This window comes from Budorcas taxicolor, chromosome 21 (genome assembly GCF_023091745.1).
Source record: "Budorcas taxicolor isolate Tak-1 chromosome 21, Takin1.1, whole genome shotgun sequence".
Lineage (NCBI taxonomy): Eukaryota > Metazoa > Chordata > Mammalia > Artiodactyla > Bovidae > Budorcas > Budorcas taxicolor.
In genome coordinates, this window is record NC_068930.1 from 73,313,799 (window position 1) to 73,374,746 (window position 60,948).

Genomic DNA, 60,948 nt, shown 5'->3' on the forward strand with positions numbered 1-60,948 from the left:
GCCTCTGCCCAGCAGCAAGCCCGCTGCTCCTAATGCAGGAAGTGGGAGGCCCAGCGGCTTCTGACTCCCGCCCTTTATCAGCCCACGACGCTTCCTGCGGCCCACGCAGCCTGGACCCGCGGCGCCAGGACACCAGGTCATCACTGACTCATCGAGAGCCTGCCCTGGGGACACCCAGGCCCATGCCCCCCGACTCCTGCAAACGTGAACTCCTGCCCTCAGCCCAGCCCACACCTGGCTGGCAGGGCCACTCTGAGCCCCCGTCCCCGGGCCACCCACCGGCATCTCCCCATCTTTTAGTCTGTCCCTCCCTCCCCCATCCACAACCAGAAGGGCTGAGGTGCCCCCAGCTCTTTGTGCCCCCCCGTTCCCAGTGCCTATAGCCAGTAAGGTGGGCAGCCAGGGCTGACCACGAGCTTTGGCCACAAGCTTGCTCCCTCCTGCAGGCCCTGCTGCCCCCCAGCCCCAAGGAGCACCACCACCACCAGCCCTCCTGGTGCCGTCACCCAACCCCAGGCTGGCAGCCCGCCTTCCTCCTCTGGCCTCAGTGCGGACCCCTCTTCCTCCAGGAAGTCTTCTGGACCCCTACACCTCTCCCATCCTGGGGCCTCCCAGGGGATGCCTCCACTCCACAGAACTAGTCTCGGACCTTTACTGGGCCCCCAGACCCCCCCGCCGCAGGAATCCAGACTCTGCTGCTTGCGGGCAGACCCCTCCTCCCTCACCCCAGCGCACCCCTTGCCCAGTGTGCCTGAGGACACCGTGCGGGTCAGGACAGGAACTGAAGTGGGAGTGGATGGAGCAGATAGGGCACTGGGAGGCTCATCTTGGTCTGCACGCGCAGGGCACCCGCTGGGCCCGATGTAAATGCTAAAGGAACCACCAGCTGTTGGGGTGGGCCCTTCCCAAACAAATGCGGACCCCTCCCTGGAGCCAGGTCCTTGTGGCACTGACCCTTACACACGCTCAAGTGTGCACACACAGGCACACACTCTGCAGGAGGGTCCTCATGGCACACACCAGCCGTCCCACTCAGGCCCACCCTGTAGGGCCGTCTGCAGGCTGACCAAGCAGAAACGCCCGCCACGCGCCACGCCTTGTGGGGCTAGAAGTGGGAGCTCTGCTCAGGGTGTGCCCACGTGTGCATGGCGCTCCTTTGCATGCTGTGGCCTGGCCCGTGACCACCACGTCACCTCCCCAAGATTCATATTCCCCAGCTGGGTCAGTGACCGTCGATGGGAAAGTCTGTCTCTGCCCAGGGCCAGGCTGGGGTCCACCAACCGGGGGGAGGGGTTGAGTACCATCCACAGACTGGTGAGCTCGGCGCCCAGCCCTCAAGCCGCCTCTCTGTCACTGCAGGCCCTCCCCCTCAGCCCTGCCCGGCGCCCCGTCCCCCCATGGTTCCCTCGCCTCTGCCCTGTACAGCGGCTGTGCTCACGCCCAGCCCACCCCTGCTGCTGCATTCGCCCTCAGCATGGGGGCTGTTCCCCCCAGGGATTGTCCCCATCCCCACGGCCGACTGCAAACCCTCAGAGCTTCGGTGAGGTCTGCTGAGTAAGTAAACCCACGAACCGATGAACGGGGCCCATGTTTTCCAGAGCCCTGCGTGTGGCTGGAAGGGACACCCAGTAGGGGGTTGTGGGGAGGGAAAGCCAGAGGCGCAACCCCCCCAGGAGGTCTGTCCAGGATCCCAGCCGCCTGCTTCCAGGTCCTGCAGGTGCGGCCCCCACTGACCCAAGCCCTCCCGCCCCAGGGCATCCCCTCAGCCACTGGCTCAGCTCCACCGCGGCTGAGGCTGGCAGCAGGGCCCACAGCAGCCAGGCCCCTGCTGAGCCCTGCACAGGCATTTTCCCAGGCCCCACTGAGGCGGGCACCCGGCAGACGATGTCTTTATTCACTGTGGCCTCTGGGTGGGGGAAGCAATTACTCAGCCTGCCCGGGATGAAGGGACCTCATAGCCAAGGAAAGGACGGTCCCCATGCTATCTAGCAGGGCGGCGCTGCCTCCAGCCATCCAGGCTTCCGGGGCTCAGCTGAGTGCGTGGCCTCTGCAGTTGCCCCTGTGACACGTGGCAGACCACCTGCCCCACCGCGGCCTTCCACTGGCCTCGCCGGGGCCGAGACGGCGGTGACGCCAGGGTCCCACCATTCTGGCCCCCTGCCCTCCTGGGACCCAGGTGGACCATTGTGTGATGGCTTCCTGAACTAGGCTCCTCTCGTGGCAGGAAGGCCAGACCGCCTCGCCTCTGCCGCCGCCCACAGGCCCTGGGAAGGGCCCGGGCAGTCTGGGCCTGAGGCCCGCAGCCTTGGAGCCCGACCCTCAGACCCCACCCCTTGCCAGCCTGGCTGGGGTCCAGGCCTCCCCAGGGACCAGCCAGCCCTCCAGGCACGTAGGCCAGGACAACGCGGGTAGACGCCAACCAGCTGGGGCAGCTGCCGCCTGCCTGCGAGCGACCCTGACTCGGGAGCCCCTGCTCCTAGGAGGTAATGCCCCGTCGGTGCCCCCAGCTGGCCAGTGTGCACGCACAGGGAGCCAGCTGTCCTGCCGACGTGGCCACAGGGGACCGAGAGAGTGTCTGGACCCCTGGGCGGGGGAGGTGCGCAGAACCCAAGGCCCTGAGGCAGCCAGCCAACCCCCGCTGCGAGTCGGACAGGCAGGAGCCGCCCAGAGCCCCGCCAGCCCTGCTGGTCCTGGAGCGCCCCCTGCTGCCCGGGGCTAGCCCTGCAGCGCGGCAGTGGCGGGGGCTCCCTGGAGGCACAGGTGTCTGGACTGAGGGTCCGGACTCGGTGGCTTCACTGGGCCCTGAGGCTGAGACGAGGGGTGGCTGGGGCCCCGGCAGCAGGGCCTAGGGTGACATTCGGGCCCACGGCCGGGCACGGGCCACTTTCTGTCCACACTGATCCCCACGGTCTTGCTGGGCAAGGGGGTCCTCAGCTCAGAACAGGGTGGGTGTGTGGAGGACGGTGAGCCTGGGGCGCCCACGCTGGTGGGGGTGGCACTGAGCGGGGGTTCCCGGGGGCAGAGCCGTCCTGGCCCACCAGCCACTGGACGGTGTCAGAGAACAAAGACCCTGAACAGGACTCGCGGCTTCAAAGGCAGCCTTTATTGTACAGGGAGCAGTGTCCCCAGGGTCTGTGCTGGACCCCACCTGGGGCCTGGAAGGAGGAAGCAGGACACTGGCCTGGCAGCCTAAGGGCAGCCGGGGGGAGGTGGCCGTGGGGCTGGGCCCCTCGAGGCAGGCTGGGCAAGTCCAGCCCCCAGTGACCTGGGGCCTTCAGGGGACCCCAGGGCAGCCCCAACCTGGGGACCGGGAACACCCTCGCCCTCCTGGGGCCCCCCTCAGCCCAGGAGGGACAGGGACCCCTCTCCCGGTCCCGGACTCGCAGCCCTCACTCGGCCAGCGCTCCAGCCCAGCGAGGAACAGATGGAGGGCCAGGGAGTGGAGACAGCAGAGGGGTTCGGGTAGGGCAAGCGCTGGATGGAAGGAGGGCATCGGCCTGAGGTGGCACGACGGGGAGGGCTGGTCTGCACCTCGCCCAGCGCTGAGCTGTGGGAGCAGTGTTTGTGGGGCTGCCAGCGGGCAGGGCACAGTGGGCGCTCAGGCTGGGCTGACCCTGGTTCTCAGGGGCCCCCCAGAAGCTGCCCCTCCCTCAGAGAGACTCCCCCCAGTGCCCGCAGGGGCCGTGGTGACAGAAGGCAGCCACCAGCCCTACTGCCTGTCTGGAGGCACGATGGCAGAAGCCAGGAGAGCGTGGGGAGCCACTGGGAGGGGGCAGGTGTGCAGGCTGGGCCCCAGGCAAGCTGGCTCGGGATGGGGCTCCCTGCCACCTGTGGGCACTGGGGGCGTCTCGGGCCTGCTCCCCCTTCTTGGGGGGCCCGAGGCAGCGAGTGGCACGCTGTGGCCCATCCAGTCCTGCCAGGAAGGGCGCCCATGGTCCCAGCTCCGTGGCCCAGAGGGGCAGGAAGGGCACACGGTCACGGAGCGTGGCGTGGGCCAGGTGCCAGCAGGTGCCACGTCCTCTGCAGACACACTGTGAGGGTGCCCAAGGCTCCGTCAGGCCTCGGGCCCCAGAGCTCAGCCCCGCTGGGGTTGGACCTGGGTCTCGTCAGAGCCCGGGACCCGGCGCCCTGATGGTGGCCCCGGGGAAGAGCAGCACTGGCGTGTCTATGCACAGGTGTGCAACGCGGGTGTGCAGGCCCTGCAGGCCTCTCCCGGCCGGCCCTCCTCCCCCACCAGGCTGCCGGGGGACAAGCTGGGAAAGTGAGACTGATGGGGAGAGCAGGACACCCCGGAGGAGGGGCAGGGCACGCGGCGGGGATGGGCCGCCCTGGGCCCCGGTGGAGGCAGGCCACCTCCCCTAGCCGCTCCGGCACCGCGTGGAGCCTGGTGGCCAGTTGTGTGCCCTGCTCGGGCAAGCGCCCACAGAAGACCCTGCTGATGTCAACCTGAGTGGGTGCAGCTGAGGGCCCAGCCTCCGCGGCTGCCCCCCGTGTTCTCCTCCCCAGACGTGCTCGGCCGCTCCCCCGCCCCCGGCTCAGCAGCGTCTCCTCTTCAGGCAGGCCTAACCATCCACCTCGTGCCCTCCTCTTCAGGCAGGCCTGACCATCCACCTCGTGCCCCGCAGGGCCATCAGCCTCTCCTCTGTGAAGGGAGCTCCGGGGCAGGGGCCTGCAGGCTGGCCTCCCGTCCACCTCCCGGGGAAGCGTCCAGCCAGACCTCTGTGTCTAGAACACAGCACTTGCGGCCCGGGCGCTCCCCACAGCCGCCAGCGCCTCCCCCACCCGGAGGCGCCCAGGCTCCAGCCCAGCGAAGCACCTGCTCCCCGTGCGGGGTGGGGCCCCCGACCACGAGGCCCCTCTGAGAGCCTCTGTGGGAGCCCAGGGGCTTCCTGTGACAGTGGGCGTGTCACCGGTTCCCCAGCTGACAACCGGGTGCCTGTGGAGCCTGGAGGCCCAGCACCCCCACCTAAGCTCGGTCCGCCAGGGCGACAGAGCCGCACACCACACGCTCAGTGAGCTTCGGTTCCAGCAGCCGTCTCTGTGTTTCACCAGCCAGCCTTCCACTGCAGCCCGCCAGGTGCCCTGGGGTCCCGGCCGAGGGGCACAGCGAGGGCCTCGACATTCCCCGGTGAGCCGCGATGCCCTCTGGGCTGGATGCCACGAGGCCTGCCCACCGGGGTGGGGGCTGAGCCCCCGGGGGCAGGGTGCTATGGCCCTGCCACTGTGAGGGGTGGGCGGCCGAGGCTGGCCTGGAGGAGCGGAAGCCTCCGTGGACCCCTTCTGGATGGCCCCCGCGCAGCCACGCCCAAGGCCAGGGCAAGGGCTCTGGGCCTTCCAGCAGCAAGGCTGGCCCAGGAGTTCTGAGTGTTGCCAACAGAGGGCCTCTGCCGGCCACGCCGCCAAGGACAGGGACCCAGGTGCAGCTTGGGAGGGAGGCGGCCGGACAGCTGCGCGTGCGCCTGGCGAGAGGTGCCGCCGCCCTGCGGGGCCAGGCAGACTGTGGGCTCCTCGGTGCACGCCTGTGGGGTCCCTGGGCCCGGGCAAGCAGGGAGGGCCTGGCTGAGCGTCAGCTGGACGCAAAGTGCTTCTCCCAGACGTGGCAAAGCGGTGAGGGGCGCAGGCTCCCGGCCCCGGGGCAGAGCAGCGTCCGGACCCCGCTGGGCCTCCGCGAGCCTGGACACATGGCTGGGCCTCCCTGAGCCGCAGTTTCTCTCCACAGGACGCAGCAGAGCCACGAGCAAGGGTTCCTGGGCCACGAGACCCAGCTCTGCCGAGAAACAGACACACTCCTCACGCTGCTCAGATCAGGATCCCGACAGCGAGGGCCACAAGGTCACGGGCGGCTGTGCACGAGGGCCGCCGGGCAGCGGGGCACCCGTCTCCTCACCAAGGCTCGCTGCTCACGGGGGGCTCGCCCAAGGCCGTCAGACCCTTGGGAGCCAGCGGCAGGGCCACCAGCGGACGCGCCAGATGTGAGATCGCCTCAGTAACCGTCGTCGTCATCCCCGTCACAGCCGTAATCTGCAGAGCGCGAGGCAGTAACCACGGGGGATGAGGCCCGCTGCCCCCTGCTCACCAGAAGCGGTGCCCCCGAAGTGCCCCCCACGGCCCCACCACCAGCCCCACGGGCCCTGCCCCCACTGACGGCCCTCAGGAGCGGGGCAGGATCGGACCTTCCTCAGCTGGCCCGGCGGCCCGGAGGCCCACCCCCAACCCCCGTGCACAGCACGCAGGGCCCAGTCAGCCCCTTCCACAAAACCCACACGGCTGACCAGCAACGCCGGCGAGAGCCCGCGCCCCCCAGAGCGCCCGCCCACACACCGTTGGCGCCCATCATCCGCAGGGCGCTGACGCAGGGCTCCCCGTCCTCCTCCTCCGCGTCCTCCTCCTCCGCGTCCTCGTCCGCGTGGTACGACACAGGCCCGCTCTCCACCACAACCGCCGCGGGCCTGACACGCTCGGCCTCCAGGGAGCGGGCGCTCGGGATTGAGGCCTGCAGGCGAGGCGAGGGGCTGGGCAGGCGCGGGCCGCCGGGGGAGGGCCGCCCCGCTGCTGGGCCTCGGCTCCCAGGGCCCGGCCCCTCTGCCTGGGTGGGCGCGCCCTCTGGACACCTTGTGGGCACCCTCTTCCCCGAGGACCCCAGTTCCGGCCCCGCCCCTGCCGACGCACCTCTCCCAGAGCCACCTTCTTCGCCGGCTGCGTCGATGCCAACGGCCTCAACCTGGAACAGCGCACAGCGAGGCCGCCTCAGCGCAGGCCACGCCTCCGCCCAGGAGGACTTGGCCTGGAGAGGCCTGCCTCTGACCACACCTGGCGGCGTGTGGAGGCCAGGGACACTGGTCCTGTCCCCAGGGGCCCAAGTGCTGGCCCCTCACCCCTGGAGCATCCCACAGCCGCCTCCTGCACCCAGGCCTGGCTGCCCTCCACCCACCCTGAGCCCGCGGGCTGGGCAGGTCGCTGGACAGGCGGGCTGCCCTCTCGGTCTGCTCACGTCCACACAGGGCACAGCGGGGAGCAGCTGAGACCCTCAGGCCGCAGCCACTGCCGTCCTGCCTGCACTGTGCTGGACACACCCACAATGGACCCTGAAAGAGCCTCCAGCGGTGGACACCCAACAGTGGGGGTCTCCGGCCAGGCCGCGGGCAGCCTGCCCTATCAGCAGCAGGGGCTCAGGGCTCTCACAGGGGGCCCTGGCTCCCCGTGGTCCTGGCCAGCAGCCTGGAGGGGTAGGCGGCAGGCGGAGGTACAGCTCTGCCCAGGCTGAGTCAGTCCCTCCTGCAGGACAGCTCTCCGAGGAAACGGTGTGCGGGGCTGGGGCAGCAGCGACCCCAGGACAGGCAGAGCAGCCCGGAGTCCCAGAGCCAAGAGGCGGGGGCCAGAGGCATACTGCTTGGCAAGGGCCGCCCCACAGGCAGGGCACGCCAGCGGAGTGGGAGGAAGGCCAAAGGGGCAGGTCTGTGTCTCAGGCGCCCTCTCGACGCGCCCCACAGCCATTCCCACGCTGCCCCCGGGCGGCCCGGCTTCTGAGCAGAGCCCGCAAGCACCGGGGACACAGAGCGGGGGTGGGGTCCGCCCCACAGAGCCCAGCACTGCGCGCCTCCCAGGAGCAGCCAGGCGGGGGCACGCCGACCTGTCTCGGGCCTAACAGGAGCCCAGGGGGCGGGCACACAGAGCTGCCCGGACCTGTCCACGCAGGGCGGCCCACTGGCCCCAACGAGGAGGGCCCCACAGCCCCGCTGGCCCCGTCAGTGGTCTCCTCTCAGAGGCTGGGGCGGTGCGGGGGCTTCCAGGAGCCCTTGGGTGGGGAACAGGCCTGGCCCCCTCCCCGTTTCTTCAGTCAGGATCGTCTCTGATGCCGCGGGCCCTGTCCGAGGCTGGAGCCCCACTCAGCTCCCCACCAGGGCGGCAGGAGCTCCGGACACGGACGCTGGTTTCTGGCACGCGGGTGGTGAGCGGCCCCAGCCTGCCCCCCAGGCCCGTCTGGCACGGTACCTCTTGCCCACGCTAGTTGAGGGGTCAGGCCGGCTTCTCCTGGAGGGCGTCTTCCGTCGGGACAGCCTCCGGGCACTGGTCCGCTCCGGGGGCCGGGTGGCCTCCCCCTGGGGGTCCATGTCCGCCCCGGGCGGGAGGCCGTGCTCCTGGGGTGGGGGGCCGTCCTCCCCGGGCGAGCCGCCCCCCGCGTCCAGGCCCCGCAGCACGCTGTAGTTGATCTTGCTGGAAATCTTCTTCTGCTCCAGCATCTTCTCGATGGCCTCCCCGGCCGTGCTGGCCTGGATCGGCTCCCGGCGCTTGCAGGACTTCTTGGGCTTGAGGGAAACACAGAGGTTACGCTTCCTGTGGGCCTTGGTTCTATGAACCGGCCAGGCGCTAGTCAGGACGCAGGGGGGCACCAGCCGGACTCCTGGGAAGGAGACTCACGCCGTCAGGGCTGGCTAGGGCCTCTCATCCTCCCCAGAGAGATGGGCCCCTGGGCGGCCGGCGCTGCCCTCTGCCAATGGCCCACCGAGCAGCCCCCAGCCGTCCTGCGCCTCAAGCAGGACTGCCCAGCAAGGGGCAGCTGTCTGCAGGGGGCGAGGGGCTGACAGCACAGCCCAGAGGCGAGGGCGTGCCGGCCCCTGGGGGGCGGGGGCGGGGGGGGGGGGGGGGGCGTCGGTCACCTTGTGCTCCTTGTAGACGCCCAGCTCCCTCTCCTTTGCGATTCTCGCTTCTTTCTCTGAAAGACCAGGAAGCGGGGTCAGCGAGGCCCGCGTCCCGGGGAGCCCGGGCGGCCACAGGCGGCCACTCACCCTTCTGCTCCCGCAGGTACTCCGCATTCTCCCGCATCCACAGCTCAGCCTTCACTCGGGCCTCCGCCTCGCTCAGGATGTACTGCGGAGGAGCACAGGCACTCAGAGGGCACGCCCCGAGCTCGGCCACAGGCGTGCCTGCTCCTTGCACGCCAGCCAGGAAGCAGGCCTCCAACCCGAGAAGGAAGGTGTGTGGAGTCCGGGCTGAAGGCTCGCCACACCCCGCCCTCCCCAGGCCAGCCTGGGGGCTGCACCCTCCCCAGCAGCTCGCAGCCCCCAGGCACAGAAGCCAGGCCAGCCAGACCGCAGGCTCGGTGGTCCCAGAAAAGGAGCTGCGCTGACGGCCGCGACGCCAGCTGAGGAACCGGCGGTGGCCGCAGGCCCGCGGCGACAAACCAGGGAAAGGCTCCCCGCCGCCGCGGGCGGGCGCTGCCGGGCAGCCTGCGGGCGGGCGCTGCCGGGCAGCCTGCGGGCGGGCGCTGCCGGGCAGCCTGCGGGCGGGCGCTGCCGGGCAGCCTGCGGGCGGGCGCTGCCGGGCAGCCTGCGGGCGGGCGCTGCCGGGCAGCCTGCGGGCGGGCGCTGCCGGGCAGCCTGCGGGCGGGCGCTGCCGGGCAGCCTGCGGGCGGGCGCTGCCGGGCAGCCTGCGGGCGGGCGCTGCCGGGCAGCCTGCGGGCGGGCGCTGCCGGGCAGCCTGCGGGCGGGCGCTGCCGGGCAGCCTGCGGGCGGGCGCTGCCGGGCAGCCTGCGGGCGGGCGCTGCCGGGCAGCGGGCTCAGAGCCACCGGCACAGCAGGCCCGGGGCCCGGGGTGTGGGGGTGCAGCCCCAGCCCACGGCCCCCCCAGGGGTGCGGCCCCGCCCCGGAGGCCCTGCGAGCAGGCAGCACCTACCCGGTCGATCTCGAGGTCGTCGATGCCGCTCAGGTCCAGCTCCCCGTCCCCGCAGGCGTCCTCTGGAGGGAAGCACAGGCTGGAGTCAGGCTCAGCCTCCCATGAAAAGGCGCACAGCTCACCGGGGCCGGCTCGGGGCCTGGGGCAGGGCCAGGGTGGCTCCAAGCCATGCCCCCTGCACTGCTCCCAGGGGCTCGTGGAGGAAGCAGCTCTGACCTGGAGGAGACCCTGTCCTCACACTCCTTACGGAGGAGCTTCTCAACAATGTTCTTGGGAGGGGCCCCCAGGCAGCCTCCATGACCATGCTGAGGACCCCCCAGACCTGTGGGCCGGCGCCCTCCCGCCCCGGCTGGGCCAATGGTGCCCTCATGGCCCAGCAACGGGGGCACCTCCTGCTGGCTGCCTGCCCCATCACCGCCTGCAGCAGGGGCCCTGCTCTCAGCTCCAGCCAGGACAGCCTCGTTCTGCCCCTGGGCCCCCGTGTGAGCCCTCTGCCCGGTGCCCTCACACAGCAGCCCCGGGGGGGTGCGGCCTGCTCGTGCCCAGCAGGTGGGCCAGGTCTGTGTCAGGCCCCCGTCCACTCCCAGGGCAGGGGCACCCACAGGGCACAGCGGGGGCATCGAGCAGCGTCCCGCTCACAAAGTCTCCTCACACAGAGGCCGAGCCCTCGGTGCCCAGGGAGGAGATGAGGCCACGCTCGCATGAGACGCGAGGGAACCGGACCTGCCTTCCTCGTGGGGAGGGCCCTGCGTGCACCGGAGCCCAGCAAGCAGTGCCTGTCTGTCCAGCGGAGAGGCTGCCTTCGGCCGACACCTCCCCACCAGGCCCACGCAGGGGACAGGCCAGGGTGCCAGTCTGCCCCTGTGGCCCCCGTGACACGTGGCTTTGGCTTTCTGCGCTGAGGGGCAGGAAGGAGACTGGCCACAGCCAACCACACCGAGGGCTTGGGCCGGTGCAGGAGGGCCGCGGAGACACGGCAAGTGCTCCGGGCACCCAGCTGTCAGCACAGCCCCTCCCGAACCCGCCCTCACACAAGGCTGCCCCTCAGCAGCTCCCACGGCGGGGGGTGAGGGGCATGACGACCCAGATGGGAATGCCCCTGCCCGCCCCCCAACCCCCGGCACTCACTGGGCTCGTGGCTTGGGGAGGCGATGCACTCTCGGATGGAGTCCGAGATGCCCAGGCTGGCCGCCGTGGGCAGGGGCCCGAGCAGGGACTCCAGCGCCGGGGGCCTCCTGCCCTCCTCGGGGCCCCCCGCCGCCTCCGAGCCGCCAGGGACGCCGCCTCCCAGCAGCTCCCGGTAGAAGTCCTTGTTCAGGTGGCTGGCCGCAGCCTCCAGCTCCTCATCCTCGGTGTCCTCCTCCCCGAACAAGCTGGACGTGGAGTCCTCGACGGAACCTAGGGCACAAGTGCACACGCCCCGTCAGGCTGGCAGGAGGCCAGAGCGTCCGCCCGGGAAAAAGCGCTTCCACGCGGCCGCACACATTCCCAACGGCCGGCCTGGCCCCAGGGCGCCCACACCGTGCACGTGACGTGAGAGCCGCGATGCGAGAGCCGACTCAGAACAGGCCAGACGCGAGCCTAAAAGCTGCGAGTGCAAACGCTCCCGAGAAAAGATGGGAGACGGGAGGAGATGCTGACTCCAGCATCGATGAATCCGATTTCATCAAAGATGAGAACTCTACTTTGAAAGACACTGTTTAGGAAGACAAAAAGACAAGCTTCAGACTCATCGCAAATCACGTTTGGCAAGGACTTGCCTCTGGAATGTGTAAACAACTCTGAAAACAGCCCCGTCACAGCCGGGCGAACCATGTGAGCAGAGCCCAGCAGAGGCGTCGCAGGCGGGCACGGGCACGCCACCCACCACGACAGGCGCCCGCAGCCACGGCCAGAGCGCCAGGGCGGCACCAGGCGCCTAAGGCTGCTGCGTCGGGAAGCAGCTTCTGAACCACCCGACCATGTCTCCCCGACCCAGCAACGCTGCTCCCCCACACTCACCCTCGAGAAAAGGAAGCAAAGACTGGCACGAATGTTCACAGTGGTTTACACCCAACAGTCCAAGACTGCAAATAACCCAGGTCCTCTGACTGTGTGGATCACAACAAACTGTGGAAAACTCTTAAAGAGATGGGAATACCAGACCACCTGACCTGCTTTCCTGAGAAATCTGTATGCAGGTCAGGAAGCAACAGCTAGAACTGGACATGGATCAACAGACTGATTCCAAATAGGAAGAGCAGTATGTCAAGGCTGTATATTGTCACCCTGCTTATTTAACTTATATGCAGAGGACATCATGAGAAACGCTGGGCTGGAAGAAGCACAAGCTGGAATCAAGATTGCCGGGAGAAATATCAATAACCTCAGATATGCAGATGACACCACCCTTATGGCAGAAAGTGAAGATGAGCTAAAAAGCCTCTTGATGAAAGTGAAAGAGGAGAGTGAAAAAGTTGGTTTAAAGCTCAACATGCAGAAAACTTAAGATCATGGCATCTGGTCCCATCACTTCATGGCAAACAGATAGGGAAACAGTGTCAGACTTTATTTTGGGGGCTCCACAATCACTGCAGATGATGACTGCAGCCATGAAATTAAAAGACATTTGCTTCTTGGAAGGAAAGTTATGATCAACCTAGACAACATATTAAAAAGCAGAAACATTAGTTTGCCAACAGAGGTCTGCCTAGTCAAGGCTATGGTTTTTCCAGGAGTCATGTATGGATGTGAGAGTTGGATCATAAAGAAAGCTAAGAGCTGAAGAATTGAGGCTTTTGAACTGTGGCGTTGGAGAAGCTTGAGAGTCCTTTGGACTTGAAGGAGATCCAACCAGTCCATCCTAAAGGAAATCAGTCCTGAATGTTCACTGGAAGGACTGATGCTGAAGCTGAAACTCCAATACTTTGGCCCCTTGTTGCAAAGAACCAACTCATTTGAAAAGACCCTGATGGTGGGAAAGATTGAAGGCAGGAGAAGGGGACGACAGAGGATGAGGTGGTTGGATGGCATCACCGACTCAGTGGACATGAGTTTGGGTAGGCTCGGGAGTGGTTGGTGATGGACAGGGAGGCCTGGTGTGCTGTAATCCATGTAAAGAGTCGGACAGGACTGAGCCCCTGAACTGACTGACTGACTTCCACTCAGGACTGGACACTCGGGATCCCTGCTCCAGAGAGGACTGACAGGTGACGCACCGCTCAGAGTAACAACACTGAGTGAAAAGGCCAGAGAAACGATCCCTCTCACAGAAAATTCTAGACACAGCTGACTTCCAGCCGCAGGAGGCAGCTGCCTGCCGGCCTGGGCGCCCTCACGGCCCCTCGCCTGGAAGCCCGTGCTGCCACCGCCGGTGTCATCAGCAGCCCACGGGGGCCGGCAGAGCTAGGACACTGGCCGCCCGCGCGGCCCGCTGCGGGCCCCCCGAGCTCAGGGCCCGCACACGCGCAGCGCAGCCTCCGGAGAGACGGACTTGACAGCGTGTGCGGCCCTTCCTCCCCTGCGCCCCCAGCACCCGGCCTCCTCCTCCTTGCTGTGGAGCAGCAGCCCCCCCAGGCCGGCTGGCCTGCGACAGGGCAGGGCCGCTTGGAGACCAGGGGTCAGAGGAATGAGTCCACACCAAGGAAGGCGGGCCAGGAGCGAGGGTGGGGTGCGACGTGGAGACAATGCTGGTACCAGCAGTGGGCGCGGAGGAGGACTTGTCCCCGACGCTCTGGTCAGGAGCAGCCGCGAGAAGCTGGACCTGGGGCAGACCGGCGGTCCCTCAACAGCACCCGGTAGGCACGGGCAGGGAGAGCGAGTCTAGCCCTGTGGCTGGGCAGCTGCAACAGGTGCTGGCCCAGAATCAGAGACCTCAAGAGACCACGTGAAGAACCCCGGGGACAGAAGACACGCTCCCCGAGGCCCAGGGAGCACCTTGCAAGAGGCGTGTGAGCAGACACGGGGAAGCTGGGTCCTTGTGGGGAGAGAGGTCCAGGCTGGGCCGGAGAGCAGAGCCCCGCTGTGTCCAGAGGGGGACATGGGCAGGGTGGGCGGCGAGGCAGGCTGCCAGGGCAGAGACCACCAGGCATGCACTTAGGCCCACGGGGGGCGCCCGGCACCAAAAACCAGCCAGCCTCAGCCGAGACCACTTCTGCCTGTGGGAGGGCCACACAGCTGACAGTGTGGATGCGGGGGAGAGCCCGGTGGACACGGAGCCCAGCCCTGGTAGATGGAGCCCTGGGGGCCTGTTCCCCAAACACCGCAGGCATCTCCAACCAATAGACCTGTGGCCACAGCACGGTGGCGCCAAGGAGGGACAGTGCCAGCAAAGCGCCAGTCACCAGGCAGCACGACATAGGCCCCCCACCCTCGACCGCTGGAGGAAAGCGGCAGGGCGGCAGCCGCAGGTCAGGACACGGGGAGACGTGGCGGAGTCCAGAACCGAGGGCGAACGTCGCCGGCAGAGCGCGGAGGTCGCAGGGTGCACGAATCAGCGCAAGAGCTGCTTCAGTGGGAAATCGGTAGCGCGGCCAGAAAATGAGGACGAAACACTCAAGACATGAACGGACAGCACAGAAAACTGCCGGAGAGACAGCACCGTCGGAGGCACCCCGAGGCGTGGTGTGCACACCGGGACAGGGCGGCTCGGGGCACGGAGGCTGGCTGCGGGGCACGTGGGCCAGGGTGGCCCCGGGCGCGGGGAGGCCGGCAGCAGGAGGAGCGGGCACAGGCGGGCAGAGGGGCAGCTGTAGACACGGCTGGACTCACCGTCCTTCGTCAGGCTGGCGAGCGCCCCCTTGGCCTTGGGCCGACTACTTTCTAGCTCAATCTCAATGGCATCCTGGTAGGTGGTTATTTCACCTGAAGCAGTAAGTTAAAAGCAAAAAGCGATCGTCAGCTCCACCCTGTGAGGCCCTGCAGCCTCTGTCCAGGGAACGGGCGGGTACCTTCCACGTCCTCCAGCTGTTTCGACAGGACTTGTTCAAGCTGGAAAGGAAGGGCATGAGCGTTTAGTGACGGGCGAGACCAGGCCGCGGGCACCGCAGGCCTCTCAGCCCCGGGCAGGGCCCCACCCCAACAGGAGGGACGCGGCTTCAGGCCAGACAGACGCTGGGCCCTGCAGGAAGGAGGCTTCCCTGAGGAACAGTGCTGGAGCACTTGGGCGGCCTGGGGAGACCCCACGGACAGATGAGCGGACCTGGGGCCCAGGAGGGACTGTGCCCGGTGCAGCCCACCCCGCCACCACCCCCCACTGGGTTCAGCGCCCCATCTGCCTCTCCCGGGGCTGTGCACGGACGCACACCCTCGTCAGTCTTCATAAGGAAGCCGCTGTCTTAAAGGGAACGGGGAACAGTGAGGGCAGAGGCCACGTGCGGGGCCCACCTGCTTCAGCCGCAGCTTCCTCTGCCCAGCCGTGTAGGACGGGGGGTCGCACTCCTCCTCCAGGTCAATCTTCATAAACTCGTCCACGGTCAGCTGACTGGTGGGCGTGTCTTCAAACTCTGTGAGCCTGAAGCACACGGAAGAAAGGGGATCTGGCACCCCCGAGCAGCGTATTAACCAGCACCCAGTTAGTAAAACAGCCCTTGGGAGTCGTGGGGCCCCAGCCCAGCGCCCGCACACATGCAGCTGTGCAGACGGGGCCCAGGCCTGCCCAGCAGCCTCTCGGTCCTGCTGGACTGCGAAGGCTGGCTTCCCTGGGAGCCAAGGGCAGGGCCCCCAGGGAGACCCCGGGAAGGAGGCCCCCAGTCCCAGGCCGTCACCGCAACCGGGCTCCTGCGTGGCAGTGAGCCCAACCAGGGTCAATTCTTGCCCATTTCCCATGTCCCGCACGATCTTCCAAGTGTTTAATAGGAAAATCTATAAAGAGAACTAGAGATCAAATAAGCAAACCAAACTGCCTCTGCTTTGAAAGCTGCCGTAGAACACGATCTCAGCTGAAGCACAGCCATCAGGGGCTCCCAACTTGGGGCAAGTGGGCTGCAGTGATGGGAGTGCCAGCGACTCGCTCACCCCAGGCTGAGTGGCGCTCCGGCCAGAGCTGCCGCGATGACCCTGGGAACTTGCTGCCCAAAAAACAGCTCCCTGGCCGCTCCAGGAAGGACAGCGGCCGCCTCCATGGGTCACGCTGGCTGCGCCGGCCAGGGGACGGGCATGGCTGCTCTCAGCACCGATTCCTGACCTGTGAGTCAGGGCGACCTCACAAGCCACTGGCCCCCTCAACCCCAGGTGGAAGAAAGGGGCCGCCACACGGACAGAGACGCTGCAGAGGGGGGCTGCCAGGACCCCAGGCGGGATCAGAGCCACCCACCTCTTGCGCAGAGTGGACTCGCACACCTTGACCACGCTGATGACCTCCTTGACGGTTCTCCGGAAATCATGCATCCTGGCTGCAACCAGAAGTGCTGGGAAGAAACACAGGGAATTCAGAAAGGGGACAACCCAGCAACACCAGGAGCACCCCTGGGCAGACGGCCGTGACCCGCCACAGGGGCTCTGGGAGCCAGGGTGACGCCAAGTGCTCTCCTCCTGCGGGAGGCGCTGCAGGCCCGCGACCGTGAGGACCCCGAGGAGGCTCGCTGCGCAGCAGGCCCGCGACCATGAGGACCCTGAGGCGGCTCGCTGCACCGCAGGCCCGCGACCGTGAGGACCCCAGGAGGCTCGCTGCACCAGGCCTGCGACCGTGAGGACCCTGAGGGGGCTCGCTGCGCTGCGACCGTGAGGACCCCGAGGAGGCTCGCTGCGCCAGGCCCGCGACCGTGAGGACCCCAGGAGGCTCGCTGCGCCGCAGGCGGTTACACAACAGTTTCAAACCAGAGGACGTGCTGCATCAGTCTCCTTTCTTAAACGTAAGAATTAAAATGCACTTTTTGAGAACTTTGTGTAACCTCTCAAAGCAAACGTGTGTGCTCTGAGCTGACTCGCATGGGAACATCGAGGAGAGACAGAGGCGGCCCCGGTAAGCTGCACACGGTGCCCACAACCGGCTGCCCGGAGCAAAGGCCCGGATCTGGGCTTCAGGCTTGGAGCTGGACGTGCCCCTGAGCCACACTGATCCTGTGGGGCTGGGAGGGAAAGTGAGGGCCGGCAGGGGCTCCAGGTCCCGGCGTGTCGGGAACAGCAGGAGGGTCGTCTGTGGGCACCTGCCAGCCGGATGGGAGCCCAGACCACAGTCCTGAGGGGAACAGGGAGCGGCCCGGAAGGGAGCAGGCGCTACAGCAATGACTCAGCACGGCTGCACCTCCAGTCGGGCCTTGGGTCAAGGCTGGGAAGCCTGGAGTCCCCTTTGGCTTGATGGTCCTGCCTGCTCCCCAAGGCCAAGGAGGCCGACAGGGAGCAGGCAGAGTCCTTGAGGGCTGGGTCAGGACCAGGCAGGGGTAGCTAGGAGGCAGCTCTGGGGTGAACCCACCCGCAGCAGCCCGGCCCGCTGAAGGGTGAGCACAGGCCGTGCTCACACAGGGCCGTGGGGCCCAGCCAGCCCAACCCCGCGCGCCCATCCCTGCCCCACACAGCCCCAAGGGGCGGCACGCCCGTACCTGCCCCGCAGAGCCCCGAGGGCCGGCACGCTCACCCCCGCCCCGCACACCCGCACCCGCCCCGCACCTACCCGCACCCGCCCCGCACCTGCCCACACCCGCCCCGCACCTGCCCCACAGAGCCCCGAGGGCCGGCGGCCCGTGTGCATCCAGTCTCTCTTCATCCTCTGCAGCAGCCTCAGGGCCGTCATGGACACCTCGTGGTTCTTCTCACCGAACTCCAGCAGGTGGGCAAAGCGTGGGATGTACAGGCAGGGGTCTGCGGAAGACACGCACCTCAGCGCGGCCCTGGGGAGATGCACCCCTCTGCCCCCAAGCTGGGGCCTCCTGGAGCCTGCTCCTCAGGCCTCTACCATGCCCCAAGGAGCACAGCTTTGCTTGATGGTTGTGTCCAAAGGTGGGAGACGTTCTTTTAAGAGGTGCACACACACACTTGCAGACAAGAAGGCACAAAGTCTAAGCTGCTGTTCCACGAGAGCAAATGCAGAAAACGAATGTGCAAGAATCTGCTCAGCCTCCCTGGAAATCCGCGAAACGCCCACAAAGCAGCCCACGGGTGTGTGTGCTTCTGCTGGGGCCTGAGCAGGGCACACACAGGCCTGGCCCCACCTCACGTGAGGAGAACGTCTCCCCCTCGCTAAGGGAGGCCAGCCTGGCTGGGCGGGATGGCAGCCACCTGCACGCACACCCTCTCTGTGTTTACCAGCACCTGCCCGCCACTGCTCTGGGCTCCAAGGGTCATAGAGCGGACAGAAGCAGCTGAGCAGTCAACCTGGCTAGCTGTCAGGCCTGCCACAGAGAATACGCAAACCATCCGGGGTTCTGTGACGGAGTCCTGGGCCGAGACCTCCTTTGGACACAGCCATCAAGCAAGGCTGTGCTCCTCGGGGGCATGGTGGAGGCCTGAGGAGCAGGCTCCGAGAGGGAGGCCCAGCAGAGAAGGGGCTGGTCGGCCCCCCTCACGCGTCCAACAGCAGCGCCAGCAGCAGCAGCGAGACCCCGGCCCTGGCCAGCACCCAGCACTGTCCTCCTGGGCTCGGCTGCGCCTGTGAGGCCTTGGGGGCGGCTCTGGCCCCTGGCAGCCCGGAGATCCTACAGGCAGCTCTTCCATCCTGTCAGCCTCGGCTCGCAGAAAGGACCAGGGAAGGTTTCTGAGGCCGCAGACTGGCCGCAGACTGAGGAAGCAGCCCGGGTCCCCCAAGGCCTATGGGAGCCAGGCAGGCCCGCTCTGCTCGGTTGGCCAAGACTGGCGGGAGCGGCGCCTCCCGCCGATCCCAACAGCCAAGGGCCCAGCTAAGTGTGCAAACAAGCGGGGGGGCCGTGGGGGGCGAGGCGGAGCCCCTCAGGGGCGCTCCCCCGCACACACGCCGCCCGCACGCTCGCTGCACACCCCGGGGCCGGGAGGCGCTGGCCGCAAGACGAGGAAGGGAGCCCGGCCAAGGGCCAGCAGCCGCCACACGACCCTCGCTGTCCTCAACGGACCCTCGCAGCGCCCCATCTCCTCCTCCTGTCTGCCCGGTGAGGCTCCTCTCCACTGCCTGCAGAACCCGCCCACGGCCGGCCGCCACAGCATGCCTGTCCTCTGCCACTCCCAAGGACACTTGCTTTGCTGATGGGAGAGCTGGCTGGTTTAGGCTGATAGCAGGCAGCTACGACCACGTAACCCCTTCCAAAGACACTGTGGGACCAGCATGGCAGTCACGGGGTCTAGGCAGTCTGGAGCTTCACCCCCTTCCACTGTGGGTTTGCTGGTTTGGAGTTTGGGGGTGATCTGATTATGGGGAAAAAACATAGATCTTAAAAGTATGACTACTAACATCTGTAAATGTTTTTCAATAAAACAAAACATATCAGAACTGAGGGTTAAATTACACGCATATTAAAAGATCTTATCTTGATTTGAGTGTGACTTTGACACGGATTAGTTTCTAAAATAGAAAACTGTAAGCCTAAAAGTACTGGGAAAAATTTCAAGACAAATATGCCAGCAGTCTAGGGTAAGTGTGAAGTGGACTGGGGCATTTAATGTAGGGAAAAGAAGAAAAACGAGGAGGAAATGAGAAACCTCTACTATAGACCCCATGACGGGAGTTAGATTCCCTAGTGCTCAGACGCTCGGTCGTGTCCGGCTCTCTGTGGCCCCATGGACTGTGCTCCACCTGGCTCCTCTGTCCATGGGATTTTCCAAGCACTAATACTGGAGTGGGTTGCCATTTCCTCCTCCAGAAATTCCCTAGTGGGCTTGGACAAAAACACTGCATCCAGGATGCAGTGTTCATAAGACGCAGTTACAAGTAATGCAAAGGTCAAGATTAAAAGGCCGTTCTGGGCCCCTGAAGAAGGTCACCAGGAGGAAAAGGGCACAGCAACACAGGACCCAAGGCAAAGGAGGTGCGGGGGCCAGGGCGAACGTGTTATGATGGAGAGGACCCAGCATCTCAAAGGCAAGGGAGGCGCGGGGGCCAGGGCGGGATGGAGAGGACCCGACATCTTAAAGGACACAGGACAGGCACACACCTGTAACATACACGGACTCAGAAAGTACTAAACAAAGCAAAAGCCGCTAGAAACAGACATTTCCACACTTGATGTAAGATTTTAACATAACCACAATGATGTGGGATTTTTAACACAACTCTCTCAAATTCGACAGCCTGGCTAGCGGGGGAAATACCAAACGGGAAACTGGATGCCGCCACAGGTTCAGCTCAACGGCCAACTTTTACAGCCAAAGCCCTGAAGGGTGACCACCCTCTTCCAGAGTCTGCAGAACAGTCACAGAAACTGACCGTGAATTAAAGAAGGCCCCCAGAGAGAACGGAAATGTCACAGGACATGCCCTTTGATCTGAAGTGCAAGAAAACTAAACATTAGCAAGAAAAAGACACAGCTCCCTCACCTCTACACAAATTATCAGCAAACTAAAGAACAACTTACTAACTGTTCTTAGAACGGGGCAGACTAGGGAATGGGAAAGACTAGAGATCTTCTCAAGAAAATCAGAGACACCAAGGGAACATTTCATGCAAAGATGGGAACAATAAAGGACAGAAACGTTATGGACCAAGAGAAGCAGAAGATAGTAAGAAGAGGTGGCAAGAATACACAGAAGAACTGTACATAAAAGATCTTCATGACCAAGATAATCACGATGGTGCGCTCACTCACCTAGAGCCAGACATCCTGGAATGTGAAGTCAAGTGGGCCTTTGGAAGCATCACTACGAACGAAGCTAGTGGAGGTGATGGAATTCCAGCTGAGCTATTTCAGATCCTGAAAGATGGTGCTGTCAACGTGCTGCCCTCAACATGCCATCGAGTTTGGAAAACTGAGCGCTGGCTGCAGGACTGGAAAGGTCAGTTTTCACCCCAATCCCAAAGACGGGCAGTGAGTGCCAGGGCAGGCTCAGACTGCCACACACGGTAGCAAAGCCACGCTCAGGACTCTCCAAGCCGGGCTCCAGCAGCACGCAAGCAGAGAGCCCTCAGATTCAAGCTGGACGCAGAAAAGGCACAGGAACCAGAGACCGAATTTCCAACATTCGCTGGACCATAGAAAAAGCAAGAGAATTCTAGAAAAACATCTACTTCTACTTCACTAACTACACTAAAGTCTTCATGTGGATCACAAAAAACTGGAAAGTTCTTAAAAGAGATGGTCATTCCAGACCATCTGACCTACCTCCTGCAAAACCTGTACGCAGGTCAAGATGCAATGGTTAGAACAGGACATGGAACAACGGACCAGTTCAAAATTGGGAAAGGAGTATGGCAAGGCTGTATATTGGCACCCTGCTTATTTAACTTACGTGCAGAGTACATCATGAGAAATGCCAGGATGGATGAAGCACAAGCTGGAATCAAGACTGCAGAGAGAAATTACAATAACCTCAACTTCCCTTTCACTTTTGACTCTCATGCATTGGAGAAGGAAATGGCAACCCACTCCGGTGTTCTTGCCTGGAGAATCCCAGGGACTAAAGAGCCTGGTGGGCTGCCATCTCTGGGGTCGCACAGAGTCGGACACGACTGAAGCGACTCAGCAGCAGCAGCAGCAGCAGATATGCAGATGACACCACCCTTACACAGAAAGTGAAGAGGAACTAAAGAGCCTCTTGATGAAGGTGAAAGAGGAGAGTGGAAAAGCTGGCTCACAACTTAAACGATAAACATACATATACATCTAATCATTACACCGCACACCTTAAATTCACACACTGTCATGTGCCAATCACGTCCCAGTAAAGAAGAGATCGGAAAGACACAGTACTGAGCTCCATGCAGTTAGCAAAGTGCCTGCCATATCCAAAACAGGCGAAGAAGAAGCGCTAAGCAGACACTCCTCCAAAGACAGCGTGAAGACGGCCATATCCAAAACAGGCGAAGAAGAAGCGCTAAGCAGACGCCCCTCCAAAGAGAGCGTGAAGACGGCCGATGGGCACATGTGAAAACACTCGACATCGTTAATCATTAGAGAGACGCAGGTCAGAACTGCAGGGAGAGGACACCGCACACCAGTCAGAAGAGCCCCCGTCAACAGGTCGACAAATAGGCTCTGGAGAAGATGTGGAGAAAAGGGAACCCTAATACGTGGCTGCTGGAAATGTAAACGGGTACAGCCACTATGGAGGACTGTAGGGAGGCTCCCTAAAACACTAAAAAGAGAATTTGACCCATATGATCCTACAATCCCACTTCTGGGCATATATCCAGAAAAGATACGTGCACCTCAATGTTCACAGCAGGACTATCCACAATAGCCAAGACATGGAAGCAGCCTAGATGTCCACCGACAGATGGACAGATGAAGATGTGGTACCTATGTACAACGGGATCCTCCTCCTCCATAAGAAAGAATGAGCTAATACATTTGCTGCAACATGGATGGATCTGGAGATGGTCATACCAAGTGAGGTAACGGCCTTGCTTATATGTGGAATATTTGTCTTAAAAAAACATATAAATGAACTTATTTACAAAAGAGAAGGAGACTCACAGAGGTAGAAAACTTAAGGTTACCAAAGGAGAAGGGGTGGCAGGGAAGGGATAAATCAGAAAATCGAAACGAACACATACGTACTAGCATATATATGACACGAAAGCCAGTGGGAGCCTGCTGTACAAAGCGCAGGGACCCACACTCAGCATTTGTACTTGTGTGTGTGTGTGCATGTCTGTGTGCTTGTGCACGCTCAGTCGCCTCTGACTCTGCAACCCCATGGGTCGTAAAATCGGCTTCTCTGACAGTGGGATTTCCCAGGCAATAATACTGGAATGGGGTGACACTTCCTACCCCACGGGATTTGTACCTATAAGGGAAAGAACCTGAAAAAGTATACAGATGTATACACATACATAAAACTGACTCATGGAGCTGTATACCTGAGTCACACAATACTGCAAATTAATGATACTTTGTTCATTAACAGTATTAAAATTAAAAGAAAGCTAATTAAAAAACCCCCAGAGACTTCCTTGGCGGTCCAGTTGTTAAGACCACGTACTTCCAATGCAGGGGGATGCAGGGGTCCATCCCTGCTTGGGAAGCTAAGCTCCCTTCTGCCAACCGGTGTGGAGAAACAGCAGCAGCAGGAGGTTATGTGAGCGCTACAGGGAGGGCTAGAAAGGGGACATGGAAACAGTCCTTCCAAATTGAAGATATGGGTGAAAAGCAGTAATAAGGTAATGAAACAGTAAATGTTGCCTTCACCAGGAAAGAATTTCAGAAGATAAACCAGAACACAGTATGGTGCTGGTACAAAGCCAGGAACACGCGTGCAGCGCCACACAGCCTCTGGTAAGGATGCCGAGACTGCACAATGCGGGCAGGGCCATGTCATCAACAAACGGTGCTGGGAAAATCGGATACCCATAGACAACAAAAAAGGGGGACCTCCACCTCACACATCACATACAAATATCAGCTCCAAGCGGACTAAAGACCTAACCGTAGGACATGAAACCGTCCGCCTCCTGGAAGAAACAGAGGACGAGCATGACGGTGGAATGCAGTGACTTCTTGACTACGGCAGTAAAAGAGAAAACAGACAATGACAGGACTGGGACAAACCTAAGACCCTCCGTGAAGCGACGGAGGCCGTTAAGAGAGTGAACATGCAACGTACAAAACGAGAGAAAGTATCTGCAAATCACGGACTTCTCTGGTGGCTCAGAGGTGAGAGTCCGCCTGCAATGCAGGAGGCGCGGCCTCGATCCTTGGGTCGGGAAGATCCCCTTGAGGAGGGTATCTTTCCTGGAGAATCCCATGGCAGAGGAGCCTGGGGCGCTGCAGTCCGTGGGGTCGCAACGAGTCGGACACGACTGAGCGAGTAAAGAGCAACAAGAAGCCCGCATATCTCCAGAACAGGCAGAGAACGGGCAAGTCTCAGCAACGACAAAACCAGCCGATTCAGAAACGGACAGAGCAGCCGGAGAGACTTTTCTGACAGAGGACCCATCGCAGCTGACGGGCTGCGCCGCATCACCGACCACCAGAGGCTGGAGGCCCCCGGGAGGCAGCGCCTCACAGCACGGTCAGGACGGCGGCCCGTGGGGTCGTCGCGGGGCCCTTCGCGACCCTCCCCGCCCGCGCCCCCGCCCCCGCCCAGGACCGCCCAGCGGACTGCGGACGGCACCGGCGCCGAGGCTGTGCGCACAGGCCTGGTAAGGGCACGGCCCCTACTCCTGGGTCTTGCGCAGGCACGGCGGCCGCGCGGGGCGGGGCGGGGCCGCGACGGGGCGGGGCCCGGGGCACGGCGGCCGCGCGGGGCGGGGCGGGGAGAGGGGCGGGGCCCCGGGCACGGCGGCCGCGCGGGGCGGGGCGGGGCGGGGAGAGGGGCGGGGCCCCGGGCACGGCGGCCGCGCGGGGCGGGGCGGGAGAGGGGCGGGGCCCCGGGCACGGCGGCCGCGCGGGGCGGGGCGGGGCCCCGGGCACGTCGGCCGCGCGGGGCGGGGCGGGGCCGCGCGGGGCGGGGCCGTGGCGCGACGTGACGCGCGGGGGCCGCGGCGGTGCGGGCTCCAGACTCCGGCCGGCGGGCGGGGCGGCCCGAGGAAGCAGGGCCCGCCGCCCCGCGCAGGCCGGCACCCCGCGCGCGCGGCCGCCGCGGCCCCATGCTGCTGCCCCTGGCCTGCCTACACGGCCGAGTGGCGCAGTGCCTCACCGCGCTCCTGGTGCTCGCAGAGCCGCCCCCGAGGCCCCGGCGCGGCGCGAGGGCGCACGGCGCGCCGCCCCCGCGCGCGGAGGCCGCCCTGCCCGCGAAGATGGCCGCGGAGCTCTACGCGCCCGCCAGCGCCGCGGCCGCGGCCGCCGCCACCGCCACGGACATCGCCAACAGCAATGCCGCCGCCGCCGCCGCCGCCGCGGGCAGGAAGGGCCGGCCCAGCGCCCCGCTGCCCGCGCCGCCGCCGCCGCCCGTGCCCGCGCCGCCGCCGCCCGACAACAACAACCCGGAGAGCCCCAACTGGCAGTCCTTCCACCCGACCCTGCGCGAGAGGTGAGCCCGGGCGCACCCGCCCCGCCCCGCCCGCGCGGCCCGAGCCCGAGTGTCCTGTGCCTCTGCCCTTTGCAGGAACGCGCTGATGTTCAACAACGAGCTCATGGCCGACGTGCACTTCGTCGTGGGGCCCCCGGGCGCGGCCCGGAGGGTGCCTGCCCACAAGGTCGGTAGCGGTTGGGCCCTGTGCGCTCCCAAAGGCGGCGGGCCGGCTCCCGAGGATGGACGGTCCTCTTCTGGGTGTGGCAGCCGCCGGGGGCAGGGAGGGCCCAGGGCTCAGGGCCGCGCTCCGCCTCTCTCGTCCACAGTATGTCTTGGCCGTGGGTAGCTCTGTCTTCTATGCCATGTTTTACGGGGACCTGGCAGAAGTCAAGTCAGAAATCCACATTCCCGACGTGGAACCTGCAGCTTTTCTGATCTTGCTGAAGTAAGTCTACGTCCTGAGGGCGGGAGGATGGGGCGGCTCCTTGCCGTCTGGTTCTTCCAGCCAGCTGCCTGGAGCTTCCTGAAAGTCCCCGAGGATGGATGGGCCCCCTCTGCCGGGCCCTCGGTGCCTGGAGTGCCCCGTGCTGCCCATGACTCGGCCCTCCTCCTGCCTAGGTACATGTACAGTGACGAGATTGACCTGGAAGCTGACACGGTGCTGGCTACCCTCTACGCCGCCAAGAAGTACATCGTCCCCGCCTTAGCAAAAGCCTGTGTCAACTTTCTGGAGACGAGTCTGGAAGCCAAAAACGCCTGTGTCCTGCTGTCACAGAGCCGACTGTTTGAGGAGCCCGAGCTGACCCAGCGCTGCTGGGAGGTCATCGACGCGCAGGCTGAGATGGCCCTGAGGTCTGAAGGCTTCTGTGAGATTGACTGGCAGACGCTGGAGATCATCGTCACACGCGAGGCCCTCAACACCAAGGAGGCTGTGGTTTTCGAGGCCGTCCTGAGCTGGGCGGAGGCCGAGTGCAAGAGGCAGGGCCTGCCTGTCACCCCTCGCAACAAGAGGCACGTGCTGGGGCCAGCCCTCTACCTGGTCCGGATTCCGACCATGACCCTGGAGGAGTTTGCCAACGGCGCCGCCCAGTCAGACATCCTGACGCTGGAGGAGACCCACAACATCTTCCTGTGGTACACAGCGGCCAACAAGCCCCTCCTCGAGTTCCCCCTGACCAAGAGGAAGGGCCTCGCGCCCCAGAGGTGCCACCGCTTCCAGTCCGCTGCCTACCGCAGCAACCAGTGGCGCTATCGCGGGCGCTGCGACAGCATCCAGTTCGCTGTGGACAGGAGAGTCTTTGTCGCCGGGCTGGGCTTGTACGGCTCTAGCTCTGGGAAAGCTGAGTACAGCGTGAAGATCGAACTCAAGCGGCTGGGGGTGGTCCTGGCGCAGAACTTGACCAAGTTTGTCTCTGACGGCTCCAGCAACACCTTCTCAGTCTGGTTTGAGCACCCCGTGCAGGTGGAGCAGGACGCCTTCTACACGGCCAGCGCCGTCCTGGACGGCAGCGAGCTCAGCTACTTTGGGCAGGAGGGCATGACGGAGGTGCAGTGCGGGAAGGTGACCTTCCAGTTCCAGTGCTCCTCCGACAGCACCAACGGAACCGGCGTCCAGGGCGGGCAGATCCCCGAGCTCATCTTCTACGCCTGAGGCGCGGGGGCCGGCCGCGCTGTGAGGGGTGAGCCCTGTCTCTGCAGCCAGCCCGGGGCCGGGAGTGCAGGGAGGCAGGGGGCGCTCTGCTCTGGCTGGGCTGCCCTTGCGGCTGGCCTGTCTCCTGTGTGCGGTCCGCCGGGGCCTGGGGTGTGACGGGGATGCTCCCCTCCCCAGCCAGAGCCTTGCTCCCTGAGCCACGGCTGCAGGGCCGGCCTCACGGGCACCTCCCGTACAGTGGGGTGTGCATCTCGGGGAGGGCGGGTTTGGGGGTGCAAGGCAGGCCCCAGGTTCCCCCCGAGTCGCCTCCCACCTGCTTTCAGGGCTCTGCCCTCTCTCCTGTCCTGTTGGGTTCTATTCTAAGTGGTTCTAAGCTTAAGACCTTACCTTCAAATCCAAAATGGGAAAAGTCACTTCAAGTAGTTTACCTATTTAAGTGGATTTTCGTAATAAAGTTTTAACAAAACGAGCGCCACACACACGTGAATGACTGTGAATCGCATGGGCCTAACGGCACGAACAGGTCAGCAGGCAGTCCCATGGACCCACCTGCCCAGGGGGTGCCCTCCGCTGGCAGCCGGGCCTCCACCCAGGAGGGTTTGCTTTCTGGGCTGCAGCCAGACTGCCCTGGAGAAAGGCATCAGGTCGTGCTACCTTCCAAACTGTCGCTCGCCGTTCAGAGTCCTGTCTGGCTCCGAGGTGGGGCGGGCGGGCGGGCGGGGGGGTGGTTCTCTGCAGGGCTCCAGCCCCCAAGAGCAGACCTGCCACCTCAGGCTCTCAGGCAGCCTGTGGGCTCAGGCAGGCCCCTCGGGCCTCTTGCCTCTGTGCTCCCGTGCCATAAACTCCAGGCCAGTTGCTTTGTCCTTGGAAAACCTCAGCTTGACCCCAGAGGGATGCGCATGTCCCTTAGCACAAGGACACAGCCCCGTCAGAGGTCACCCCGACCCAGCGCACCTCTGCCCCCACTGCCCTCGCCCCCCGGCCCCGGGGATCATCCTGTTGTGGGGGGGGGGGGGCAGGACTACAGTCCCCGTCCACCCCCGGCTCCACATGCCGCCTCCTTAGTACAAAAAAATGTGCTTCTAGATGCCCGTGGGCAGCGGAGCAGTCCCTCCAGCCGACGGTAAAAGCGATCCCTGTGGTGAAGCTCCCGTAGAGGCCCACCCTGACGGAAAGGCTGGCTCCGTCTGCAGGGGCCTTGCCGTCAACGAGACCCTTGTTACCGGGGTCCCGCTAGCACCTGCTGGGGACTAACTGCGGCATTCTGCTTTCACGGGAGGCGGCTTCCAGGCGCCAGTGGCCCCCCTGCAGGTCCTCGTCCCGCGTGCTGCCCTCCCGCCCCACGGGCCCCACGGTACCTATGGCCGGCGCGTTGATGCAGAGCTCTCTTGCCAGGAGGAGGAACGTCTTGCCCAACACGTAAACGTTCACCTGTCGTGAAGAAATACAACTCAGGACAGCCCTCGGCAGCAGGAGTGTGCTCCTCGATCAGCAGAGAGCCGCCCTGCTGGCCCCCACGGCAGCTGGGGCGCCCCCACCCCTCATCCAGGTGGTTCTTTGGGGGCTCACGGTCTCAGTGGCGGCTGACACTGCTGAAAAGGAAAACTGTCGGCAGGACAGCTGACTCAGCAGAAGTCTCCAGAGCCCAAGGTGCTGGGACACTGGGGCCCAGGCCGCCCCTCCACCCACTCCCGGGGCGTCCTTATTGCGTCCCCGTGGGCCAGTGCAGGCACGGCGGTGGGTCTGCAGACCTGAGTGCCCTGCCTGCTCACCCCTCAAGGGCCAAGCCCTGCCGAGGCCCACGCTGGGCATCTCACCATCCCAGCTTGAGGGGACAGAGGCACCCGTCTCCACCTGTCTACTCCAGCCCCCCACAGGACCCAGGCCTTGCAGAGCGCTGGCTCTGACCCTCTGCTCTGACTCCCTAGAGGGACCCCCTGCCCCGATCAAGCCTGGCCTGTGGGCCCCTTGGCCAGCCCCCAGGAGGACGCCAGGCATGGTGGTGAGGTGGCCGAGTGAGGGCCCAGCGGGCCTCCCGTCACAGGGCCCGCGGATGGCACACAGGGGCTCCTGGGATGGGGCAATGAGCCCCCTTAGGACAGGCGATGGGGGTCCCTGTGGGCACCAGTCGGGGCCAGACCCCCCCTGCTCACCCCACTGGCAGCTACTCTCTGCCCTCGTCTGACCCCACCCAAAGGGCTGTGGCTCCCAGAGGGGCCTCCTGAGGGCACCCTGCCCAGGCCGGCCTCCAGCATGTTGGTGCGTCCTTCTGCCAGGTCCCTGCCCTGCTGACCACCGCCTCCCCTTGGGCTGGGACGGGGCTGACCAGCCGGCGTCCGTCTCCACGCTCCCCGCAGCACGTCCCTGACGCTGCCCGCCCGTCACAGCCCTGCAACCCAGCCCCTCGACCCAGGCAGAGGCAGCCTGAGTACCGCAGGAAGGGCCCTAAGCAGAGTGTGGGAGACCGCGGGTGTGAAAGGGTGTGCCTGTACAACGTGCAGTCCTCAGCAGGGATGCTCACTGCCATTAACACTCTACAAATCATGACACTGACGCTTTGTCTGAGGGCCACTCACGAGTCTGCAGCTGGCTGTGGGTGGCCCCAGGTCCGTCTCACTATGGGAGGGGGGGAGGGACAAAGAGACCTCCTCCCAGGATCCTCAGGGCACAGCAGCTGCCCCCGGCTCCTGCCAGCGGCCGTCAGCTGGGAGCTCAGCCCGGGAGGTGCTCACCTGGGCACGTGTGAGAGTGAGGATGGACTGAGTCCTGAACCTTCCTGCACATCCACTAAGCGGTCAGCTCTGGGCAGTGGGAGCCCTCTGGGCAGGACCTCCCTCGACGTGTGCGCACGACACCCACAGTTAAGTGCAGACACATGTCCCGAGTATGCTGAGCCTGTCCCGGCCTCACACTCTGGAAGGGCCGGGCTCGTGACTGCCAGGTCACCTCCCACCCTTCTGGTGCTCAGGCTGGGTTCTGCCCAGGACGAAAGGCCCGAGGCCCGCCCTCCCGCTGAGGTGTGCGAACTGTCTGTGTGGGTGCAGCCTGCACGCACAGGGTCCCGCTGGCCCTGACCCAGCCCCGGGGAGGGGAGCTCTGCTCCGTCACCTCCCACCCCAGCCCTGACTGCCCAGCTCCCTGAGGTGTGAAGCAGGAAGCACCGGAACGCCTCCCTCTACCTTCCAGGCGGCGCGCAAGCACTTCTGGAGTGCTGTCCTGAGGCACCGCCCGGAAGGAAGCCTGGCCACGTGGACTTGCCCTGACCAAACACAGTACGTGGAGAACTGGATCTTCAAGGTCCCCGGGATTCTTTCCAGGGTGACCCAAGAAGGTTTCAGCAGGGCTGCTGAGAAATGGCGTCTATACAGGCAGTCTCTGAGGTCAGTGCAGCTCTGCCTGCCCGCCCTGGGACTGCTGAAGGCCCAGCCCTGGGCCAGCTTCCTTTGGGAGGGGGTCCCTGGGTGCTTTGCGTGCATCTTCACACCAGTCCTATCTGCTTCCCTGACATAGTCAGGGCAAGTCAGTTTCTTTCCAAGTCCTCAGTGGCGAGACCCACCACTGAGCGCACGCTCACCCAGCGCCATAACCAGGACACACGCAGACCGCAGTGGCCCCGCCTGGAGGCGGCCCCTCCCCATGAGCGTCCCGTCCACACCGGCATGCCTGTTGGTGGTCTTGCCATTACCATCAGTCATTTGGAAATGAGGAAACTAGAAAGCAAGTTTCTCCAGACTGCAAGTATTAGTATAAGCTGTTACACTGTTTAAATGTACCGGTATGAGTCCATTTTGTTCTTTGAAGAACGTCCCTCGCCTTGGACAAAGGTCACCTGGGCCTCTCCTGTGCTTCTACAACAAGCCCCTGGGACGCCACCACCCCCGTGTCCACTGTCCCTACCCATTCCATTTGCCAGTTTCCAAACCAAGACCCAGGCCCTCCGCGTCCCTCGCCTGTGGACCCTCCCAGCCGGGGCGGGCAGGGCCTGAGCAGGGCTGGGGGGAGGGGGCTGCATCTACCTGGAGCAGGTCGCTGAGGTCGAGGAGCATGTCTGCGTGAGAGTCAAGGAGCAACCACCAGGCCCACAGGCGCCGGCCACCGGACGGTCTCTGGGAGGCAGACCCTGGCTGTAGAGCTAAGCTCTGCACGGGATCGCAATCCAGAGTGAGGTGGCCACGTTGGGACGGGCAGTGGGTCTCCACCAGGACAGGGGCGGGGCTGGGGGCAGGCAGGGTGGGGGGAGGGGGGAGGGGGGAGGGGGGAGGGGGGAGGGGGGAGGGGGCGGGGGGCGGGGGGCGGGCGGGCCCCCGGAGCACAGCCGCACGTGCGGGCCAGCCTCCCCATCTGCACGGGCCGTGCCCAGCCTGCCCCACGAGCACGGCCACACTCGCGACTGTGCCCCGCAAGCACCACAGAGCGCCCGCTGGGCACCAGGGAGGGGGGCAGACACACACACACACACGGGACCCCCGGGGGGCTGGCAGGCACTGCCCAGTCCTGGTCCCCAGGGGATGGCTGTTGGGACGCTGGCACAGGCCCTGTCCTCACTCTCAGTACCTGAGTAAGGAGTGATCAGAACACGCCCAAAGCGAGCCAAAACCTAGCCAGCCACACACACAGAGCTATACACACAAGGCATGAGCCCCTGAGAAGAGCAGCTTGTCAAATGACGGGAACTTAGTGTCATTCATGCTGAGGCTTTGAGAAGTAACTGAGAAAGGATCCGGTGACGCTGAACCCGAGCCCGGAGCGGGCGTCCAGAGGGAAAGAGGGAAGGAAGCCCCGAAGCCAGAGCCTCATTCCAGCAGGCAGAGAGCTCTGAGCGTGACCACCAAGGTCCCTGAATAAAAGGCGCCTTGTTTCTCCGTCTCTGAAGACAGGCCCCTCGTCAGGGAGTGAGCGAGACAGATCAGACTGCAGTGCAGACCGACACCAGTGAGAACTCGGAAAACGAAACAAGTGAAACCCCAAGAAAGGAAAGGAAGAGGCCGCAGTGAGCACACGGGCAGGGGCCAGGGGCCGCAGAGGCAGCGGACACGGCCGAGAGGCCAGGCGCTGCCGGGGCCCAGCAAGTCACAGCGAGGGGAGGCCAGCAGAGGCCCGGGGCCGGGGCCCAGCAATGTCACAGCGAGGGGAGGCCAGCAGAGGGCCGGGGCCGCAGGGGAGGGGAGCGGCCACGTGCCTCCACCATGGGGGACACACGGCCACCCTCACTGGTCACGCCCAGGAGTGTGGCCACCAAGAGTGAGCCCTCAGGGTGGCTGTGGACACTGGCTAACAGAAACGACCAACGTGTGTCCGCCGAACACAGAGCTCTCTGTGCAAGCGGGTAACAGGGAAGCTCTGCGTGGGGTGGAGAATGTGGCGCTCAGCACAACTTCATAGACCTGACGCTATTCTTAAAATGAAGTCTGTTTTTGAAATGATACAGATAAAGTGAATGCCCCAAAAATGGGCAAAAAAAGGTTTGAACAGGTGCGTCACGAAGAGAAGCAAAGAGCCCCCATAGGAGCTCCAAGTGGCCCCCACACCGACCGCGGGGACAGCGGCTCCACAGGAGGGCCTTCCGGCTCTCAGGACAAGGAGCGGCGGAGCCCACGCCTGGCCACGCCCATCCCCCAAGGAAGGTGAAGTCACAGAACTTCAAGCACAAAAGCAAAGACGGGGAACAGCAGGGACCACCTGTCACACACAGTCCAGAGACGGGCACACACGTGCTTCCCGGGCACGGCACTCCAGAACAAGCGAAACGAACCCGTGGGGGTCCCGGAGCGTGGGTGCCTCGGGGTGGGCTGCTGGCACTGCCCTGCTCCCTGGAGGAAGAGCCGGTCATACAGACCCTGTGTGCTCATCAGAAGTCATCTGAGGGCACAATTAAGGGTTGTGCATTTCATTTCATGCCAATTTTGCCTTAAAAGGAAAGAAAAACCATAAACAAATACTGGGATCTAGTCAGTTAATAACTCGAATGCTGAAGGGCTTGGGGACAGCAGACATGACTGCACCTCACTTTGAAAAATGCCAAGAGGACAGGCTGAGGGACCAGCAGGCCGGGAGCAGGGGAGCGCAGACGGGGCGCGTGTGCGGGGTGCGTGTGCGAGGTGTGGTGGGGCTTCCCACTGTATCACCAGCCCTCTCAAATTTTCCCATGTATTTGAGAGTTTTCGTAATAAAACGATGGGGGGGGAGGATATGTGTATTTTAAAAAGGAAATTGGGATTCACCTTTTAACCAAGTCAAAATGAAACGGCATTTGTGGTCCTTGAGCAGCAGCGCCATCAAAGGATGGCTGCCCAGCACCCACCCAGCCCCCAGGGCCCCGCCCCTGCCCCCGCGGGGGCCCCTGCTCAGTGAGCCCGACCCAGGCAGCTGGCACCAGCGGGCAGTTCCTCACAAGCCGGCGCTCAGCTCTGCTGAGCACACCAGCTCACAGCCATGCCCTGCCAAGGACAGAGGCCACCGGACACCACACCCTGGCGTCCTGCCCCATCAGTTCTACCTGGCGGTGACGCCCGACCCTGTGGGAAGGCCAGAAGTCGTTCGGGAGAGTGCACCAAGGGCCGGCGGCGCGCAGACACCAGCTGGCAGGGGGAGCGGGCAGCAGCAGTCTGCTTTGGCAGCTTCACCTCAGCCACAATGAGACGGGAGCGCGGCCGTGCTGTGCGGAGCAGGCCTAGAAGCCGGAGGCAGCGCACGCCGCTCTCGGAAAGCACAGGGAAGCAGCCCGGAGCCGCACGCAAGGGCACCCAAGGGCAGGAGCCTAGGGATCTGGAGAGGCCGGGGCCTGCTGGCGGCTCCGGCTCCAGCTCCGGCCGCCCGTAGGGCAGGAGGCCAAGGCCCAGGCCGCATCCTGGAGCTCACACAGTCTCACCTGGACTGCCAAGGCAGCCAGCCTTGAGGGGCCCCACTGTCAAGAAGTGGGCCCAACGCCACGCACACAGCTCCCCCAGCCTTGCCAGCTCCTGCTCCGCATGGGCACAAGGGCGCACAGGCTCCATCCATGGCCAGCAGCAGTCAGCTCCCAGGGCGAGAGCAGGCAGAGACCCCCGTGATGGCCCCAGCGGGCCCCACCGGGGTCCTGCACAGTGAGGCCCCGACGGGCGGTCCTGGCTCCCTGCCTGCCAGAGTGAACAGCAGCCCTTCTGGGCAAGAAACACCCACAGCTGCCACCAGCTTCCAAACACTATATCCAGCAATTCTGTGAACTTTCCCTGGTGACTCAGGCGGTGCAGATTCCACCTGCAGTGCAGGAGGCCTGCGTTTGACCCCTGGGTTGGGAAGATCCTCAGGAGAAGGAATGGCTACCCTCTCCAGTGTTCTTGCCTGGAGGATTCCATGGACAGAGGAGCCTGGTGGGCTATAGTCCACGGGGTCACAAAGAGGCAGGCACGGCTCAGCAACTAACGCACACATGAGTGTGATAACAGACAGAAGCAGATCTCTAATACCGAAAGAAAACTCAGACAACAAAAGCAGATCCCTCAGTGATCCCACTGTTGGAGTTACTATTAAAGACTTTCATGTAACTCCAGAGATGGAAGATCGTACCAAAGAACTGGAATCTAATAAAATAATCTAATGGAAAACCATCACGGAAGTTAGGAAGTTAATAGGCTGGTCTAACATCCAGTGACACACAGCAGAGAGAGGATGAAGGGACTCAGGATCCGTCGTGGGACAAGTTCAGGGAGAAGAAAAGAAAGACATGGAGAATACAAAGCACAAGCTGAGACGCGAGGAAAGGGTCTGACGTGCATGTGACCGGGGTCCTTGCTCCTTGGAAGAAAAGCTACGACAAAGCCTAGACAGCATGTTAAAAAGCAGAGACATCGGTTTGCCAACAAGGTCTGTACAGTCAAAGCTACAGTTTTTCTAGGACTCACGTATGGATGTGAGAGTTGGGACTATAAAGAAAGCTGAGCACCGAAGAATTGCTGCTTTCAAATTGTGGAGCTGGAGAAGACTCTTGAGAGTCTCTTGGACTGCAAAGACATCAGACCAGTCAATCCTAGAGGAAATCAGTCCTGAATATTCATTGGAAGAACTGATACTGATACTGAAGCTCTAATACGTTTGCCACCTGATGTGAAGAGACAACTCACTGGGAAAGCCCCTGATGCTGGGAAAGACTGAAGGCAGGAGGAGAAGGGGGCAACAGAGGATGAGATGGCTGGATGGCATCACTGACTCAATGGACGTGAGTTTGAGCAAACTCTGGGAGATAGGGAAGGACAGGGAGGCTGGCCTGCCGTACTCCACGGGGTCACAAAGCATCAGACACAGCTGAGCGGCTGAACAGCAACCACCGGAGCCCCGGAAAGGGAGCAGGGCCAGAAGAGGGGAGACTGCGCTTAGAAAGACGCCGCCCAAGACTCTCCCCAAACAGACAGAAGGCTCAGATTCCAGGAGCTAGACAAGTACCAAAGAAACCACATCTAAGTACATCAGAGTCAAAAACTCTGGAACAAAGGCAAAAGCGGCAATGGTGCGGGCCGATGCCCATCACCACCGCCAGGGGGCCGCGAAGCCCGCCCGCTGCCCTTCCTGCGCCACAGCCAGGGGCCATGGGGGGCTTTACTGCGCACAGGCAAGGGGGCCTGAGTCCGCTTCAGGACAGACAGCCACATGCTGCTTGTGAACGACATGCCTCAGACGCAGCGAGGACTGACCGTTAAAGATACGGGAAGACAGACTGTGCGCACCCTCAGCACAGGGAAGCGGGTCTCGCTGCACCAACGCCCGACACAGGAGGGCCTAAGGGGAAACGTGGTGACAGAGACGGGCGCATGAGACGGCTGGATGGCATCACGGACTCGATGGACGTGAGTCTGAGTGAACTCGGGGAGATGGTGATGGACAGGGAGGCCTGGCGTGCTGCGATTCATGGGGTCGCAAAGAGTCGGACACGACTGAGCGACTGAACTGAACTGAATTGAGAGACGGGCGCTTCACAATGGCCGGCCTCACTCCCACCAGGAAGATACAGGACACCGAACCTGTACCCTCTAAACACGGCATCAGAATACAATGCGGACCCAACGAGATAAAAGGAAAAGTATGTCGGTCCTCACCTGCGGCAGGAGTTTCAAACTCTTCCTTTAGAACAAGGGGACAGAAAAACCGGCAAGGCTGATGTGAACGCGACTAACCGACTTGACCGGACGGACATTTAGACCGCTCCACCCGACGGCTGCAGATACCCACTCCTTTGAAGTGCCCGTGGCACGGCCACCAGAACAGACGGCGCGCTGAGCCGGAAGTCAGGCCCCAGACCCGGGAGAGGGGATGCGTCAGTGCCTGCCGCCTGGCCACACGGGGCCCACGGGGGACAGCGGCGGCACAGAGCGCGCCAGGAAGCCCGCAGCGGGCTCCAAAGCAGCGGGCGCTCCCGCAGGCGTGGCTCGATGTGGGCTTAAAGAGGCGAAAACGGGAGCCAGAAAACGCTCTGGACCGGTCACAGGACGCAGCAAGAGAGTGCGAAGCCACTCGACCTGCCGGGAAAGAGTCACAGCCCCCAGTGCTGGCGGCAGGGAAGCAGAGAGATGGAAATTAAGAACCTAGGAAGCTGGAACACGGCAACCAAACCCACAGAAAGTGGAAGGAAATAACAAGCAGAAATCAAAGAAATAAAAAATAAGTGCACACTACAGATGAAGAAAGCCAGAGAGCGGCTCTTCTGAGAAGACTGAGAGCGCGCCACGAGGCGGCAGAGAAACCGGAGCCGCCCTGCACGGCGGGGGCGGACGCAACACAGTCCAGCGCCTGCAGACCAGGCCGCAGCGCCTCCCAAGCTAAACACGGAGCTCCAGCGGCGGTGTGCAGGGAAAGGCGACGGGCAGACGGAGAGCAACAGGGAGCAGGCTGCCGCTTGCCGGGGCCCAAGTGCCTTCTGAGGCGCGACTGGCCTCCCACCGACTGTGGTGACGGCCGCACGCTGCGTGAGCGTGACCGAATGCCACTGACTTGCACAGCTCACCGCGTGGATTTCATCGCAACAAAGCCGTCACCAAGAAGACTAAGAAAGCTGGCAAGCCCCTAGCAACACAGATAAAAGAAGAAAAATGGCAAAATCACAAACGCAAGACGTGACAGAGGGCCGTCACTACAAGCGCCGCAGACAGAGGGAAACGGGGGTCAAGGGTGACCCGGCTCCTGTGCTCGGGCTCCTGAAGTGACCGGACAAAGGCCTCGCAAAGCACAACCAAGCAAAGCTGGAAGGGAGCGAAGATCCTGAACGCCGCGAGGCACAGCCGAAAAATAAAAAGTCAGTGTGCTTCACCTCAGTGCAGATTAAGGGGAAAAATTATGGCACGTGATGCGCATACCGATGAATACACAGACGAGCCAGCACCCTTCACGTAAGAGCTCCCAGTGACCAGGAAAAAGGAGACGGCCAACCTGGTACCTGATAAAGGCACATAAAGGCCTGGACAGGGAGCCCAGAGCAGGCGTCTGCGGCAAAGCGCTGCCAACGCCTCCAGAGGCGGGGATGCCCCCTCACGCCTTACACCACGGGGCACCGAGGCGGGCCTCAGACGGCTGAGCGGCTGGCGGCGGCGGCAGACACAGCGGGGCGCGCTCCCGAAGTTCAACGCCTAAGATTCGTCACTGAATTCTGCGTTTTCCGCACACCACTCTACTTTGGTACACTGGGAGCGAAAGATACTGTTCACCTCAGCTCGACACACAAATACCGAGGAATAAATCCCACGAACGAAAGTTAAGACCTCCTCCTCAAGAATGACAGAAGGTGGCGAACAGCCACGGGAAATAAGGGGCAGTCGCTGACTGGAAGTCGCTGCTGTCCGTGAGTGTCAGCTGCACCCAAGTTGATCCACAAACCCCAGTCGGAGTCCCAGAAGCTGTTTTCTTTCTTTTCTTCCCCACAGAAATGTACGATCTGATTCAAAAATGTGTACAGAGAAACAGCACCACACACAGCCAGACGCCTCCAAGGCAGAAGAGCGCTGGGCTTCAGGGTCTCATGGCTGCAGGCTCTGAGACGGGTCACAAACCAGCCTCGGAAGTCACCTGGTCTTGGCACCAACAGACCCACACGAGGGGTCCGAGACGGCAGCAACAGGCCCCACATGAGCTGGAAGTGGTGCCAGCACTGTGTGCAGCGGGCGGCACTCTGACTGGACGCCCAGGGGAAGCAGCAAACGCTGACCCTCTCCTCACAGCAGACGCGGGACCAGAGGCCCTCAACTCCAGCGGGAAACACAAAACCAAGAGCTTCCAGGAGGGAGCACTTCCAGGACTGGGCTACGCTCTCTTCAACGGAACACAAACCATTCATCGTTAAGGAGAGGATGGACAGATGGGACGTCATGGGAATCGAGAAGTCTCTTTACAGAAGATGAAGCCCAGGGAGCTCCCTGCGAGCTCAGCGGTCAGGACTCCACGCGCTCACTGCCACAGCCCAGGGTCAGTCCCTGCTCGGGGAACTGAAAACGACGCTGCCGGGGGCAGAAAGCAGCAAGATGGGAGGCTCTTTTCCAGCCGACACACAGCCCAGGGCGTGCCTGCTGGACCCCAGGGAGCGGCCCCAGTTGGCATCATCGGACGTGGGCAGGCAGGACACGCTGAGTGGCAGGTCTGAGTGCCAAGGCCCCGGGCGACGGGCACTGGGCCGTGCGCTTCTCTCAGCTCAGCCTACAACTCCGCATGCTGAGCGCCTCCTGGCAAACGCTCACCAGCCACTGCGGCCCTGTCTGGACCACCCTCTCTCTGTGCGTCTGCCGAATCCACAGGACGTGAGCCCCGGCAGAGACCATGCGGTCTGGGAGGCAGTGAGGTGTCACGATGGGCTCACCACTGGGGGCAAACGACTGCCTTGGTGGAGGCCATCCACGCCGGGGAGCTGCGCGCGGGTGTGGACGGGGGTTTCACGTCTGTCCACCCTCCTCTCGGTTTTGCTGCTGCCGTAATAATCAAGTTACTTAAGATCTTTTAAATTCTTTGGTTGCCCTTGGGGAGGCAAGTGGTTGAGGGGTGGGGGGCCGGCAGAGGGAAGCAGGCAGTGGTGAGCTGGGGAGAACTGGGTCTTCACGGGACTGTCCTCCGAGACAGAGGATCGTGGGGAGCCTGGGGGGGGGGGCAGGGGCTCAGTGTGGAAGCACCCCACCCCAGGTCTGCAGATCGGAAGCCCCTTGAGCAAGACCTGGGGTCGGAAGCCTGGGGGAGAAGGTCTAAAGGCTGAGCAGGGGGGACGGGGTCAGCAGCCTTGGGACTGAGGGCACTGGGCTCACCTGCTCACACACAGGCCTGCTGGCTGCTCAGCTGGAGCCCAGTAAACACCAAGGACTACACACCTCCAGTGGATGTGCGTCACAAAAGACGCGCTAGCATCGGACACACAGCTGCGGGAGACAGTGGCCAGGTCACCTAGGTGGGGACACGGCACCCACCCACAGCCTGAACAGGAGAGTGAGTGAAAGCCGCCCAGTCACGTCTGACTCTTTGCGACCCCATGGACAATACCATAATATGGCATTCTCCAGGCCAGAACACTGGAGTGGGCAGCCTGTCCCTTCTCCAGGGGATCGTCCTGACCCAGGAATCGAACTGGGGTCTCCTGCATTGCAGGCGGATTCTTTACCAGCTAAGCTACCAGGGAAGCCCCTTAGAGCCTGGAAGTTTCTGCCAAACACGCCCACCCAAGGACAGACGGTCTAAAAGGCAGGTCAGAGAGACGGAGTCGGGGGAGCGTGGAGGGCAGTCTGGGGCGAGGAGAGGAGAGGGAAGTCTTCGAATACGGCCTAGGGGCTTGGAATTCATCTGGAAAACAAGGCGGCTGTGCCAGGCAGGGCAGAGCGAGCCAGCAGCAGGGCGGGTGGGCTGCAGGGGCAGGGAGCCGAGGCCTGTCCAGGGCGCCAGGACACCGGCTGGAGGACAGGGCCCAGAGTGCCAGCCACCAGGGAAGCTCAGGGAGCTGGCCACACCTGTGCCCTCCGGCCGCCCCCAAAACGGCCCTCCCAAGGGGACCGAGGGCAGGCAGACGGACTGAAGCGCTGTCCCCACACACTGCAGTCCACCGTGCTGAGGTTAGCAGCTCTTCCAGGCCAAGGGTAGGGCCAAAACCGCACATGCGCAAGGCTCTCAGCCCATTTACAGAGCTGCAGACCATCGCCCCTCCCCAGCCCTGGCAGCCGCGCGCAGCTCTCAGCCTCTGGGTGCCCCGTCCGCACGGTTTGGGTTCAGGGCCCCCCACGGCGTGGGCTCTGGTGCGGCCCCTCCGCCGGGCAGCGCTCCCAGGTGCCCGGGCCTCTGGCCCATCCGCTGCGGGCCCGCCAGGCTCCAATCCCGGGCCAGGGTGGTGGGCAGCGGTGGGCAGGGGGCGGGCGGCAGGGGTGCTCGCGCCCCCCCCGCCGCCGGGGACCAGGATCGCCGCCGCGGCGCCCCCACCGGGGAGGAGGGCGGGGTGCGCTCCGGGGGCGGGGGGCGGCGGGGCCGCGGCCGGAGCTCCACTGCGCCACCTCGTGGGCCTCTGGGCGCAGCGCGCCCTCCTTTCAAGCAACAAGGGTTCTTCCTGCTGGGGATGCCGCCCCAGGATACGGAGGGTCGGCCGCCGGCAGCCTCCAGGGCCCCTCGCGCGTTCCCGGCTCAGGGCCGGGCCGCAGCCGGGCCACCTACGCGCGGGGAAGGCGGCGGCGACCACACGGAGGGAAACGGCGTGCGAGGAGGGGCAGAGAGGCCGGGGCTCCTGCACGCGCGCGGCAGCCCCGCCCCAGGAAGGGCCCGGGGACACACCGCTGCCCCAGCTCCCACCAGGAGGGCGGAGGCGGAGGCCCGGCTGGGAGGCAAGCTCGCCCAGAGCGAAAGGGAAGCACGCGGACAACGGGGAAGAGGAGGCCAGAAAGAAGCCAGGTCAGCGCGGCGGCCCGCGAGCAGAGAGGGGCGCGGCCGGCGCCGGGAGGCCGGGCAGCGAAGGATACGCGGGGTGCCCTCCGTGCGGCACACCAGGTAGAGGCAGGCCGCCACCACGTGCGCCGTCCGCCGGCCGCGGGTCAGGTGCTTGCTCACGGCCATCTTGAAGAAGTTGAACGCGGTGTCCAGGCAGTGCTGGTTCAGCTGCAGCTGGTTCCCCAGGTGGTGGATCTGGCGCCTCCCTAGGACACAACACAGCACGTTACCGCGGATCCCAGCAGGCCAGCCGGCCGGCCGCTGGCCCTGTCGGCGTCACGTGACTGCCTCGGCGACTTAAGGCAGAGCGTCGAGGTTACCCGCTTGCTTTCACGCTCTGCAAAACGTTCCGTTTTCACAGGGCTTCCAGTAAAATGATATGTGTGGACACGGGGTGCGAGTTCCCTCCAGGGTGGAGTGGGGGCAGGTCAGCCGGGGGCAGAGCCCTTCCCAAGGCCCCGCGCTCACCGAGTCTGGGAAGGGCCGCGGGTAAGCCGGCCGCCTGGCGCTGAACACTGACACGGCCCCGAGTCCACTGGCTCCACCGCAAAGCGCCCCCCGCCCCCCCGAGCCTGAGCGCCCAGGCCCTGCCGCCCGCGCCCACCCAGCCTTCCCCACGGGCCGCACACCAGCCTCCGCCCAGGCTGGTGCGCCCAGGCCGGCCAGGACCAAGTCTGCACGCACGCCTCTGCCTGGAGCACAGCCCTCCTGGGGGTCACGGGAGCAGGCTGCAGGGGCGCCGAGGGGGAGGCAGACGTGCCCCCTGCAACCGGCAAGCCTCACGGGAGCCAGGGGCTGGGGCGCATGCAGCCCGCCCAGCGTCCTCCGGCCCCAGGCCCACTCCGTCTCCTCCACTCTACACTGCTGCCAGCGGCCTGCGCCTCCCCCACAGAGCTAGGAGCTGATTCTGCTGCTCCTGTGGCCAAGGGCTGTGGGCTCAGACTGACCCCTGGCCAAAGGGGGGTGCCCAGGGAGCCAGCGCCAGGGGAACAGGTGGGCGGGCTGGCACCTAGCAGTCGGCATGTCCCGTGAGTGCCCTGGCCCCTGCGGCCCTACCCCCGCGACCTCCAACAGAGCCCGCCTGGAGCTGCGCAGCTTGGAGGCCTCTGGTCAGGCTGAACTGAGGCAGGATCACGGTCACGGTCCCAGAGCCGAGGCCAGGGCACAGCCAACATCCTGACCGTCTGCAGAGAGAGGAGGGCGGGTCGCTGGTCCCCATCACAGCGCGTGCGGCCAGGATGTCAGGTGGATAAGCACGGCCTGCCCCGCAGCCCAGTGCGCCCAGGGGCTCCGCCAACCCAGGGAGAGGAAGGTCCTTTCCGGAGGGCGCTCACAGAGCCCGGGACCCAGCTCAGCCCCACACACCACGGGCCAGGGTCCCCCAGCAGCTGGGTGGGGGGCTTGAAATTATCGCGGCAAGTTATCTTATCACACCTTCATTGCTCTATAGTTCACACACTGTAAAGTTTACCCACTTAAGTTGTCCCATGGAGTGGTTAGTATAGTCACAAGAGTTGTTTGACCATTACCACTTTGGTACATTCCATCAGCCAAAAAAGAAGCCCTGTAGCCATGAGAAGTTAGTCCCAGCCCCCAGGTGAGTTTTTAACTCACGCACGTTGGGCACTGAACAAGGCACACGACGCAGGCGTGTGTGCAGTCTCTAACAGCACAAAGGTATCGGTAAACGCAGGCTTATGCAAAACAGACTCCCAATTAACCAGCCACAGCTTACTCCCCTAAGGATAATGAATGAACGCAAAAAGTCAACTCACTAGCACACAGATGTCTTCAGACTTTTGACACTTTGAGAAACTAAGGCCTGCCTCTCCCTTCAAGACGGCGCCTGACCAGCTTCCTCCCAGAACAATGGAGACAGCAGAGAGCACAAACATGGACACAGCGCGAGGGCCAGCCAGCACCCTGGGGAGGGCCTGACCCAGCGGCTTAAGAAGCGGAGCCGTATTGCTACAGGGCTCGGCCCAGAAGCCTCCTCTCGCCCGGCACCCAATCAGGGTGAACAAGCATGTCACACCCATCCCACGTGGCAACACGCGAGAAACCACGCCCGTGATCAGATCCAGGGGCACCAAGAAGCCAATGGGTGCCCTGGGGGGGCTACAGGTGTAAAGAGGCCAGCTGAAGACCCACATTCGTATAAACATGGACCGACAACTGAGAATCACCCCACCTGTGTAGAAAACGGCACTGTGGAGCGAGAGGAAGAAGCGGCAGGCTCCACAGGCAGACTGCTAAGAGAAGAGGGCGCCCTGAGCCCCGTTACAGTCTCACAGCACTGGAAAGGTGTCAACACACAGGGACGTACGAGCAGGCTGCAATCAAGAGACACAGTCCTTGAAAAATTAAAAATGGGGTCACTGAACATTTTGTAAAAACTCAGAAATAACCGAACCACAGAGTGGGCACAGGTGAAGATTTAGAAAGAGAGCTAGGAGCAGGAGGAAGGGCCGCCCCCAGAGGAGAAGGGCGGCTTCCAGGGGGCAGGCCCCAGAGGGAGGCACGCAGCTGGCCAGACAGGCAGACATCCAGGCACGAAGGGTCAGCCAGGTGAAGAGGGCCTGTGATTAGGACAGACGACACCACAGAAAGAGCTAACAGTCCCGCCAAGCGTGCAAACGAGCAGGGGAACTGCGGGGGACGAGGCGGAGCCCCGCAGGGGCGCTCTCCCGCACAGGCCCCCCGCACGCTCGCTGTACACCCCGGGCAGGAAGCCGCTGGCCCCGCGACGAGGAAGGGAGCCTGGTCAAGGGGCAGCAGCCGCCACACGACCCTCGCTGTCCTCAACGGACCCTCAGAGACCCCAACCTCCTCCTCCTCCTGTCCGTCCGGTGAGGCTCCTCTGCTGCCTGCAGGGCCCGCCCACGGCCAGCCGGCCACAGCGTGTCCTCTGCCACTCCCGAGGACACTTGCTTTGCTGGTGAGGGAGCTGGCTGTTTTATCTGGAGACTGACAGCAGTATGGGCCTAATACCCCAGATCCAGAGCCTACCACACAAGACTCGACGGAACCGCCGGGAAAGGGACAGCACTGCCTCGTGGGATTCCAGAGACTAGAGTCACGCAGACATGCAAGTTGGGTTTAGAAAAGGCAGAGGAACCAGAGATCAAACTGCACGCATCTGCTGGATCATAGAAAAAGCAAGGGAATTCCAGAAAACATCTGCTTCTGCTTCACCGACTATGCTAAAGCCTTCGTGTGGATCGCAACACACTGTGGAACATTCTTCACGAGATGGGAATACCAGACCACCTGACCTGTATGCAAGTCGAGAAGGAACAGTTAGAGCCACACACTCAACAATGGGCTGGTTCAAAATTGAGAAAGGAGTATGACAAGGCTGCATGTTGTCACCTTGCTTATTTAGCTTAGATGCAGAGTACATCATGGGAAATGCCGGGCTGGATGACTCACAAACTGGATGTCGTGACCATCTCAGCCGAGTCTCACTGTTTAGATGGTCACTGACTCACAATCTTGACTCACAAGATTGCCGGGAGAAATATCAACAACCTCAGATATGCAGATGATACCACTCAGTGTAAAAAAGTGAAGCAGAACTAAAGAGCCTCTTCATGACAGTGAAAGAAAGACGTGAAAAAGCTGGCTTAAAACTCAGCACTCGAAAAACTAAGGTCCTGGCCTCCAGTCCCATCACTTCATGGCAAAGAGAAGGCGAAAAAGTGCAACAGTGACAGGCTTTATTTTCTTGGGCTCCAAGATCACTGCGGGGGTGACTGTACCCGTGGACGCACAACACCTGCTCCTTGGAAGGGAAGCTGTGGCAAACCTGGGCAACGCATTAAAAGGCAGAGACATCACATCACTTTGCTGACAAAGGTCTGTGCAGTCAAAGTCGCGGTTCTTCCAGTGGCCATGCGCAGAAATAAGAGTCGGACCATAAAGAAGACTGAGCAACAAAGAAGTGATGCTCTCAAGCTGTGGTTCTAGAGGAGACCCTTGAGAGTCTCTTGGACCTCAAGGAGATCCAACCAGTCCATCCTAAAGGAAATCAGTCCTGAATACTCATTGGAAGGACTGATGCTGAAGCTGAAGCTCCAATACTGTGGCCACTTGATGCAAAGAGCTGACTCACTGGAAAAGACCCTGATGCTGGGAAAGGCTGAGGGCAGGAGGAGAAGAGGGCGGCAGAGGATAAGATGGGATGGTTAGACAGAATCACCAACTCGATGGACATGAGTTTGAGTAAACTCCCGGAGTTGGTGATGGACAGGGAGGCCTGGCGTGCTGTAGTCCATGGGGTCGCAAAGAGTCGGACGCGGCTGAGCGACTGAACTGAGCAGACGTAAGGGAGCAACTGACGGGAATGCCGCAAGAACAGAAGACTTTACCAGTCCACCGACACCGACAAACGGCCCCCCGAGAGTCAGGAAGGCGACAGAGGCCTGCATGACACCGCGGAACAGTGAGGCTCGGCTGATATGGTCCCGACATTCATCCAAAAAAACCAGGAGGCGACAGAGGCCTGCGTGATACCGCAGGACAGTGAGACCCAACTGACATGGTCCCAACATTCATCCAAAAAAAACACCAGAATACACATTCTTTTCAAGCACACAAGGAACATTCTCTTGGACTAACCACATACTGGGGCACGAAACTAACCTCAACAAACGTAAGACACAGAAATCCTCTCAAGCGTCTTCTCTGAGCACAATGGCATGAAACTAGGAATCACCACGAGAAAAGCAGTGAGGAAGCACCCCCGCGTGGAGACCAGCCAGCACGCCCCAAGCGCCTGAGGCGAGGGGCAGCTGAGCGCCACAAGCGTGCGGGCCTGTCTGCTGTGTCGCCACCGAGCCACGCCTGCCTCCTGGTGGCTTCATGGCCAGCAGCCTGCCAAGCTCCTCTGCCCACGGGACTTCCTGGGTGAGAACACTGCAGTGGGTCGCCATTTCGTTCTCCAGGGATCTTCCTGATCCAGGGATCGGACACAAAGTCTATGGGAAGCACGAAAGCAACTTAATTCTAAGAGGCAAGTTCATCAGGACGGAGGCCTCCATGCAAAAACGAGAGATCCCGAGTAAACAACTAACTCACGACCTAAGACCGAAGAGAAACCAGTAAAACCTGAAGGAAGCAGAAAGGAAATAAATAAACTAGACATTTTTTGAAAATAGAAAAAAAAAAATCAATAAAACCAGGAGACGATTCTTGGTTTGAAAGAGTAAACAAAATTGGCAAACCATTAGCTAGGCTCACCAAGAAGAAAAGAGAAGCTGAATAAATGAAATAAGAAATGAAACAGGACTCTCACAGAAATCCAGGACCGAGGAGAGCGCCCAGGACCGAGGAGGGCGTCGTGCGCAAGCGGACGCCAGCAGGCTCGACCGCGGAGGAGAGGGGAGCCAGAAACACGCAGCCTGCCAAAGCTGAACCAACAAGAAACAGGTGATGCGAACAGACTCGATCAAGGGAAGTGAAACAGAATCTGCAAAGCAAACAAACCAACCAACCCTCCCTACAAACAGAAGTGCAGGACCAGACGGCCGCACAGGTGAAATCTACCAAACATACAAAAAAGAACTGACTACACCCGAAAGCCTGAAGAGCAGGGAACACTCCCACAGGCATTCTATGAGGCCGGCATCGCCCTAACACCAAAATCAGCACAGACACCACGAGAAAGGGAATCGCAGGCTGGTGCCTTTGAATATAGATACGGAAATTCTCAACAAAATATTAGCAAACCAAAGTCAGCAACACAGACGCAAGATCGCACAGCACAACCAGGCAGGGTTCGTCCCAGTTCCACAAGGATGGCTCAACGCTTGCAAATCCATCGATGTGATAAACCACACCAAGAAAAGCCAAGATCCACGTGATCATCTCAGGAGACGCAGAAGAAGCATTTGACAGAGTTCAATATTCATTCACGACAAAAAACTGTTACCAAAGGGGGAATGGCGGGAACACATCTCAACATGATAAAGGCCATTTATGGAAACCCACAGCCTATATAACACCCAACGGTGAGAAGCTGAGAGCCTTCCTACTAGACTCTCGCAGAAGACAAGGACGCCCACTCCCACCACGCCTATTCACCACAGTATTGAAGTTTTAGCCACAACAATCAGACAAGAAAGAGAAGGAAAAGGCATTCAAACCGGAAGGTAAAGGGTAAGACTGTCACTATTTGCAGATGACATGACACCGTACATGTTAACAGAAAGCCCTAAGGACTCTAGATCTGAATGGATTTAGCAAAGTAGCAGGATATGACGTTACCATTCAAACATCAGCTGCATTTCTTTACACTAACAATGAGATATCAGAAAGGGAATGTAAAAAAAACCAATACCTTTTAAAACAGCACCAAATATATATACCTAGGAAAAAACCTGGCCAAGGAGGTGACTTATACGTTCAGAATTATAAAACATTAATAAAGTAAATTAAAGGCGATTCAAAGAAATGGAAAGATACCTTATGCTTCTGGATTGGAAGAATATTGTTAAAATGGCAACATCCAAAGCAATCCGCAGATTCAGTTCAATCCCTATGAAAATATCCATGACATTTTTCACAGAACTAGAACAAATAATACGAAATTTTACAAGGAACCATGAAGACCGAGAATTGCGAATCCTGAGGCGGGGTGGGGAGGGGGACAGTGCGGGAGGCCTAACTCTCTCACCAGACTTCCAGCGGCATGACAGAGCTGCAGTGACCAGAGCGGTGTGGCACCGCTGCAGAGACAGGCGCCAGACCAGTGGGGCAGAGCGGAGGCCCGGAAAGAGGCCCCCACGCTCAGGGGCCATTGCTCTTCAGCTACGAGGGCAAGAGCACAAAATGGGAAAAAGACAGTCCCTTCTGCAAGTGGTGCCGGGAAAGTTGGACAGCCACATGTCAGTCAATGACCTTAGCACACATCCTCACATCATGCAAAAAAACACCTTACCTATGTTCTCTTAGGTCAGTCTCCCAAGGCAATAGAGACAAAAATACACAAACGGGACCTAATCAAACTCAAAAGTTTTTGCACAGCAAAGGAAACCGTTAAAAAAAGAAAAGGCAACCTACAGAATGGGAGACTATACTGAACCCCACTGCTGTACAGCGGAGACTGGTGCGACACTGCGGACCAGCTATGCTTCAGCCAAGAGACAATGAAAATGCAAGCCTCAACCTCTGCTTCATACCAGATATGAAAACTGATTTGAGGCAGATCACAAACTTAAATGCAAAATATACAACAATGAAGCTCCTAAGCGAAAACACAGAAGGGCATCTTCAGACCTTAGGATGGACAAGAATTAACATCTGTTTAAGCTTTATCATTTGTTATCTGGCCGCACCCAATCTTAGTTGCAGCACGTGGGACCTTAGTTCTGTGACGAAGGATCGAACCCAGGTCCCCTGCATTGGGAGCCCCGAGGGAAGTCCCAAGAATTAAGATCTTAGGCCACGAAACCCCCTAAATATGAAAACGGATACATAGGGACTCTTAAAATTAAGAAATTTCTTTTCATCAGGACATTAAGAAAGTGAAAAGTCATCTACTGGGGGAAAGACTCAAAATACGAACATGCATCAGAAGACCTGAACCCAAACTTATAAGGAAGTTTACAGGTCAATAAGAAAACAGTAACTCGGTTAAAAAAAAAACCAACTTGTACAAAAGACGCAACAGGCAGCTCAGAGAGGACCAAGCAAAAGCAGCTAATCTCACTGCTCGCCAGGGAGAGCAGAGCAAGGCCCCTGAGTGCTGCGCGCCCCCCAGGAAGGCCAGCAAGCGCAGGGGCCGACACGTCCACTGCAGACCGACGCTGCACGCCATATGCCCCAGGGCCCCACCTGCAGCACCGTCCCGAGAGGCAAGTCCGCCGGAGGATGCACGGCAGCCACAAGGACTGCCAAGTGTCCGCGGCAGGAAGAGGACGCGGCACGTTCACAAATGAAGCCCTGTGAGCAAACAGACCGCTGACACGCACGCGAAGGGCGCTGCTCGTGGGCTCCAGCCCTCTGCGGCAGGAAAGCCGGGAAACTAACCGGCAGGAGGGAGCTTTCCGGGCACAGGACACACGCTGGACCATGCTGTGTGCTCAGACCTTAAGTCAACCACACTAACCCAGGAGTTCACCTAAGGTTGGTACAGTTACACGCTTTACATAACGTTATGCCAAGGAAAATAGACAACCAGAAAGAATACAGTAAAACTTCCCCTGAGAAACATCTCCCACGTGAAAGGGTTCATCAGGTCAGTAACAAAAGCACGAGCCTAGAGGCATCTGAGAATTCCAAGGAGAGAGAAAAATCCCAACGGTCCAAGTCAAGAAACAGTGAGACGGTGACTCAGACGGGACCGCATCCCCGCGCTGGCCGCCCAGCACACCCTGGCCCACCCTCCGTGGGCACCCACCCCAGCCCTGCCAGGCTCCTGGAGGGAAGATGGGGGTACCTCAACCGGGGCTCAGCACGTTTCCAGCGAAACCAGAGGCGAGCCCACAAAAGGGGCCTGGGGCGCCGGCCTCCGGGGCGGGGGCAGGAAGCGTGGACCCCGAGTGAGCGGGCCCACGACACAGACGTCTGTTTCTCCTACAGTTCTCTCTTCCTAAGAAAGGCACTCAAAACCGAACATAAATAGTAACGACGGAAGGTGAATCCATAGATTCCAACCCAACCCACAGGCTGGCGGCAGGTGGCAGGGAGCGAGTGCCGGACACCCCCATGGCAGGACAGAGCAGCCGCGGCGGCGAAGGGGGCAACCAACCACGATGAGGACCGTGCGGGCAACCCCAAGAGCCTGGGCCCGGAGGAGGTGCCAACAGACCGGGAAAGAGGTGCACGAGTAAGTCAGCAAACGGCCGTAAACACTGTTTGCGAAGATGAACTCACGGCACGAAACGAGAGCAAAGCTAACCGAGAGCAGGAGCTTCCTGCGGCGCGAGCGGCGCGCTCCACCCTGAGCGGCGCGCAGGCCTTCAGTCACGCGCGGCCCGGACGCACCAGAAGCAGGCCAGTCATGCCTCTTAGAGAATGTCCGGGAGACAGAATCTGCCCGAGCCTCTCCTGCAGAAGCGACAGAAGATGCCAGCAAGGACACACAGTCAGCAGGGACTCACCCGGACGGAGGGGAAAGCACAGGAAACCTCCACGGACAGGCAAGGCCGGCACACGGCGGGCGCGCTGAGGGGCAGGAGAGCGCAGGGGTGCCGGGAAGAAGCCGGTCTGGACAAGAGCAGCAGAGTCGGGGCTGGAGCTCACGGCCACCCTCGGCCCCCACAGCCCTGTCCAGCAGGGACAGGATGCTGACGCCAGAAGGGGACAGCTGCCCGGCCGGGTGGAGGCAGAGCCCACCCCTCCCCGGGTGCCGGGCATTGACCTGGGCAGGAGCCCTGGGGAAGGGGCAAGGGCGACCACCGAGCGGGCTCGCCCAGCCTCAGACTGCGCTGACCCCGTTCCCAGCAGCCCGCAAGCTCCGCTTGACTTCTTCAACGAAGCCGTGTTTAAAATCAGATGGGGTATTTCTCTCTGTACTGCTGATTTACCATTTTACTTCCATGAATATGTCTGCACGAACGCTACTCTTTACAACTGATTTGGGTCCGATGGACAACCCGCTTTGGGCTTTTGGAAATAGATCCCTTCTCTACTGGGAATAAAGTTCCTCACATGCAGATGGTCTTAAAGGTGGGTGCAGGGAAGAAAGATTATAGGACAGTACCACCTAGAAGACAGCCGGCGGGACTGGGAGTGAGGCCCGAGCACTGCCCAGGCAGCGGAGGCGCGGGCCACCCGCAGGAAGAACTCTGCTCTGGAAGCACTAGGGAGCCCCTAAGACACAGGACTGCAGGCTTCCAACTTCGTGCGTGCTAACTCGGTCCAACGCTGTGTGCCCCACGGGCTGTAGCCCGCCAGGCTCCTCTGTCCATGCACTCCTCCAGGCATGGAGAGGGTTGCCATGCCCTCCGCCAGGGGATCTTCCCAACCCAGAGCTCGAACCCTGGTGTCATGTCTCCTGAATCGGCAGGTGCGTGCCTTGCCGCTAGCACCACCTGGGAAGTCCTCCAACACCATGGTCCGGGTTCAATCCCTGGTCAGAGGACTAAGACCCTTCAGGCCACGCGAAGTGGCCTAAATAAATACATAAATCTGTGTGCCCTAAATTTGTGTACACACAGTCTATACAGGCAAAACAAAAGGCCAACAAAACTACGGCAGAAAGGGAGAGATCCACAGCCGTCACGGAGGCTGTGACACGCTCCTGCAGCGACAGGCGACAAGCAGAGCCAGGATCAGCGGGCTCTGGCAGGAAGACCGACCCCAGTGACGTGCACACACGCACCCCCTGTAGACGCACGTTCTTTTCACGCGTCCAAACCAATTGTAACCGACCAGACAAATGTTGGGCCGTGAAGTCAAATCATTCAGAAGACTGAAATCCTGCAGAATATTGTCTCTAAACACAGAAGAATCAAGCTGGGAAAAGCTCACCAGAAACCCTAACACATTCTGGCGCGGGTCGTAATCAGACGCCCACCGCCCGCCCTCTCGGTAATCAGCAACACAGCCGTCAAGCCCCGCTGGACTGGGGAGCGGCTGGCCGAGGGCGTGCTGGCCGCACCATCCGCAGCAGCAGTGGGCAGCCAGGCAGGTCCTCGAGAACCATGGACAAGGAGGCCAGGCTGCAAGGAAGGGCGCTCCGTATCACCCAGTGTGCAGGTGAGGGCTGCGCAGCCTGGCAAAACATCCCGTTGGGAGGCGCTCGGGTGCCAGCAAGTCCCTGAGAGGGTGCTCACAGAGGCCTGAGGCGCCCCAGCAGGGGTGCCCTGCCTGAGCGACCACAGCCAACGTCGTGCCTAGCTGTGAGCGCATGGTGCGTCCTCTCAAATCAGCAACGAGACTCCTGGACGTGGTGCGGTGCTGGAGGGTCTACAGCACTGTCAGGGAAGGGATTTAAATGGTGCCTAGGTCAGACAGTAAAGCAAGGCTGTATCTATTTCAGATGCCATGGTCTCATATATAGAAGCTTCTCATAAATCCATTGAAAACTGTTCAGTGGGATTTTCAAGGGTTGCAGGTTGCAAGATCAATACACAAATATCCATCATATTTCTATACACTGGCAACAAACAGAAAATGAAATAAAGCAATTCCATTTATAATAGCATCAAAAGGATGAAATATTTAAAATAAATTAGCAAAGATGAAAAACTTATACTTTGAAAACCACAACAATTGTTTGAACAAGTTAAGGAAGACCTAAATCAATGGAAAGGCACTCTGCACCAGGGGTGAGGAGACTCCGCCTTGTTAACAGAGCACCATTCCCCAGACTCATCAACAGAGGCCACTGCTCCCCGTCCCCGGACTCATCCTCAGAGCCCACTGCTCCCCGTCCCCGGACTCATCCTCAGAGCCCACTGCTCCCCGTCCCCGGACTCATCCTCAGAGCCCACTGCTCCCCGTCCCCGGACTCATCCTCAGAGCCCACTGCTCCCCGACCCCAGACTCATCGACAGAGCCCACTGGTCTCTGTCCAGTTCTCAGCGGGCTCTGTGCAGAAACTGACAAACTCAACCTAAAACTCGTCTGTAAATTCAAGGGACTCAGAACAGGCAACAAAACAGTGTTAAAAATGAAGAACAAATCGGGAGGAGTCAGACTTCCTGATTTCAAAACGTGCTACTAAGATGCAACAAGCAAACCAGTGTGATGCCAGCGAGAGGGTAGACGCGAGCCCGGAGGCGGAGGCGAGCCCGGAGGGCAGACGCGAGCCTGGAGGGCGGAGGCGAGAGCCCAGAGGGCGCCACGAATGAGTGGCCGCCTCAGCAGTGGCACTGGGAAAATGGGTGCCCACACGCAAAAGAGTGCAGGTGGGCCCTTACCTGAACACCAGACGCAAACACTAACTCAAGGTGACCAAAACCTCAGCCTTAGAACTAAAATCACAGAACTTGGACGGAAGCACCAGCTTCATAAACCTCTGCTGTGTGGACCGAATCAGGCAATGTCTGTTACTAACGACACAAACGCGTGGGCGACACGGAGAAACGGGCTGCACGGCCTCAAGGTTAGACCCTTCGCTTCACACTCACCATCGACCCACAGAACGGGCGCACGTTGTTGCAAATCATAGAGCTGATGAAAGACTCATGTATGAAGCACATAAAGAACTTTTACCACTTAACAAGAAGACGAACGGCCCAGCTAAAAACAGGCCAAGCTTAGAACAGACACTTCTCCCATCTGTCCCGGGCTGGCACTGTCACAAAGCACCGCGAGAGTGATCACACTGCAGGTCAAAGTGCTGCCCCCAAGTCACTTCTGTGCTCACCGAGACTGCCCAGCGTCAGAAGGTGCGGGCCCACTGGGTGCTGAGGGCGAACGGAGCAGCCCCACCGTGGCTGCAGCAAGCCCAGGGTGCCCCCCAGGGGCCCGACGGCTGGGGAGGGGCCTGCTCCCACAGCCCCTCCCGGCAGGCGGCAGGCGCGCTGGTCGCTGCAGGCTGCCACGCTCGCGCTTCGCCCCGGGAGCCCGCCCGCCCCCGCAGCCCCCGCAGCCCCCGCAGGGAAATACCGTTCTGCAGTGTCTGTGCTCGCGACTCCTTTCCCAGGCTCACGTGGAAGCCGCCGCCCAGGGTTGGGGCTTTGCCAGCACCTAGAAACACAGATCAGACGGGTGAGCCAAAGCCCGGCAGAGATCCACGGCAACAGCGTTTCTCGTCACCGCTGGTGTTTCCGGATCAAGAACTCAGAAAGGTCAGCACGCAGACCAGGAGTCCGCAGTGAGTGACCCCCAGCCCACCACCTCCTCTGCCCTGCCCTGGAGCCCAGAGATCATCACACAGCGCCCTCCCCAGGCTGCAGCGCAGGCCCAGCCCCTCCCTCAGCCCCGCAGCCCGGGGCCGCCCCCTCCCGTGGTTACCATGGCCATCTCGGGGGGAGGGGGCTGCGGGCTCCTGGAGGGGGAGCCTTGTCCGTGGGGCCAGCAGTCTGCAGGAGGCACCCGCGCATGCCCGCCCGCCCACCTGCAGCAGCGATCTAAGGACCCTGCTCCCAGAGCGTGGCCGCGGCTGCACTCACAAGCACTCTGCCTTGAATCTCCCGCCAACTCCAAGCCACCCCAGGAAGTCTCAGCTACTCTGCTCTGCAGGGCTTCAGGGCTGGACTTCTGCCCTGATAGCCTCCTCCGGAGACAGCCAGGCGGACAGCCGATGGTTCACCAGACTTCACAAGCCCCAGCCCTGAAGCGCAATCCTCAAACGAGCCCCAGGCCAAAGGGAGGCCCCGGGCGGCGCACAGCAGTGGGGTGCGAGGGGCCGCCCACCAGAGCCCGCGCGCCTGGCAGAGAGCACAGCCACCGCACTAGACGCCCCTCCAGCCAGGGGACAGGGCCGCGCACCGCAGCCACAGGGCCTGTGGGAGGGCCACGCGGAGGCGCACGCGTCCGGAGGCAGAGCAGCCGGATCTCCGATGTGAGAGGAGGCCCCCAGGAAAGCCCACAGCCCAAGTCCTGGGGCCGGCAGGCTCCTCTGGGTCATCCACGGGCGGCCACAAACACAGACGGCAGGAGAGCAAGCCGGCCTTCGGCTTATCTGTGACTGTTCCGTGTGTGATCATTTAGACACAGGAGCCGCTGCAGACGCCACCTGCCCAGGACCCACAATGAGGCCTGCCTGCGGTGTCCCAGTGCTACGCAGCTTTTATTTCAGAAGAAGGGAAAGACAGCACCGTCTTGTTTCAACTGAAACGAGTCTGTGTCTTAAATAAACCATTACAACAAGTCTGCATTAGAGAACAGACAGGGAAGCAGTCTGAACCCGCTGAAGCCCCGCCCGGGTTCCAGGAGCACGGACTCTGGGGGCCTCCCTCCCAGCCACCTCCCCTGGCCTGCCTGTCTGCACAGACCCGGCGACCAGCACGGATCGCACAGAGATGCCACCAAATTGGCGTGGAAGTGGTTTGGGTGAGTGTTCCATGCCTGGCAAGGCCTGCCGGCCACCCTTCCGCGCCCCACTCACCCCGCCCCTCCCCTCCCCACCTCCGGCTCTCCCCGACCCCCTCTCCAGCAGGCTGTCGTCCCCCGCCCCGACGTCTCTCCAATGCCCCCAGCACCCGTCCTGGGGCTGCCCAGCCGCATCTGCTCCGGAAGCTGGCTCCTGACTCGCTCTCCCCAGGCACACTCGCACACACTTGCACACACACCGCTGGTGCTCTCCAAGGTGCCTGCGGATAGCCTCTGTCCCCCACGTGCTGAGGAGACACCGGGACTGAGATCTGGAAAGGAAGGGGCCTCCCTGGGCCCGGCCAGCAGGGGAGGTGAGGAGTGGGGGGCAAAACCGGCTTGCCAAGGGGATGCAGGTTCTTCCATCCGACAGACCCCAGCCCCGGGAACGTGGTTGCAGCAGGCACACATGCAGAGCGGCGGTGGAAGGGATGGAAGGTGCTCATTCGCGGATCTCAGACCACTCACACCGCGGGCTGGGCTCCCCTGAAGTGCGGAGGGACGTCTGAGCTCCACCTCTGGCCAAAACCAGCAGCGCATGCTATGCTAGCCCTTCAGAGGCCCTCCACGCTGCTCCCTCCACTAAAGCATCCGATACTTTCTATAACAAGATCCGCAACAGACAAGACAACCCGCTAGAACTATCAAGCAGAAGCCGCGGTCTCCATCACCCCTGGTGGGCCAAGAGCGCCCCCGTGTGGACAGCGTGCGGACGGCCAGTAACTGCACCCAGGGCACCCGGCCCCTGGGGTTGGGGTCCGCAAAGGCAAGAAGGTCCAAGACCCGACCGACCCTTGCGACTCTGCAGGGGCGCAGGGGAGACCGGGGGCCCTGCCCAGCCACTCTGAGCGTGGAGGACGAGCAGAAACAACAACATCCCAAGAACAGACAGAAAAGCAGCACGCTGCACCGCCCTGCAGTTCACTCCCAGGCCCGGCCAACACGGATAGGCCAAGCCCTTCCTAGGCCTGTACTCACTATTCAAAGTGAGGGGTCCCTGTCATCACTGTGAAACTCATTTTAAGGGGGGACGACCGCACGAGGTCCAGTGGGCAATTCCAGGACAGAGGGGAAGTCCAGTGGCCCCTCAGCCTGAGCTCAGATGTGGGGATGAGGCTTCTAAAGCACCCGAAAGGTCCTGGGAAGTCCACACTGAGCCCACACATGGGCTTGTTGATGGACACAGACCTCGGATGCTGGTGAAGAAACAGCTAACCCGGGCAGCTGCCTAAATTTCAACCAAAGAGCTTATCGCAGCTGCAGTTCTGATTGTGGAAACCACCCAGCACGGAGCACGCGAGGTGACCTAGGCAGCTCGAGGCATTTCAGGACCAAGGTCCTCTCACCCAGGTGCCTCCAGGACAGAGCTCAGCCACTTCCTGGGAGCAGGTCCCTTCCACCCGGACCTCAGGGGGCCCACAGGATAGAAACAGGGAAGCAGAACCTTCAAAGCTCCAGGACCAGAGCTTGACTGGGACACGGGGCAGCTGTGCCTGAGAGAGCACCCCAGGGGCCGCGCGCCAGGGCCTCACTCCTGGCCAGTGCGAGGACGCCGGCACCTGCAGGCGCCGCGGCCTCGGGGACAAGCCTGCAGCAGCCGAGAGCCATGACTATGGAGCCCCTGGGAGGCGCGCCCCAGAGGAGGGAGGGCAGGGCCGGGGGGCTGGAGGCCGTGCTGCGAGGTGCCAGCGGCTGCGTCCAGGCCGTGGCCTCCGGCAGCAGCAGCCCGGCTCCCAGGGGCCCCGCAGGGGCGCTGGACACCGTCAGTCAGAGAGCCCGGGGGGAGTCCTGCTGTCCTTGAGACCTTCAGCACCGACTGCGGCACAGGATGCTGACCGGCCCATGCCGGAAGCCCTCCCCTGCCCCGAGCCCCTTGGCACACAGGCCCCCTCCCCAGGACTCAGAGACCTGGCTGCCCAGCTCCAGCCAGCGCCTCGGCACCCTGCACTCCTGACATCCATCCCTCTCTGAGCCACACCCACCCCTCCCCAGCTGCACCTGACAGCCCCGACGTCCCCAGGAGCGCCCTCGGGGCCACCACTGGGGAGGCCGCACACACACACACACAGACACACACACACCACTGCTCCTCAAATGGCTCCCCCCATGTGTGGTGCAGAAACCAAGAGGAAAAGGCAGCAAAACCCAAAACTGCTTCTTTGAAAAGATCAATAAAATTGACAAACTTCCAGCAAGATAAACAAAGTGAAAAAGAGAGAAGACACAAAACACCAACATCTGAAAGGAAAAGGAGGCGCCACTACAGACCCCGCGGACACCCAGGGAAGGGGAACAGTGCCAACAACACTGTGCACACAGGCAGCAGCTGAGGCCAGACGACCGGGCCCCGGGGCCCACACACTCACCCTGGACGAAAGAGGTGGTCCAAAAATAAGCAAGGCCAGTGGCTGTCAAAGAAATTCAACCTGTAACTAAACACTTCTGACAAAGAAGCCTCCAGGCGCAGAGGACCCCCCAAACGGCCAGCCGAGAAGTGAGACTGATCCTGCACACTCACCTCCAGAAAACAGAAGGGAAGGGGACGCTTTCCAACTCGCTCCCCGAGGCACCAGACAAAGACGCTACAAGAAAACCGCACAGTGACTTTTCACATGAACCTAAACACAAACATCCCCAACAACACATTATGAAGTCTCACGCAGCGACACCTACAAAGCACACTGCCCCAGTCACGTGGGTCTACCCCAGGAAGGCACAGCACGTTCAGTGTTCAAAAACCAGCCACACTGAAACACCCAAGGAGGAAAACTAAGCTCATCACCCAGGGACCTCACTAGTGGCCCAGTGGACAAGGCTCTCAGTGGAGGGGACCCAGGTTCAACGTCCGGCCAGGAAACTAGATCTCGCTACAACCAAAGACCCTGCGTGCCACAGTCAAGACTGAAGACCCTGTGCGCCACAGCTGGGACCTGGTGCAGCCAGACAGATGAATAAAGAAAAAACCATCAAAAAAAAAAACACGTCACCACCCACCTATGATAAAAACTTAACAGCAAGCAAGGATCAGAAAGAGAACGTGCTCGATGCTGCTGATAGAGAACAGGTGTCACAGACCCGCAGCCAACATCACGCTGAGAGGGAGGAGAGTCAACGCTCCCCACCAGGACTGGGGAAAGGTGAGCGTGTCTGCTCAAGAGCAAGGACAAGAGCCATGTCTGTTCACAAACAACAGGATTACCTGCATCAAGAATCCCGAGGAATCTATTTTTGTAAAAAGCCCTAGAACTAGTAAGTTCAGCGAGGGCGCAGGACGACGAGAGAGTCAACCGTGTTTCTATCTTCTAGCACCGAACGGCTGAAAGCTGAGTTTCTGAAAAATACTATTTACAAAAGTTCTGTTTGGATTCTAGGTCAACGTCTAAAACATGTGCAAGAACTATATGCTGAAAACTATGACACGCGACGAAAGAACAAAGAGAACCACGTGAATGGGGAGACCCATCTGCGCTCAGGGATCGGAAGGCACAGTATAGTGAAGACGTGAGAGGGAACGTCACTCAGTCGTATCCCACTCTCTGCGACCCCATGGACTGTATAGTCCATGGAGTTCTCCAGGCCAGAAGACTGGAGTGGGTAGCCTTTCCCTTCTCCAGGGGATCTTCCCAACCCATGGACTGAATCCCGCATTGCAGGCAGATTCGTTACCAGCTGAGCCACAAGGGAAGCCCCAAAATGTCAAAGCTCTCCAAATTTATCGAGAGATTTAATACAATTCCAATCAAAATCCCAGTAGGATTTTTTTTTTTAATATACACAAACTTATTCTAAAATCGAATGAATGAAAAGGGAAAGGAACTACATACCGTAAGTAAAGCAATTCTGAAAAGGAAAACCAAGGCTGGAGGAATCTCGATGTCTGATTTCAAGACTTACTATAAACATGCAGGAGGGAACGTGCGTAGACAGACTGACTCAACAATGGAATGGGACAGAGAGCCCAGAAACAGACCCACACAGACACAGCCCAGTGACGCCCTCCAAGGGAGCAAAGGCAATTCGAGAAAGGACAGTCTTTCAACAAATGGTGCTGAGGGAGTTCCCTGGTGGCCTAGTGGTTAGGATTCTGGGCTTTCACTGCCAAGGCCCAGGTCCAGTGCCTGGCCAGGTGGCGTGTGGCCAAAAAGAAAAACAACCAGACAGCCACTGCAAAAAACAAGCCTCAGCCTACACCCCACACCTTATATGAAGCTTAAACTCAAGATGGTCATAAGGCTAAATATCAAGCATTAGAAAATGAAACTTAGAAGAACAGCGTGTCTCGGGCTCAGGAAATTTCTTAGAATGACAGAAAAGGTACAATCTGGAGGAGAAGGGGACGACAGAGGATGAGATGGTTGGATGGCATCACCGACTCAATGGACATGAGTTTGAGCAAATTCCGGGAGATAGTGAGGGACAGGGAAGCCTGGAATGCTGCAGTCCGTGGGGTCCCAAAGAGCAGACCACGGCTTCGCAGCTAAACAACAATAAAGGAAAAAAATCAAAAAGGGGACCGTTCATCTAATTTAAGCTTGTAATCAAAATTTTAAACTTCTGCAAATAACCTGTCTAGCAAAGGACTTGTAACTACAATATTTAAAGAGTGCTCAAAACTCAACCTGTATAAAAACAGTAAGAAAACAACCTGCATAAAACTACCCACAAAACTACCGGAACAGACCTGTCAGCAAGGGAGGTTAACAGCTGTTTCACAGCACTGTGCCCGAGGGGAGAGCACCAGCGTGGAGAGGAGGCGCCGCAACACGCTAGGGACGCACGGAAAATGCATATAAAGGTACAGACAACCCCAAGCCCCGGCTAAGACGCTTACGAGAATGCAAAACGGTGTTGCCACATTGGAAAGTCAGTTTGGTGGCTTGTTACCCCGTTCAACACACAGCTACCATCCGGTCCTGGGTGACCGGCGTCCGTGGCAGGAGCCACCCGCCAAGTTCCCGCAGCTCTCTTGGGGTCGCCGCGGACTCGGCCTGGAAGGGCCCCGCTGCGCGCAGCGCCCCGGGCGAGTCTCCAGGGTCCCGGGCTGAGGGACGGAAGCGGGTCCCCAAGGGTGGCTGCGGGCCCCGGAGAGCCAGCCGCGGGCGCCGGGGAGCTCCGTCCTCAGGGCGCGGCGACTGAGTCCCGAGGCGCGGAGATCCCTGCCCCGCACGGCGGGGCTGAGCCGACCCCCGCGGGCTGCGGGAGGCTGACGTCCTCGACCCCCGACAACCGGCCCCGAGGGGCCAGGCGACTGCGGGCGGACCACGACTGGAGCCCGGGCCGCGCCGTTATCGAGCGCTCCCGCCCGGCCCCCGGCCCCCGGGACCCCCACCGGGACGCACCGTCCAGGGACACGAACTGGCCCACGGCCGACGAGCCGCCGCCGCTGTTCTCCACGAACTGCACCTCGGACACGATGATGTTGTCCTCGAGCACCGAGCCGCAGCCGGTGCACACGGCATCGCCGCGCGCCGCGTCCAGCTCGATGTCGGTGCCGCCGCACCCGCGGCACACGCGGCCCGTCATGCCGGCGGCTCCGGGGGCCCGGCCCGCGCTCCCGCCGCCGCCGCCGCCGCGCCGCTCAGACTCTCGCGAGGCCGCCGCCGCCGCGCCCGCCGATTCGGAGCGGCAGATTCGCCGCGCGCGCACCGGAACGGCGCCGCCCGCCGCGGCCGTGCCGGGCGGGACGGCCGCGGGCTCCTGGGCCGAGGACTCGAACCTGCCGCCCCGCGCCGGGCCCGCAGCCGCCGGGCCCGGGACTCGCACCCACAGGCCGCAGCGGCGGGCGCAGGGCTGGAGGGGGCGGGGCGGGAAGGGGCTGGAGGGGGCGGGGCGGGAAGGGGCTGGAGGGGGCGGGGCGGGAAGGGGCTGGAGGGGGCGGGGCGGGCGCAGGGCTGGAGGGGGCGGGGCGGGAAGGGGCTGGAGGGGGCGGGGCGGGAAGGGGCTGGAGGGGGCGGGGCGGGCGCAGGGCTGGAGGGGGCGGGGCGGGAAGGGGCTGGAGGGGGCGGGGCGGGCGCAGGGCTGGAGGGGGCGGGGCGGGAAGGGGCTGGAGGGGGCGGGGCGGGCGCAGGGCTGGAGGGGGGCGGGGCGGGCGCAGGGCTGGAGGGGGCGGGGCGGGCGCAGGGCTGGAGGGGGCGGGGCGGGAAGGGGCTGGAGGGGGCGGGGCGGGAAGGGGCGGGGCCACCGCTCGTGGGCGGGGCCTGGGCCCGCGCCGGCCGCGGTGGGCGGGGCCTGATGCGCTGGCGGGCGAATCCCGGGCCGCGGGCGTGGCTCGAGGTGCGGGGCCTGGAAAGGAGCGCTCAGGACTGGTCGGCTCAGGCCGAGGGTGGAGACCCGGCCCGGCCGCCCGCCCGGCTCGGTGCCTACAGGCCGGGCCTCCGCCCGTGGGTGCCCCGGCCCCCCAGTGCCTTCAGGCCCGGCCTCCGCCTGTCGGTGCCCCCGCGCGCTCTGCCGGCAGGCCCCACCTCGTAACAGTCGCTCGTGCCGCCCGTGCTCACCCACGGCAGGAACGTTTCTGTTGCTGTTACGTCGTCTCCAGAGGCCGTTGGGTCCCCGGAAATGGGCCTGAAAAGAAACGCACAAGACCGCGTGACCTGATCTGTTTCTCAACCAGGGATCGAACCCAGCCTGCCACAGCGAAAGTCCAGAGCCTTAACCACTAAGCCAGCAGGGAACTTCCAAGACCACGTTTCTTAAAAAACTTAAACCTTGACAATAAGACTATGGGAGCTCTAACTAAATCCGAA

The 60,948-nt window shown here is 61.8% G+C and overlaps 2 protein-coding genes across 3 annotated transcripts; one reads left to right on the forward strand and one right to left on the reverse strand.

Annotated features, from left to right (window-relative positions):
* Positions 1-3,081: 3,081 nt before the first annotated feature.
* Positions 3,082-59,736, reverse strand: BRF1 (BRF1 RNA polymerase III transcription initiation factor subunit). Of its 2 annotated transcripts, XM_052660154.1 has the most exons (18): positions 59,545-59,736; positions 52,778-52,858; positions 40,249-40,422; positions 30,331-30,362; positions 27,673-27,745; positions 17,299-17,448; positions 15,965-16,058; positions 15,037-15,163; positions 14,601-14,640; positions 14,422-14,514; positions 10,801-11,070; positions 9,673-9,734; positions 8,787-8,868; positions 8,658-8,713; positions 7,993-8,306; positions 6,670-6,721; positions 6,322-6,493; positions 3,082-6,021 (listed from the first exon to the last, which is right to left on the reverse strand). In XM_052660154.1, the coding sequence occupies exons 1-18, from the start codon at positions 59,726-59,728 to the stop codon at positions 5,984-5,986; spliced, it is 2,094 nt and encodes a 697-aa protein (XP_052516114.1). In that variant the 5' UTR covers positions 59,729-59,736; the 3' UTR covers positions 3,082-5,983. The 2 variants fall into 2 exon arrangements, with proteins under 2 accessions (XP_052516114.1, XP_052516115.1); XM_052660155.1 differs by lacking the exon at positions 6,670-6,721.
* BTBD6 (BTB domain containing 6) lies at positions 24,299-26,785 on the forward strand. The gene is made up of 4 exons (XM_052660156.1): positions 24,299-24,681; positions 24,757-24,847; positions 24,990-25,108; positions 25,282-26,785. Exons 1-4 carry the CDS (start codon positions 24,299-24,301, stop codon positions 26,312-26,314), a joined length of 1,626 nt encoding a protein of 541 aa, XP_052516116.1. The 3' UTR covers positions 26,315-26,785.
* Positions 59,737-60,948: the final 1,212 nt, after the last annotated feature.

What these genes read in the sequence shown, in the direction of transcription:
- BTBD6 (XM_052660156.1), top strand. Translation starts at nt 24,299, where the DNA reads ATGCTGCTGCCCCTGGCCTGCCTACACGGCCGAGTGGCGCAGTGCCTC. An exon ending in GGAGGGTGCCTGCCCACAAG is followed by an intron (nt 24,848 to 24,989) that starts GTCGGTAGCGGT and finishes TCTCGTCCACAG; the next exon opens with TATGTCTTGGCCGTGGGTAG. An exon ending in GCTTTTCTGATCTTGCTGAA is followed by an intron (nt 25,109 to 25,281) that starts GTAAGTCTACGT and finishes CCTCCTGCCTAG; the next exon opens with GTACATGTACAGTGACGAGA.
- BRF1 (XM_052660154.1), bottom strand. Translation starts at nt 59,728, where the DNA reads ATGACGGGCCGCGTGTGCCGCGGGTGCGGCGGCACCGACATCGAGCTG. An exon ending in CCAGTTCGTGTCCCTGGACG is followed by an intron (nt 52,859 to 59,544) that starts GTGCGTCCCGGT and finishes CTGTGTTTCTAG; the next exon opens with GTGCTGGCAAAGCCCCAACC. An exon ending in TCAACTAGCGTGGGCAAGAG is followed by an intron (nt 6,722 to 7,992) that starts GTACCGTGCCAG and finishes GCGCTGTTCCAG; the next exon opens with GTTGAGGCCGTTGGCATCGA.